Genomic DNA, 69,264 nt, shown 5'->3' with positions numbered 1-69,264 from the left:
ACTTTTAAATGTACCTGTAAGAGAAGCAGGTTAGTGAAAATCACATGGCTTTTGTTAATTTCATTTCTTGCATGAACTATCTATGAAAATACATTATTTAAGTTTTTCTGTCAATAAATCTGGTAAATGAAAACCACAAGCTTTAATGTTAATTATAGGAGTCAAATAAAGTATCTGGCCTGCAGTCTCAACTCAATTACACTATGACAATCAATTTCTCAGATTCAAAAGTGTTTCTCAGAATTTTTTTATTTGCCATCTGAGAATTTGATCAAAACATTGGTCTATTTCTAATTTGATATCAGTCCACAAGCCCCTGGCTGAGCACCTTGATGTAGAAGATTTTCTCAGTGAGCAAGAGGATAATCTCCCTGCAGGTGCATTTTGTGGGAGGGAAACCTCTAACTGGTGTTTGTGCTTATGCACTGCACAGCAGCTCGGAGTATCCAGCCTTTTTTAAATCCCTGCGAGGTGTCCTGGAGGGGGCATTGCACTCAGTTTCATTGTTCTCCTGAGAGACTTCAATGCTCATATGGATATGAGGGAGACATGGAATCCAAATGAGCCATGTTCAGAGCCTCCACAGTGGATGCAGCATCCAGTGGCTGTGGCCAGAAGGTCGTTGGTGACTGTGGTAGTCTAAAGAAGGCCACCTTTCAGACATGGTTGTCCCAGGATTTACCTGAAGCAGCTCACATGTACAAAATGGTTAAAAGGGCTTCAGAGCTGAAACTCAGGCATGGGGGTCACTTGGCAAGTCCATAGAGAAGGACTTTCAGTTGACTGCTTAGAAGTTATTGTAAACCACTAGAGGGCTCAGGAAGGGAAAACAAGAGTTATCAAGTGTAATCAAATAAATCTTTTTTGGCCTTGGTGGAGATCTAACTGGGGATATTGTCAAGTGGTGGAAGGAACACCTTGAGCATCTCCTTAATCCGACAGCTATGTCATGTAATGAGAAGGCAAAGTTTGAAGACTTGGGAAAGACATGGTCATCATCTTGGCAGAGGTTGTCTGGATAGTTGAAAAGCTACCTAGTGGTGACAGTGTATGAGATTCATCCTGAGATCCAAAAGTCTATAAAATTTGTGTGCTTCCTGATGCATCCTCTTAGACATACTGTAGGGTAAATTTTCACCTTCTGGGCCGGGAACACCTTGGGATCCTCCAGCAGGAGCTGGAAAGGGTCACTGGGCAGAGGGATGTCTGGGTCTCCTTCCTAAACCTCCCCCACTTAAAGAAATGGATCAATGGTTTCACAAAGGTGATTGGCTTTTAAAATCTTATTATTATTATTTTTTTACAATCACCACAAAACCTGCAGTTGACTTGACATTAACTGGTGGAGCTTATTTGCTGATAAGATCATTCGTCATTCTCTACACAAAATCAGCATTTATCATATTTCAAAAAAGAAATTTGACCAAAACCTACTCAAAACAAAAGTCGAAACACTAAATCTGCTTATAAATTTTTAATGGAAATGATACCATGCACGATAAAAGTGGTGATAACATTCATGCATATCTATTAATCATATTATAGTAAAATCATAATGTTCATTTATCCTTTTAGAATCTTCACATTTTATTCAGTAATGTCTTTTATCACAACTAATCTAAGCACCACACCTTTGTAACTCTTTCATAGCTGTTATTCATAGTTATTACACTTCTTTTCTCATTTTATTAGTATTTAAATACAAGTTAGGCCTGACAAAAACCCTTTTTTATTTTTATTTTACCTCAGCTCAGAATGGTAGCTTTTCAAGTTCATTAATATAGAAAACAAAGTAAACACCTGCCTTCTTGCTTTTATCACTACATCTATCATTACTTATTTAGAACTTGCTTTTATAGCTATCAATTTTTCATTTATATAGTTTAAATTGTTTTATTTTAATAGTTTAAATTGTGTCCCTTAATGTCTTTTTTTGCTCTTATTCGATTAAGTGCTATCTAAGTAAAGCTGACTTGAGTAAATAATGCAATGAAACATAAATCTTTGTTTATGCATAAGAGAAGGTGGCAGTAGCTGTTACAGACATATTTGTTCAGTAAAGCCAGTGTTATATGTGTGGATAACAAGTGTGTGAAATATAAAAATACATGGGACAAGAATGGTGGAGTTTGAGGGTTTGGTGGGTAACCTTCTGTTACTACTAAAAACAGAAGAACCACACTACAGCCGGTAGATTGCAGCAGCTGTACAAACAGCTGGAAGAACAGCATGATTGGTGGCTGAAAGTTGATCTAGGGAAGCAGCTAAAGTTCCCAGAAGCAGTCACCAAGACAACATCAAGGCCAGGCATCATCCTCACCTCAGTAGGATCCAAGCAGGTAATTGTCTCTGAGGTCACTGTGCTGTGGGAGGACTGGATGGAGGAGGCCCATGAGAGGAAAAGGACAAAGTAGTCCAAGCTAGAGGAGGAGTGCCGGAGCAATGGTTGGTGGGCAAGATGCCAACCCAATGAAGTGGGATGCTGAGGATTTGTGGGTCAGTCCCTCTACAGGGCCTACAAGATGCTGGGCATCACAGGTGCCAGCCAGCAAAGGGCCATCAAGCCAGGCAGAGGTGACATCAAGGTGGTTGCGGATCAAGAGGGGAGAGGCGTGGGAAGTAGGGTAGCACTACCTGGACACAAGCTGGGGCCTGGGGGAGGAGGTCTGATTGTTGAAAGACCCAAAACCCCCTGTGATCCCTGGTTACATCACTGAAGATGTGTCTAGTGCATATCTAAGAACTTTTAGTTTATTTATTTAATCTGTCTTTCTGTTAATTGAACTTATAAATAAATAAGTAAGAAAAAAAAAAAAAAGATAAAAATCCACTGATTAAAAAGAGAAATAGGGAACATGTCTTTTCACCTGCTAACTACAAAGTGACAAAGTCTCTCAGGGAAGAAAACGTCTAATTTGGTAAGACAGAAAATGTCACCTTTTTTATTTTTACTTTGGTTTTGGGGCGTATGTATATTTGAAATAACAGAACACAGTGAAAGCAAATTAAACAAGAAGGCTGCCTCTTCCAATGACAAGTCATTAAAATTACATGTGTTTTTTCTTACAGGCTGTAATCGCCTCCAAATAGCAATGGTGAGTGTTTATCTTTTATCCAAGAAAAGAAACTACACAACTCATTAATATTCTGAGCCTATTATTTACATTTTACTTTCTATTTGTTCACAAAACCAGGGTCTCTGCTGGCGTAGGGGTTTGATGATGGAGTGAAAACCAATAACAGTTTGAGAAAATTTATGGTTTTACAACAATATATACTAGCTTACCTTTTTTATCAATTATACCAAGAATGGCCTGTGGTAAATGGTTTGTTAGTCTGGTCAAAGCTGCAAAAGTAAACCCTCTGAGAAGCAATGACCTGAATAAATTTGTCAACTTGAATTGCTTGTTTCCGTGTACAAATTCTCTCAAAAGTAAGTCATCTATCCATCTGGTTAGAATTTCCTTCTGTGATTGATAAAGTTCTGTTTTTTTTTGTTTTTTTTGTTTTTTGTTGTTTTTTTTTTTGTTTGTTTGTTTGTTTGTTTTTTTAATGATTCCATATCACGCCTTGTTTAAACTTTGAAAGACGGATGATTTTACCACTCCATTAACGTGGTTATCAAACCTGAGGGATATTGTCTATTTTTACACCTAAGGCCTGATACACACACAACGATTTTTTTAATCTTGTGAGATTTTTTATCTGGTCGAGACCTCACACGTGAAGATAAAAAAATCAGTTTTGATCATATTGTGTGTGGTGTGCTCCGAAAATGTAATCACAGAACAACACACATATAACGATGCAGTCCTGCAGCTGATCTACAATCTAGTCCTTCGAGCCGGACAAAGGTCAAACGTAGAAGAAGAACCATAGCAACAACCGGCAAAAAACAAAGAAGAAGAAACATAGTAACAATCAGAAAACGCAACACACAGCATGGAAGAAGATATATAAGATGAGGGAATGATGGTGGTCTTGGGACTATTGTTAACAGAAAAAGCCAGAAATTTAAAAAATAGACTGGAGATGGCGTGAACATGGACTTTATTTACTTCCTTGTTCCTCAGCCAGCTCGCTCTCTGATTGGCTACATTTCATACCATGTCACCATCCACGCAGTCACAATGCACGAGTCATCAGCATTCCTCAGAAATCGGCTCTGAAATATTGAGCATGTTCAATATTCCCAGTTGTCGGCTACAACCCATTTCGGAGCAGATTATCGGGACAAATCAGCTCATAACACACCTCAGACCATATGATGATTGGACAGGGAAATCTCACGATGATCGGGCGTTTGCCATCCGAGGTCGGGAAGAGGCAAAATCGGGACAAAAACAGCCCAAAAATCGTTATGCGTGTACCAGGCTTAAATTGTTGACAACAGACTTCAAGTGTGAAGTCATAGCTGAGAGATCAACACAAGGGGCACTGGTGGCGCAGCTGGGGCCAAACATCTAGGAAACATCTGCGGCAGACAAAAACCTAACATACTAAAAATTTAATGACACTTTATAAGGACGAGTTGGACTGAGTTTAATCCAGCTGCAAACGATGCGTCCAGAGAAATAGAAGAAGGCGGGACACATGCACCTTCGGTTGCTATCTTGCTAGGTCTCGTCACATTGCTGGAATCATCCAAGGTGCATACACTGACTGATTCTTGCAGCGTGAAAACTGACACGTGTGTCTTTCTTCATGTTATCATTGAACCACTTTTTTTTTTCATTTTCCAAAGGTATCAGTCTGCTACTATCTCATTAAAGCTAGCCAATGACTTAGGCCCAAATATTGCGCTAACTAAAAGAACGCTTCTTCTTCTTTAAGTTGTTGCAATATTTGGTGATTATACACACATGGCTTTGATATAAACACACACAACTTGTAAAGAGTCTAAAAACCACTTACAGGAACTGATTTTACTTCAAATCTAATCAAATCAAACTTTATTTATATAGCACCTTTCATACATAAAATAGCAACTCAAGGTGCTTTACAGATAGTAAAATACCCCAGAACCCCAACCCAATAGCAGCAAGCTGTTTGCTTATTTGTTTTGTTTTTTTCTCATTGAAATTTAAATTTTCAATCATAGAAAAGAAAGAGCATTATTATCAGGGGAGCACATAACTGGTACGCAGGTACACATGTGCATCAAAACTCAGAAATGCATAATGCCACATGTGTTGCGACACACGATTGTGCACTTGATTAATGTACCAGTCTTACACATGTTGCTTGTCAACTGTCAGAGATGTTCAAAAAGCAACAGACAGTAAGCAGCTTCTTTGGTATTTCGCCACCTACAAAGAAACCCCAAACTAGAGTCAGAACTGAAGAAAAAGACAGAAAAGTGGCAACAAGATATGCAGTAAAGCTAACAATGAGGGCACTGAAATGTGCTGCAAGATTTGTCCCTCATATCCACATCTAGCAGACAAAATAGATGTGTTTTATAAAGGCTTAAAGAATTTCAACAATCCTTTATTTGATAAACATGAAAAGAGCAAGCAGCACACAAATGTGGCAAGCTATTGCTAAAAAACAAGCTAGCAGAGAAGAAATATCCAGTTGCCCACTTAACAGGTGGCCAGACAAGCTGAATGAAAAACAGCAGCAAGCTGTTTAATATTTATCTCCTCGCCTTCTATAAATCAAAACACCCACGTCCCATGTCTTCCTATTCTCAGGATATTCCTTTACTGAAGCATTTAGAAGTAAATGTCGCAGGTGTATATCATTCACGTGAAATCATGCCAAGTATTGCTCGCACCATCGGCTGCAGTCTGCAGAGTTTTGGGGGCAGCTGTGGAGCAAAAAAGCTGCTGAACTGAAAAAGATTTGTGAAGAAAATGGGATCTCCTTTGTGAAACTGGGTAAGATTCATAATATCGGATGGTCTGCATGGAGGCATGAAACACTTACGAATATAAAGACAACTGCCAGCAACAGTGACTTGCAGCATATCTGCACAGAACATTTTTAGTGCTTGACATTGGCAACGTTTTGAAGACCACATCCATTAGGTTTCAGAAGGAAAAGCTGACCATTGCAGAATGTAAGGATGAACTCGTGGAGGCCATTGTACAATTCACACTTCTGCTTGATGGTGAAGGCCACAGGGCACACACTGTTTCTAATGCTGATGCTGACAGAGACAAGACAAACTTACTCAGGGGTTTAACTGAAAAGTTTCAAATTAGATATGACTCTCTGAAGTCATGTGATCATTTCTTAGTACTTAATCCTTCAACGTGGCCTCAGGAAATGCAGGATCTCCACAGTTTTGGAACACAACCGTTTTCAGCATTCTCAAGAAACATTGCCCAAGGACACTTTGGCATAGAGTGAAGGGAGCATGGAATCAGTCCACCCACTTTCCAGTTGGTGGATGACTGCTCTTCCTCCTGGGCTACAATCCAAGGGCGTAGATTTGGGTAGGGACGATAGGGACATGTCCCTACCAATATCCAGCAACTCCTTATTTGTCCCTATGGTTTTTCGTGGCACAGGACAGCTGAGGGTACTGTGCTCTCTGAGCAGCAGCAGAGTTGCTTTAAGTGCCGCCTTATTAACTATTTAAACTGATCTGACTGGCTCCACGCTTTTGTTTTTTGCTGCGTGATTGGCTGTCACTGCTGTCAGTCACTCTGTTCCAAAAGCTAGTTCTTGGTTAGTGCTGAGCGTCTGGCTAGTGTCAGCAATGCTAATGGTGGTTGTCTTCAGTCAAAACTTCAGGAGCAAAGAAAAGAAAGGAGGACATCAGGAGGTATTTTAGAGTGTGTCAATGTAAAAGTTTAAGTCACAAAGAAATTATTTTCCCAGTGCCACTGTGTCATGAATAATGGTGAGCCACTGAGCTAGAAACCTGTTTCTTTATTGTGAATCAATTTGTTATTTTGTCAGGTGACAGAATCATAACTGCAGATAGTTCAGAGAGAGGAGATGATGAGGAAGGTGGAGAGGAAGGTGAGCTTTAGTTCTAAGAGATGTGACTTGATCTACAAACTTGAATAAGCTCTAATCAAAGTCATAATACCACATAGTGAACTGTTTATCTGACCTTCAAATATTATTCTACAGACTAAAATAAAGTTGTTTGATGTGGATCCCTGCAAAAAAAAAGAGCATAATAATTTTAACATGGGCTGTAATTAAAATGAGAAATGAAAAAAATTATTAACATTTCCTCTAACATAACAAATTATATGTAGTTGCAATTAGCCAAAGTGATCACATAAGAGTTTCTTACTCAAAGTGTGCTGTGTAACAATGGTTTATGACTTTATAATTCTTTGTTATTGTTCACATTTCCCTTCAAGGTTTTATTAAGTTTATTAATATAAGTAGTGGATTTCTTGTACTGAAGGATTAAAGAACATTTCTGTTTATAAGTAGATTGCTTGGCGTGGACAGTAGTGATGTGAATTAAATCTGCCAAAAGATGTTTTCATCTCATAAAATCCTAGAAATCATTAAGTAAAATAGACATGTATTCAGTTTAGTAAAAAGACCAGATTTTATTATTACTCACTGAATAGAATTATTCGCATTATAAACTTTTGCTTGATTAGATTTTCTATCCACTCAATTATATGATTGTGCTATTAAACATCTATCAAAAGTGCAATAAAACACTTGAGAACTAGTTGCTCTCTGGACCAATTTTCTGTCCATACCAATGACTAAATTAAACTACTCCCTTGCTACAACCACCCTACACTTATAATAAATAAAGAAACGTTGTCATCCATTTTAACTGTGTTTCTCATTGTGTTTCTAAGCCTATTTATTAAGATCACGTTACCTATGAGGTGAGTACCAAACACCACCTTCTGGTACTCACCTGATTAACTCACTGAAAAACTTATGTGCACCCTTGGCTATGATATTTCTAGACTTTAAAACGTTATGCTGAAGATGAAGTAACTGGGATGTAGCCTGATTTTTGATGATTGGTGTGGAGAATTCTATGTGGTTCTATGATTTCATGGAGAGGCATTTTGTCTAATGAAGTGTACAAATATCATTTGCCCAATAACAGTTAACCCTATAAGGCACGACCTAAGGAAAAATGGGGAGAAAATTAAATTTTTTTTATCTGAACTATTATCCATCCATCCATTACCTGTATCACTTCATCCTGTAAAGGATATAAGAAGAATAATGAAGAAAAATAAATTTTGTATATTTACAGTTTATTACTATATATATGTCAAAAGTACTGTAGTGCAAAATATGTCCACCAGGGGGCAGAAGACAAGTATCAGATTGTGTAAAACAAGGTTTGTGAGCTTAAACTGTTTTTACCACAAATTGAGGCAAAAAGTCTCAGAAACTGTATGTATCAAATATGATACATATAACAATAAAGGATTAAAGACTAAATTATTAATTAATAACTAAATATTCCTTTGTTACAGTTTGCTTGTTTAGTTTATATATTTATACAAGGCTACGATCAAGTAACAAACATGTTTATTTATTAATGGTTTATTTACTTGTTAGTTGGAATAAGAAACAGTAATAAGCAACAAATGTTACCTCAGTTTAAAACTGTTTGTTCTAAACTGTTTATAATCTTAAGAAACAGCTGTTGCCTCTAAGAGAATTACTAACAAAAACCAACTTCCAGCAAAAAGGCCCAATGCTCACGTGTACAACACAGATGAGTAGAAATGAAATGTCAGAAATGTTTTTTAATCACATAATTGCCACTAAAATGTTTTTCTTACCTTTCACGTAGTTTTTATCAAGTCAGCAGTTTTCTTCATAACATCACATAAAAAGGAAAATAGGTGTTAAACAAATTTTATAAAAAATTTCAGAGATCAGAAATTAATAACCTGATATGTTCTTTGAAAAAAAAGTTACATACGTTCAAGTCTCAGATATTTGCTAACATTTAAGTCATTCTGGGCCTTTGTCAAGAGAATAGACGGCATAAAAGCTTAAATTTGAATTCAAATTACGACATTTTTTTGTTTGTTTTGTTTGTTTTGTTTTTTTTTTCTTTTGTTCTTTTTTACTTTTCATGTCCAGCATTGTAGCAAACAGAATGATGATCTCGTTGCTGTGTTGTGCCAAACAAATGTGCTTTGCCAAGAGGAGGTTTATGGGTATTTGGCTGCTCTTGATAATCTGATTTATTTATTTATTTATTTATTTGTTTACTGTCAGTTTACTTTGAATTATGGAATCTATGTAAACCTGCTGGACTTGAGCTAGGTTAGTAATGATAAAATTACAGGCAGCAAATGGTTACTGTTCCATACCTTAAGATTAAAGTTTTTCCAACAAGTTACAAGACCTGGCTTTATTAAGTTTTTTTTCATACCACAGATTATACTGGTCAATGAGTCCATATGATATCAGAAAGGCTTCTCACCATCTACATCACTGTTTACTACAAACGTAAGCCAAACTTAACCCCTTACCGGTCCCAGTACATAACTACTAATCAACAACATTGCAGCCAAGTAGAAAAATTAACTGTGTCATCTGTACTGTAAACAGGGTTTGGCAGGTATTTTGAATGTTTTCTTCTGGTTTTTCTTTGTTTTTGTGTTTATTCTTTTTAGAATGTTACATGGTAGAAAACACAGTGCTTTCATGTGCGATGCAGCCAACCAAGCTCTATTGAAATAAATCTGGTACAATAGAGCAGTGGTTCCCAAATTTTCAAGCCACAACTCCTAAAATAACCAAACTCATACAGAGTCCGTCCGTCCCGTCCCGGGGGTGGATTAGCTCACAGCTGTGACAAAGCACCCGTATACCAAAAAACAGCATCTAACAGAGATAATGCCAAGTTCAGGTGTTTTTATTCACCATTGGTCTAGGGTTAGACAATCACCTGTAAAATATCCTCAGGTAAGAAGCTAACGCTCAGACCGTGGGCCTCGTCATGTTCAACAAGCGCAGACTGTTTAGAAAATAGCAGGAAGTGACATCACCATGCCCATACAAACTCTGACAAATCCAATAATTGACAGAAGTATAGATTAATATTTCAAAAATATATATTATATTTCATAAATGCATGTAGATGCAACAAACCAGATAATTACAGTAATCTGATTACTCTCAGACATCTGATTTTGGTGGCTATGTAAAAGGGCTCAATGTTTCCTAAGAATATCTATCTGTAAATGTTTATAATATTCAAGAAAAACTGGTGTTGTTATATAAATATCTAAATAATACCATTAAAATTTCAGTCAAAATCGAATTGAATCAGGCTGGAAATGAGTGATGATACCCAGCCCGAACAATAACCTTTGACCACAAAACGTTTAATTAGTTCATATTTACTCTGCATGAACATTTGGGCCAAAAGCAGAGAAATTCCCAGCAAGCTTTCTTGAGGTGTTGAGTTCACACACGATGGACATTCAGTCAAAGTTGCCATGTAAACAGCAGTTCGTAGTTTTATGTCGTCACTGTTCAAATTATTTGTTTATTTTAGTTTTTAATGAATTCATGATCTTTATCCAAATAAATTTAAATTATTCATGTTGGGGAAATTGCTGTTTTTATCTGACAATTCAGAAACATGTTTGCTCTGTGTTTACAGTGAAGTCTCCACATGATTGTTTGATTATTTCACATCGCTGCCCTCTGATCAGAAGTTCAGTATGAAATCTCTTCAGTAAATATTCTCATAGATCTTGTAACACACATTTTCTGAAAGATTTAAGGACAGATGGCTAACATCTGTCAGAAACTGTCTGCATTTCATGTCCACTCAAATATAAACACAGATTAAAATAAGAGCAGTTTGATTTAAATGTTATCCTCCCTCATTAAGTGCTCGAGTGTAAAAAAAAAAATAAGCTTTTTGTTGAAATATTTCATGAAGCTTGTTAAAGTAATGTGAAATTAAATTTTAAAAATCAGCAAAAGTAAATGAGTAAAATGTTAGATTTTGGATTTCTATTTACATACTGTGCCTGTTTGTACATTCTGTGCTGACTTCTGAACAACAGGACGGTGAAGGTTCAGCAAAATGTTTACTATTTCTTCACTTCTTATCACTTAGGGGAAATTCCAACAATCATTAACTGGTCCAGATCTGAAAAGGCTTTTAACTCTGCTTTTGTGCAGTGATTTTAATTCCCATCATCATGTGGCTGAGGTGTCTTGGATTTGCTCTCCTGGTCTGGATTCCTGCAGTGCTGCATGGTGGGTATATCAGCTTTTTCTTGAGAGAGATACCTGATACCTTCTTATAATTTTATAAAACAATGTAATATGGACTGTTTTTTATTATTATTATTTTTTTTTTATTTATTATTATTATTTTTTGGGTGGGGTTGGTTGGTTTGTTTTTTTGGGTTTTTTTTCTATTGATGTTTCAGCGCACCTGAATTGCAGCGTTCCCGATCTGAAAGATGGATATTTCATACCCACGGAGAAATCTTATCCTAATGGGAAAACAGTCATTTATTCCTGCGATAAAAGACACAAACCAGTGGTGGAGGGCTGGTGGGCAACCAGCACATGTCAAAACGGTAAATGGGTTCATGAACCAAAGTGTATAGGTAAGTATTTTCTTAATTCTAAAGAATTAAATGGGTTTTTCTCAGGGTGCTTAGAGACTTTCATGGAAGATTTGCTTTAAAAGTAATCATGTCAAAGAAATAAAAAAAGATTTAACCAGTTGAAAAGTAAAAATGATGTTTGCAAGCTCTTGTGGCACCCAAACATAAGATGAGATTTCATTCTTACATTGTGGTGGTCCTTAACTTACTAGTGTTTAAATTGTAATAAATATTGTCAACAACGTGGGGATTAATCAAGTGTACTCATGCACTTTTAAAAAGTTGAAAACTTAAAATACTTTCAGAAAAAGTCATTTGTGGCTTCATTTCTTAATTACATGTAATTATTACATTTAAATTTACAGTAATATATAATCTGAAAGGGTTTATCTCTTCTTTTCTTCTTTAGATGAAACAGCCTGCATTCTACCAACTATTCCCAATGCAAAGCCCAGTCAAGTCCCAAAGGGTTGGTATAAAGACGGGACTTCAATGCCAGTGTACTGTAAAGAGGGATATGAAACTGAAGGCTCAACGCCTTCATATATTACATGTATAAATGGAAATTGGACCTCTCTGCCAGTCTGTGGGAGTAAGTTTGTTAGATGTGTTGTTTTATTCAGCTATAAAAGAGCACCTTTTTTTGTTATAACTTAAGAAATGTTTATTGTTTTATCTACAGAAAGTTCAGGGGGATGCACTAAGCCACCAAAGTCACCTGATGCAGTCATCATTGATCAGCAATATGAGGAGGTATTTCCTCATGGGTCAAGTGTGAGATATCAATGTAGACAGGGATATGCTATGGCTGGAGGAAAGACCGAAGCATCGATCTTATGCACAGCCGGGAATTGGCAAGCAGGCGAAGTGTGCAGTAAGTAGACATCTGCAGAGTCACTGGTGGCTTTTGTCATTGGTTTTATTAGCAATAAATCACTTAAAAGTAGAAACAACAATGAAAAAAGTAATACGGGAAGTAAAAAGAAAACACTAATTATTATTATTATTATTATTATTATTATTATTATTATTATTATTTAAAGAAAAGTCAGTAAATTTTCCAAAATGCAATAAAAACTTAAAACTAATGATGTTTGGATTAATACCAAAATATCTATTCTACCGACACCAGCTTTTTTATGTTCTAGAATCGATTTTCATGTTAGAATATAGATATTTTAGTGATTTGGGGTTGAAGAGCAGTCTACCACAAAGTGGAATACAGTGGAAAGTAACTATAGTATCAGGATCTTTTGTAAATTATACCCAGTTGGCAGGAACTACTTTTTCTTATGCCTGCCAGAGTTATAAGTGAACTGGCACAGCATCGGTGCAGCTGCTCAACTTTTACTCACTCAGGTCGTAGCATCACGTGTAGAGCTGTACAGCAGCGGCATGGCTATCAGAACCTAAAACAGCAGTCCGTACAGGCAACATGGATTATACAACTGCTCAGCACAACATTGAAGCAAAGTACAGCTCAATCCTCTTCATTAAGGTTTTGTGGAATTAGGAGGGTTAAAAAATCAGCCAGTGGAGGTGATCTTTTGAGGAAACTGACACAAATAGAAATGTATTGGATATTTACACTTGACATAATAGTAATTGACTTAGTAATATCTGTTTTCTGACCTGAGATTTTTTATTACAACCAATGAAAACAAGGCTTTAAACCTTTCCTCTAATTTGGACAGGAATACTTCTGAGTCATAATATTAGTATTACTATCACTTGAATAAATGGAGACAATCTGCTAAAGTAAAAAGTCTTCTATCAGGCTAATATTTTTGGTCATTGTGAAAGAAAGATATAAGAACCCAAAGTTTCAACTCACAGATGTGTCTGCTGTGTGTCTTTCAGAAGCTTCTACTGGCTCCACATCAAAGGACAAAGAAACTTCACCATTTACGACAAGTAAAGAAGCAGATTTCCTTTTAAGTAACATTCTGATAGATATCTAAACCAAACAGATCCTTTGACTGATGTATTTCACAGGCAGTTACAGTCAATAACAAAGCTTTTCTCATCTGAGGACAGAAAGTTACGGGGCCGGTTGTTCAAACATAATCCGATGGGATTTCAGTTATTGGATAGGATCAAATCTTGAAAATGGGTCGTTCAAAAGGGAAATCCGAATTCCGAAATCAGCTTGGATCACATAATCCAATCCTGGTTGTTATCCGGATAAAACCCAAAGTTTGGGTTGTTCAAAACATTTGAGTACGATCCGGATAACTTTGATCCAAAAGAACAGGATTATCCTGATCCCAACAGAGGGTAGGATTACAAGGCAGGTTTCAGGAAGAAACTGTGGTTCAACCTAACAGTTGATCAAATAATGGAACTTTTTATTTGGTGCATATGCTTATATTTGTATTTTGCACCTGACCTGTTACAGGGATAAAGTGTTTATAGGCAGATAGGCTACCTACTAAGCCTTTCAGCATAGTAAAGCAAAAATAAAAACATGACATTATCATGTCCCCATGAAATAAACCCCCAAACAAATCAAATAACAAACACAAATAATTTTTTTCAATTTTCCTGTTATTCCTTACTTCATAATCAGAAAAGAGCCTGTAAAAACAGAACAGAACGATTGCATCCCTCACCACACGTCCTGTCTGTCCATCATTCTGACAGAATGCAGAGATTGAGCCGATGTTGTGCCGAGAAAAGCACCCCCACTGTGAAAAGCATCATTGTTTAATTTTTTTTATTCTCTGTGTAATATATATATATTTTTCTTTTTATCAGCAGGTTAGCTCAGGCTTTTAGTAAGTTTTTAAGCGTAATAATGAATACTCGCCATCTACAGGCAAGATGCTGTTATTGCGCTTCTTGAGAGGGGGTGCTTTTTTTGGCACAACACCGGTGCTTCAACACAGGGCTCAGGTGTGTCATCAACATCGTCCCATTCCACTTAGTGGCAATGTTATGCAGGACAATACATGCATGTATTCTGTAAGTAGTTTATGCATGCAAACCGTCTCTTCTACCTGTTGTTCTTCATATGGCAGCGCACACGGATTTACATGCTGGAAATCCAGATTTGGTGAAAAACAGGATTTTGGATCAGAGTGATCCAATCCTATTTTGCTTTGAACAGCCGGGGTAAAAGTAAGCCAGAATACATGTTCCGCCATCCCGAAAAATGGGATTCCCAAATCAAGATTAAATCTTTTGAGCAACCGACCCAAGATGATAAACTTCAGTATGACAGCCGATGTTTGTGGTTTACAAAACATTTCAATAAATTTTTCTTTCCAGTTGACAGATGTGGAGCATTCCCTGTCGTTAAGGATGGTGATTTTATCCCAGATGGTCAACGTTCATTAAAGTTCCAGTGTGCACTTCATTATAAATTAGTTGGTCCAGAGACAGTGGTGTGTTACAGCAACAGGCAATGGTCTGAGGTTCCCACCTGTAGAGGTAAAAATCCACACATATAGTTTTTATTCCACACATCTGTTATAGATCCAGGAAAAATGCTCATGTGTTTGTTTCTTGTGTGCAGAAAACTACTGCTCTGTGAACACTGAAGAATATACCGACTTAGAAAATATTGGAGTCAAATACATACCAAATGGTTACACAGAGAAACTGAATTGTGTGAATAGGTTTAATTTTCGTAATTATGCTTTGGTGGAGTGTAACGATGGAATACCAAAGATATCCCGATGTAAGTACCACTTTAAGTTCATTATATTTATTTGTTATATTTTGCATTTAAAATGGAGTAAAATCAATAATCTTCTCTAATTACTTGCACTGAACAAAGCATCATATCATTCAGCACAAAGTGTCTTCAAAAAATACAAATTGCGTAACCAGTAAAAAAAATATTTATAATGGGGTAAGAGGGCTGTAGGCTGGTCTGAGTCAGCGGGATTATGGCTGGTCTGCCTCTAATTAAGGAAGCAACAATGAAATGAGAACAGAAAAGTATTTAAACATTTAGAAAACCAACTTTAATGACAGGTTTTTATTTCTGTTGTGCTTTAAAATAACTTTACAGGTTGTAACAAAGCCCAGATAAATTTGGTGAGTTTTCCTCTTTTATTTAAAATAAACTCCACATTTATGTTCTACTTATTGATGCACACATTTTATCTAGAGGTAGCAAATGAAGCATCCCTACTCTGACCTTTATTATATTAATCTACATTTATATTTTACTATTTAAACTACAATTAACTGGTCATTAATCTTGTGTTTTGTAACCAGGGTATCTGCTAGAATCGGGGTGAGATGACAAAATGAAGACAAATATCAGTGTGGAGGATTTTAAGAAGAATTATGATCATACTGTCACACACTGTGCTGACTTGTCTGTGTTCAAAGCAAAAAAATATGAACTTCAATAAAGTTTTCTGCTGGAAGTTTAACAGGAAGTTTCCTGAAACTGTCGGCTTTATTTTGATGCTTAAATCCTGTCTCAAAAGAATCCATCCATCCGTCTGTCTGTCCATCTGTCCATCCAGTCCTGGTTCTGCTGCAGGAGACACATCTTTCTTCTTGATAATGATTTTATTGGTTATGACACAAAGTTTGAGTACAGCACCCATAAATTATACATAAAATGACACAAAATAAAATCCACCACCAACCACCTCAGGAAGCAACAGCTTCTCTCTCTGGATGAACTCCAGAGTTTTTTCTTTAATTTCATCTGCACACACACTGTTGATTGCATGAGTTTATAAAAAAGAAAAATACCCAGAATCTCTGACAGGTCTGACAGACCATGCACCGGTTACAGTAACAGTAAAGGTTTATTTAGCTGTTTATTCCGGCCAGTATTACATGGTTAACATGAATGATTCTTTATTCTTTACATTATTTGCTGATTATTTGTAATAGGTGAATAATTAGAAGAGCTCCATTTCCTGATTTATCAGTTCATCATGCATGTTTTTGCTAATCCAGTGAAAGAGAAAACATACAGCATATACCTGCTAATAAAAACAAACATAAACGCTCGATGTTCATGTTAATGTGAAGGATCTCTAAAGATTTGCTGAGGATTGCTGAGGAGCATCAGTGAGTGTGATCACTGTTTGACATGCTCTGTACAGATGAAGATGAATCCAGACCCAGCAGTGTGCCAAGGTAGTACTGCTCTCGAGGGTCCAGTATCTGATCGGACCTGACGGGGTGGACGATGTTGGCAGGCTGAGGGGTGAGGGTGTACTTCTCTATGAAGGCCAGGTCTGTGCTGGCTTGGTAGCCAGAGTTCTGCTGCTGTCCTTGCATGCTAACCACGCAGTGAGCCTGGGTGGACAGAGACGAGGCCCTGTGCACATGCAAGTCACCCTGCGCACCTTCCATTTGAACATGGATCAATGCAACAGGCACACAGACATTTGTAGGAGGGGAGGTGCCCCGCAAAGCTGACTTAGGTCCAGCATGGTATGTCTTGGAGGATTCCTCAAAAGGAACTGGGACAATTTTGTCCTCGTTGGGGGGCTGGTCAGTAAACCGGGCACTGTGCACGTGATCCACGTGATATTTTAGCTTGTCTTTTCTCTTGAAGGTGGCACTGCAGTGGGGACAGTTAAAAGGACGAGCATCTGAGTGAATGACCATGTGCTTTGTCAGGGTCTTCTTGATCCGAAATGTCTGATGGCACTCGGGGCATCTGTGGGGTTTCTCACCTGTAACACAAAGTTTGGTCAGGTGGTCATTTGTGCTGCTCGTAAAGTTGCACCAGTGATTCAACGTTTTCATGCGGTCTTGCAGCTGGAAACTGCTGACACCACTAAATCTTAACATATCTGATATGTGAGGGGCACGAATAGGAGCAATACTGAAATTATAGGCTGTCTTTTGTTATTTCTAAATCAAAATGGATGGAAATTACTTCAGAGCTACTATCTGGTACACAGCATATTTTCCTCTGTGATTAATGCAGCTACGTGCTGTCCATGTTCAATAAACTAAAATTAGAGTTGACCTATATCTATAAATTAACTTAATGATAAATCTAATAGCAACGATCCAAATAAAAGATGTAGTACAACATACAGCACCAGTCAAAAGTCATTAGATTCACTTTCCCATTGTATCTAATGGAAAAATGTGTCCAAACGTTTGACAGGTGCTGTTTATACAGTAATCATTTGTAAGATGCACTGAAGAAAGAACATGTGGATTTGTTTCTATTGCTCTAACAACCAAAATGTTTTTCTATTTTATTTTATTCTAATGGCCCACCACCACTCCCCCTTTGAAGGACAACTTTAGTTAAATTTGTTTTAATTTCATATTAACATATTTTCCTAAATTAATAAACTAATTAATTTTGAAAATGAAATTATTTGATTCAGTTTAGTAGGTAGTAGACATGATAACACAGGACAAAACTGACAGTTGACTAGACAAGATGAGACAAGAGACAGGACAGATTAACTGGGCCAAAAAAAGGGGAAAGATTTTTGTATGTGTGGGGGAGAGCATGTAATTGTGTGAGGGTTTGGGGGTGTCATTGTTCTGCCTATTTAAATGGTGACAGTAGTCACTGCTGCTTGGTGACATGGCGTTTACCGCACTGAACATGGAACACAGAAAGCCCAGGAGAGCGGTGTCTCAGAAAATCACAGACCAACATGTTGAGACCATCTTCAAACAGCTGGATGCTCCTGTGACTACAGACGTGACGTTTAAGGTCCATGGGGCTGTGGCCAACCTCCCTGGACGTGGCCGCAAATTGAAGAGACGAATAATACCAATGGTAACCAAAGAACCCAGAACAACCTCTGAAGACATTAAAGGTGAACTTTAAGGTCAGATCGAACGATTTATTGCTGTTTCAGCCAAAGTGGATTTCATGGGAGACGAGCAAGAGGAGGACACCACTGTTGAAAGCAAGACTGAAATTTGCCACAATGCATATTGACAAGCCACAAAGCTTCTGAGAGAAAATCCTTTGGACAGATGAGACAAAACTGTAGCTTTTTGGCAAGGCACATCAGCGCTATGCTCACAGAGAAATGAAGCCCACAGAGAAAAGAAGGCTGCCCCTGCTGTGAAACATGGAGGAGGCTCAGTTATGTTCTGGGCTGCTTTGCTGCATCTGGCAGATCTGGTGTCTTTAATCTGTGCAGGGTACAATCAAATCTCACGACTATCGAAGCACTCTGAAGCGACAGAAAGCTTGTGTCAGTCGCAGGTGGTGGGTCTTCCAACAGAAAAATGATCCAAAACACAGCTACAAGTAACCAAGATTAACTGAGAACAAAACATTGGACTATTCTGTGAGTTCGGCTCTAAATCCTGTTGGTTTTATTTCAATACATAATTTGTGACTGCTAATAAATTAGGTTCAGATCATAGAACTGAGGTTGAGCTGGGTACCTGTGGTATATAAAGGCAACATCAAAGCATCCAAACAGCCAAAATAGTCTCAGAGTCCTGGGGTTATCAGGACTTTGCTGACGGGTGACGTTTGAGTTGTGTGACAAAGTTTAAATATTATTTCTGGTAATAAACCCCTTTCACAATGATAGCTGCCACCAACTAACCTTCCTCTGTCTGATTAAAAAAATCTTTAGATTAAAAAAAGACAGTCGCTACCACTTTATTGTCACGTCAGTCATTCTCATTCTCTTCAACTTTGTATTTTTAAGCAAAGTCATTTGTTTCCTTACCTGAGTGAGTCCTGAAGTGCATCTCTAAACTGGACTTTCCTTTAAATTCTTTCTTGCAAACCTCACACTGATGCACAGCAGTTTTATATCTGGAGAAATAAAAATTAATAAAAGGATTATTTGTTTGTTTGAGGAAAATCTGGAGGAGCACCACAGTAGAAATGCTGCCATTACAAAATGTTACTGCCCAAAATAGAAAAGGAAAGAAAATCAGCCTTTATGACATACTTCTGCCAAATTTTCTCTCCTAAATGAACACTTTTGTAGTGGACTGTCAGGTGATCGTGGCGTCTGAAGCACTTCCCACATTCTTCACACTGATGCGCCTTCTCACCTGTAATGATCATAGATTACAGCCGAGTCAACACGGATTGGTAAAGTGTAAGAAGGCTGTCGGTCTAATGCTCACCAGAGTGTATTTTCTGATGTTTGGTCAGGTGATCGTGGCGTATGAAGGTTTTCCCACACTGGTCACACTCATAGCGCTTGTCGTCACGGTGAACTCTGAGATGGAGCCTGTAAGATGAAATGTTTGCTCACTACACCCTGTTCCTAATTATTCTTTTTTTGTTCATTTCTCCTAAACAATCAACGTCAGGGACATTGAATATGATTTTTTAATCATGAAAAATGGGTCATATGATGATCTGGTTTTTATAACATTTTTCTTCATTTAGTCAGAATTCATCGATCCAGATTATCTCTACATGTTTAGTAACCTTGACGACCTGAACTGACTCACCTCATAATGCAAACTGAAGTCACATCTATTAAGTAACAATTTCATTCATTTCTTTTCCTATATATATATATATATATATATATATATATATATATATATATATTATCATTATTATTATAAACTACCTCATTTTTTTCATTTAATTGTTTGTTTTTTGAAATTTACAACATTGCACATTTTTTAATGAATTCCTTTATCTATACTTAAATACTTGTTGGTCTCATTTGTTTTGTGTTTTAAGTGTGTGTGTATGTGTGTGAGAGAGAGAATGAGAAGGTGTTTTTTTTTTGTTGTTGTTATTTTATATTCTTTTCAATATGCAAACATTGTTGTTTTATTGCAACTCATATATGAAAAGTGCTTTACAAATAAAATGGGATTTTTAATATTGGTTGATATTAAAAATCAGAATTTGACTTTGTCTTTGCGAAAGAAGCTGATTTTATGCATGTAGGTGATTTGTTACAACTGTGAACCGAATCCACCAGAAGTCACTTTATCCTCCTCATTTATGATGTTTCTGACAGTTTTCAAGCCTTAAATTTAGAAATGTCATCATCTTGTCTCCAGTTATTACAGGTGCTGTTTTAAAAAGCAGAATTTGCCGTTATCTCTGCGAGAGAAGCTGTTATTTGGCATATGGTTGCTTTGCCACAGCTGATCATGTTATACACTAAAACCCCTCTATCCTCCTTATTTATTAAGATTCTGACAGTTTTCAAGTCTTAGGAAGACCCATTTCATATATTACTTAACCACTCAGTCGTCAGTTTTGGCCCCCATATTGTATGGCTGATACCCCAGAACTAAATTCTTCACAGGAAAAACTAAAACCCAAATGTTTCATCTTATACACAGCCAATCATCAGGAATGCCGTATAAACCTCCAAACCTGTAGGAGCTGTTGTAACGAAAACTTTGACCACAAATACTACAGAGATGAGGCTTCTCTCCACTGTGGATCCTCAAGTGCTCCCTTAAAGTCGACCTGCAGCAAAAAAACATTATTTAACTTGTTTGTTTTGCCAGCATATTATTATTACAAAATAAAACTATAATAAGATATAAAAATGCACCTTTCTCGTACTGATTTCCCACAAATAAAGCAGGTCCATTTCCTCTTGCCTCCATGTGTGCACTCAATGTGCCTCTTTTTGTTGCCAGTGTCATTAAACTGACGACCACAGATTTCACATGGAAAAGGACCTGGGAATGAGACCGAATAAAGTAACAAATCCCATTCATAACAGTGTAATCTTTTTAAGGTTTTAATGATAGATTTGCTTTTTACATTGAAAAGTGTTCACTATGTCTGGCTTTTATGGATGCAAACTAAAAGGTTCTCATGATGCATTTCCTACCTAGGTGATACTTTTCTTGGTGCTTCAGCCTTGCGAACCTGGATCTGAAGTATTCGTCACAGAAGGTGCATTTAAAAGGCCGGTCCTGGGTGTGCAGGATCATGTGCTCCTGCAGATGAGGCCTGCGGCTGAAGCTCTTCGAACAAATCTGCTTAAGTCAATTGGACAGTTTCAGGTGATTTAGAGTTAAATATTCTGTCTATATACACGTTTTAAAATGTATTCTTATGCGGCATACACATGCAAATAATGAAGTGAATAACAACTGAATAAAACTAAAACTGAAATTAGTGCTTACAGTACACTTCCAGCCTTCACTCTTCTTCTTCTTCTTGGTAAAAAACTGTTGGATGTGGTCTGGATGGAACCTGGAAGGACAGGGAAGACTTTTAACACTAAAGCAATACAGCTGATATGCTGGTGTTTTCACAGAAATTAATCAGCACGTCTGTGAAGCTTATTCTCCAAAAATGTCACTGAAACAAGCATTCAGGACAATATTAAAATCTATCTGATGCTAAAGCCATTTTAAGGTGTATAATGGGAGTTTTTGTTACTCAATCCCTCCACTACTTCCCTCTGGCGCCAACAGTTTCTCTGAGATGTATCAGTTACTAGTAGATTGTACAGTGGTGATCGAAACAATAAGCAACGTCCCTCTGGGTGTAAATGATATCAACAATACATTACAACAATAAATTTCAATCTCATCTTTCACTGCACCATAATGAGATCCAACTTTGTACATCACTGACTTAATAAACATTTATGAACTGAAAATTGGACCATGTAATTTTTTTTTTTTTATTCTTTTTTATCTAATTTTGTGTTTTCCATAATTTTTCTTACAAATTCTGTTTTATAATTCAACCTCATTTTCTCTGGTTGAATCTCTCTCTCTCTCTCTCTCTCTTAGGTTGTACTTATGTGGACAAGAGAACATCTCAGGGACGTCCAATTCCGGTCCTTCAGGTCCACTTTTCTACAGGTTTTAAATGTTTTCTGCTCCAACACATCTGAGTTACATGGATCTCCAGAATAGCTTGTTATCAAGTTCAGCACAAGCCTTCACAAGACAAACCTGGTATTGCTAACAGATGAATGTGGGTACATCTCACCTTCTGACATGTTTCCCCAGGGTTTTCTTGCTGGCATGAAGTTTGTTGCAGAACGGACATTTGTGCTCTTTTTTTGGTAAGGGAGCATCGCTGCTGTGCTTCTTTTTGTGAACGGTCAGGTTAGACTTTGTGGAGTAGCACTGAAGGCAGATGTCACACTGGAATGGTTTCTCTCCAGTGTGCACTCTGGTATGACTCTCATATTTCCCTAAAAAAAAATGCAATTAAAGGTGCATCAAGTTACAATCATTTGTGACCATGGTAACAGGTGATACTCTAAAGGGAATACAATCTAATGCCCACCTGCACGGTCAAAGGTCTTATCACATTTGGGACACTTGAGGGTCTTCTTGCTGGAGGTTTGGATGATGACTGGAGCTAGACCTTCGGGATACGCTGAACTCCGGTTGGAGCTTCCTGCCGCTGGCGCACGAACAACTGGCTTTTGCACATCCTGTTGCTTCGACCCCTCAGTTAGTGAAGCCTGCTGACTCTTCTGAGAAATACTCCCTGCGTTCACGTCTCCTTCATCCTCTCCATCTTCATCCATTACATCATCCCCATGAGTTTGTTTAGAGCTCTCATTCCCACTTAGTTCTGGCATCTGGTTTTCTGCAACCACCCCTACTGCTTCATCTTCCTGTCTTGATGATACAGTTCCTTGTTTTTCCTCAAGATTCAAAGAGGACTTTACATCATCTCTCTTATATTTAGTGGGTGTCTTCCTCCTACGAGCCGATGTCCGTGTGGTTGCACTCCTCGTCTTCACCTCTTCAGCTAAGGTCTCCTGCTGAACATCACTGTGAGTCTCAGCTAAATTTCCCTGCAAGGAAATTTCTGTGGCAAGCTCTACCTCAGGAGGCTCTCTCGTTTCAGCCTTGCCATGGATCACACCACCAGAGTCCCAACACAACAGCTTTAATATATCCATCATATCCAAGAATCGCGCTGCCTCAGCTACAGCTGGAAGATCCTTCTCTGCAACGGTGCACTCTGCAGTATACAGGAAGCCAAGCAGATGCTGGAAAACTGAATCTTTCACATGGTCCAGTGTCACATAAGCTGTGGCAGAAGGATTCTTGGAGAGCTCTGCATGGAAGTAGCTGCTCCCATGGGCCAACACCACCTTATGGGCACTGTAAACTGTCCCACCTACAGACACTGACACGTCACAGAATTTCTGGCGGGTTCGGTCCTCATTCAAAAACTTGAGGAGGTTGTGATTGTGCTGAGGCATAGTCAAGTGTCTGAACTGTGGAGATGATTCTTGGACAGCTTCAGAGTTTGATGAGACACTGGTTGCAGGGCCACTGGTGGCACTGGCCAACCTTCCACGCTTAGGACGCAACATAGTACAAGTGTTTTTCTTCATTGGAGAGGCTGTTTGTATACCATGGACCAATCCTGAAATAAAAAAAAAAGGAAGGCAATTTTTTTAAGCACTGACAGCACTGTGATATACACATCAATACCGTAAATACATTATTAACACTGAGCTAACGCTATAACCCTGTTGTAGTGTGAAGTTATAATGAAAGGTGTGACTAAAAAGATGCACAATAACGACCTATGAGCAACGTTTAAGACATTTCTTCTGCTATTACAAAACAGTAACATAATCCCTTGTTATTATGACACCAATCAGCAGATGGGAAAAAAACTCGCAGAAATGTGATGTTAAATAAGCTTAGCCAAAGACGTTATTGTAAATTATTGACAGTTAAATTTGCTAACTCGCTCCCCACCTCAAGGACCCCCTCTTTAATTACGTTAACAGCCTGACGGGCTGGGCCCCCCTCCGAGGAGAGCGTTGACAAACGACCTTTAACGTTACCTCGGAACCTCGTATTACTATCCAGGCGAAACAAAAATAGTCTTACCTAAGACATGTCGGAGGTAATCAAAGTTTAAACCCCCACCGAAGTGAGAAAGGGTTTAGATAAAGAGAGGAAAAATAATTTCCTGATTATCTCTAACCTCCACCAGATATGTCGGACACCGTAACAAACCGTTCGCCCATTGGTTGGTGCAGCTTTTGTCCGTCAGCGCTCATGTTTAATGGCGTAGGATTTTTTTTAAGCAAAAATGCACCATTTGTTGTGATTTGGGTAGTGTTTACCTTGTACCGTATGTTTAGAATAAAAAGTGGTTTACTTAAATATAAAACATAAATGTGTTACCATTTAGTGCCTGACACGATGGCATCATGGGTAATGTAGTCTAAAAGAAGTCAGGCGTTTTTTGTTTTTTTTTTATGTTTGTTTTTTCTTTTTTTGTTTGTTTGTTTTTTCTACAGTATGTACATAAAATCAGTAATACAGTCAACAATCACAGAGTTTAATCACAGGTCTGAAACGTCAAACTTGAAAAAAAAGAAAACTAAAACTAAATGAATTCACAAAGATTAAAAGTAAGTGGCTTGGTAAAAGTGAATGAATGAATTAATAAATGAATGAATAAATAAATGAATAAATAAAGTAATGAATAAATAAATGAAAATCTTTTTGTATGCTAGCATATTTGTTGCAGCTTTCCCGTGTCAGTGCAACAGCATAATTGTGCTACTATTTAGTTGACAAGAACGTATCTGTTGGATGGCTAAGTCATCAAATCCTTAGCTTAGATAGCTAGCTTAAAACAATTTCCCAACACAGATGCATCATGGGTAATGTAGTTTGCAAAGAGCTGTTGGAATAACATTGTTTTTACTATGATTTTGACTGTCAGTTGACTCTGTCAAATGTTTAATCTAAGTGGTGTGAAAGGTCACACTTGACAAAAACTTGTCTAGAATTCATAGAGATTAATAGGAACTGGCTCATGGTCATGCTATTGTTTCTCAGGAAAGAAGCTATTGTTTGTTAACATGTTTACTGCAGCTTCTTTTTCAGTTTATGTAAAATGGACTATGCACATTAATCAACATTTCAATTTGGATTTAAAATGAAAATATGACAGAATTAGCAAATGAGCTCATTTTCATCTGTTGTTCCTTAGTATAGTGTCATAATTCTGCTACTGATATTATTTGGATTTAAATGGTTTAATTTTAATTAAAAGAAGTATTTCAGATATGAATGTTACACTATATTTTCTATAAAATAATTTATTTATGACAAAGCATGTCATGCGACATTAAGTTTTAGTTGTGGTCACAGATTACTACCACATAGTAATGAGATAATTAACTTGTGGCCATGCTTTAGTTAGTTAAGCATAGGAATTTATGGCTATAGGAATATGAATAATTATCATTTAGCTAATTTAATTCTATTTTAATGCTGAGCTGCATTATAATAGTGTAACTTAGCTAAGTGGGTTAACCTAACTGAATAATTTAATACAAAAGAACAAACAGTCGGGACACCACATACACCATTCAGTAGTGGTTCTACTGCTATATTGCACTATTTATTATGATATTATAAAGATAACCTTTATTCAACAATAAATCTACCCAGAATATTATCAAATGGAAGAATTTGAATATTGTCATTGTTACATGATGTCAAACTGCCATTTCTTCTGGAGATGTGGAAATAGAAAACAAAGAATCAACTCGCACAGGGGTTTAAAAACCTTAAAAACTGGAACTGGTGAGGCTTGCTGAACCTGAGATAGAGAAAGCTTGACCAACTGCAATATATAAGGCAATATGAAAAAAAAAACATCAATAATTCTTAAAATTGTTAAACACTGAAAATGGTTTTAATGTTTAACGTTTTTAATGGTATGTTGACGGAAAACAACAGTGTCCCTAGTGTAGAGCCTTGGGGGACTCTACACCAGGGTGACAGAGTTTCTGTCTGATAAATAAGACCTAAATCATTCCTTTTATACTGACACTATGCTCCAAGTGAGATAAACGGATGCTGTGATTGACTGTCAAATGTTGCCACAATCTCTAAAATCATAAATTAAAAGATCAGTAACTTTTAAAAGGGGAGTTTTAGTGTTATGAATGGCTTCATAACACTGCCGAAACAACTGCTGTAATACTCATAGAATAAATTTCTGAAATTTTGGAAACACATACCCAGATGTTTTATACTGTAGTATACAAAAAACAGGGCTTTGTTTTATATATATATATATATATATATATATACATATATATATATATATATATATATATATATATATATATATATATATATATATATATATATATATATATATATGTATGTATGTATGTATGTATGTATGTATGTATGTAGGGAGTTGTGGAATACAGTATGTAACATAGACTGGTCAGATGCATATTGGAGAATTTTACTTATATACTGCAGTTTTTAACAGTTTGTCTGCTGCAGTTAGGATACTATAATCAGGCAATATCCGCATGTGCTGTTGGTGTAACAATGAAGTATTTTTCCATTTCATCCCTTTTGGATGTTGGTACTCAAATAGTACTGCTCAAACCTGTTGAACAATCCATCTCCACATTGAAATTAATTACTTATCATTTGATATCCTAAGGAAAGCTTTGTTTGGTTTTTCTTTTTGCTATTTTTTGAAAGAAAAAAATTATCGTTGGAAAGAAAGATTACAAAGGTTTCTGCATTAACATACTATAATTCCATCATCATACATCACCCTGTTCTAAACCATACATAAAATAAATAACAAAAAGGAACAAAAACAGTAAAATAACTTACAATGACGTCAGTGATGTTTTGATGACAGAGATGCTTCCAATATTAGAACCACCTAATTTTACTTCATTCAAAGTCTGGCCAAACAGAACACAACAAGAGCATAATCTGCAGCCCATATGTGTGTGCACGTGCACACATGCATTTGTTTATATTTGTTTATATCTATGATTCAGGTTGTGTAAGGGTCATTAAGCTGTGAAAATACATCCCTCCACAGGGAGCTGAACTTCAGTTTGTGGCTCTGCTTCATTACCTGAGCCAAAACACCTAAATCCCATCGCTTACATAACATCACATCAGAGATCTGTCTGGGAACATGCTTGAAGTTGCTCAAATTAGCCTGCTGGATTCACCCCACCCTTTCCTAACACGTTGTATGTGTAAGACATTGTAAGTGCATTAGCTTAATCCCTTCCATCTAGCATGCAACGATCTAAGCAGTTCAGTGAGCAAACACATGTACAGAGGAACAGAAGTGAGGATGGAGCTGCACATCCAAGTACTCTCCATCTGTCTTTGATCTAAAAATGAAGACACTGCCAAATATCTAACAATCCGGAGGACCTACAAAGGACAATGTTGAGATTCAACGTGCATGTCTTGATGCTAGGGTTGCTTTATGCAGGTAATTTTTGGATTCTGTTTTGTGATCATACAAACATACAATTATGTTACATTTAGCAAGAAAGGGTGTTTCATTAGGGAAGTAGAGTATGTAGATTGTCACCTTATTGTTACTTTATGGAAAATAATACACAACACTCTCTAGTTTGCAAGTCTAAAACAAATTAATTTTTAAGTTGTCTTGCTTTTTTTCTCATCTTTATTTTCAAAGTACATGTATGCATATATGTTGTAATGAAATGTAATGTCTTCTTTAGGCACTTTGTCTAGTGAGGACTTCAATAAATGTGAACAGCAGCCATGCCAAAATGGTGGTGTATGTGAGAGCCACAATGGAGGATTTCAATGCCTTTGCTCCCAGCAGAGCCAAAATGGCCGACTGTACGCTGGAGAGAACTGTACGATCGCACTAACAGGCTGTGATGAAAGCCAATGTGAGAATGGGGGAATATGTTCTCCCTTACTTGTAAATGATGAACACACCTACAAATGCTTCTGCACTCCAGGCTACACAGGCCATAAATGCCAAATTTCCACAGTTTTTTCATTTGAAATCCAAGGCTACATGTACATAGAAACTCGGCATCTAGACCCAGAAGCTCCACTTAATGTGACATTCCGCTTCAGGACAGATAGACCCAATGGCACCCTCTTTCAACGTAGGGTAGATGACCTGCTCCTCAGCATCGAGCTCATACATGGACATCTATGCCTCCTCAGCTTGAGAGGTCAAGGCTCCAGCACACTGGTTCAAGAGCTCCCAGAATATCTGTCCAACAAAAAGTGGCACACAGTGGAAGCATCACTGGGTGGCGTGGTCAGTCTCATCCGGCTGCTTTGCAGTGAAGGAAGCTGCACCGGAGACTCTAGCACTGAAGTTCAGCTGTTTGATCAGGCCACTTCTCTACCTGAGCCTGGAGCCGTTCGCCAAAGCCTCTTCATCGGAGCAGTCAGGGGGAACTGGACTTTGGGGAGAACAGTGGATGAAGCACCTGCCAACCCGTCTGCTTTCCTGGGCTGTTTTAGAGATGTGTTTGTAAACTCACATCTAGTGCTGCCAGTTAAAGCGCCAGATTTAGGTACTCAGGCAAACATCACTGTTGGGTGCAGCGACAAAGACAAATGTGATGACAGCCCATGTCAGAACAGAGGACGCTGTTTGAGCCAGAGCTGGAGGAGCTACATGTGTGAGTGCCACAGACCATATGAGGGGAGCAACTGCGTGGAGGGTAAATACCAGACTTTTCTTCTCATGATTTAGATAAGTAATGAAGTTAATGTTATAGTCATGGTTAAAAGTTACAAGTATCAGTGCTGGGAAAGTCTGATGTTTTGATGACTTATCCATCCACCTGAGACATTCTACAGTCTTTGTTGCTTTTTAACAGCATTGCCTTGTTTAAATCATTGCTCTTCTTTTTATATATACTATTAATAGAAGGGAAGGTTTTAATCTGGAGTGCAAAGTAATGGAGAAGTTTTAATAAGGTGCCAGTACCAAAAGTATAGTGTCATGGATATTGATATACTCAAAATATAGTGAGGTCATGATAAAAGGGTTACTGTGTTAAGCAATATTTCTTAATGTAAGTAAGATCTAACTAAGCAAAATACAATAGTACATAAAAACCATTAATGTATGCATGTGATCTGACAAAAAAAAACCTTGACAAAAGACACCACAGTACACAGAATTAAGGACATGGTTTTACAGTAGGTAAAGATGAAGTCAAGTTCAAGCACAGTTGTACCTCTGCAAAAATCTGAATGGATAGCTTTAATAAGAACCTCCTTGCAGGATAAAGTTAGACAGTAGACTTTAAAGGAGCTTATGGAGTCAGCAGAAATAGCACAGAGTTCAGCCAAACAGTTGTTAAATTAGAAAGTATCCAGCAACACTTGCATCAAGGATTAAAAAAACGTGGGTTTTACTAATTGCCCAGGAACAAGTTTGCCAGGTGAGGAATACTTATGGACTCTTGCCATTGGAAGTTAATGTATTTCTCTTGGCTGTCCAGTTTAGCAGTTTCTCTTAATGAACAGAAAAACACTCAACTCTCAAAATAATCAGCTATTAACAAACGTTTTTAATAAAGTCATTTTGTGGATAACATGTGGTCCACAATACTGATACCTACAACTTTTAACTAACTAATTATTCGTTAATTTTCTGGTGCATATTGTGTTTTTTTTAGCATAAAGACTACATTAAGATGACTAATATAACTTCTTCTTCTGCAATAGATAGAAACCATTAACACATGGCAGTATTCATAGTGACAAAATTATTGCCTTTGCAGCATATAATGTATAAATAACTTATCTTTTTGAGGTGGCAGCAAGCTACTTTTTAGACAATACCACATTTCTTGACTCCATTTGTTCCCTACTTTTTCCAGCTAGCATAACTTTGGCTAAGCTAATGCTATACTATCTCTAATTTTTTATTTAAGAGACAGACTTGGTAAATTGTCAGTCTTAACTTTCCTATAAAGTAGAAAATAATTCCTATAATTAAAAAAAGAAAATGCAAGTAATAAATTTACTGCTGTTGAAACACATAATCTACCATACAAGTAAGTTATGATTTGCAGGATGTTGTTAGACAATACCCCATCTTTTTTTCCTACTTTTTCCAGCTAGCATAACTTTGGCTAAGCTAATATTATGTGATCTGAAGTTTTGCATTTGAGAAAAACATTTTGGTAATTTGTCAATGTTAACTTACTTATAATTTCAATCATATAAAGTAGTAAAATTGTTGTTGTTACCAAACACATGTATAACCAATGAATAAGTCATATTTTTAGGTTGGCAGCAGGCTCTCTTTAGACAATACCCGATTTCTTGTTTCCACTTTTCTTTATACTTTGTCCAAGCTAATATTATGTTAGCTGGCATTTTTCTGAGACAGACTTTGGAGAAGTGTCAATCTTAACTTTCCTATCATACCACTTTTCAAAAATTCCAAGTAGTATTCTTGTTGCTGCAACATAAAAATAGGTAATTTTAAGGTGGTAGCAGGTTATCTTTAGACAATACCAAATTTTCTGCAGGTAGTATAACTTTGGCTAAGCTAATATTAAGATGTCTTAAGTTCTTTATTTGAGAAACAAACTTTGGAGAGTTGCCAGTCTTAACCTTTCTATGACAACAAACCATTTTTCTAGAATTCCAAGTAGTAAAAAATATTCTTGCTGCTGTAAATATAACCTATAAACAAGTCATATTTTGAGGTGGTAGCCGGTAATCTTTAGACAATCCCACATTTCTTCTCTACATTTTTTTCTACTTTTCCAGCAATTTTGGCTCATCTAATATTATACTATAAATTTTCTTCTGTAAATTGCCAGTCTTACAAGTAAGTTGTCTCTTTAGTTGCAGCAGGCTATTGTTAGACAATACCACATTTCTTATGTCTTTTTTTCCCCCAACTTTTTCCAGCTTTCTTACTATTCTTTGACAAATTTATACTCTGCCTAGTTTTCTTCTCCTTTGACAGTTTTTTGTTTGTACCTTCACAGAGTACATCACCGCTAGATTTGGAAACAAAGACCTGGAAAGCTATGCTGTTTTCTCATTAGACGCCGACCTCGGTGATAGTGTTATTGTGTCCATGTTCATTCGCACCAGACAGTCCAGCGGTTTGCTCCTCATCCTGTCAAACAGCACCAGCCAGTACCTCCGGATGTGGCTGGAGGATGGCAGAGTCAAAGTTCAAATCAATAATTTTGAGACCCTCGCTGGTGGGAATGAGGTCAGTGATGGCCATTTCCACCTGGTGACTGTGAAGCTGGAAGGAACTGCTGTCAGTTTGTACCAGTCAGCCCAAAACCAAGGCTCCATGACCATTAGGCGCATTCAAACCCACCCTGGGGATTTGGTTTTCGTTGGAGGGCTACCAGACCTAAGGGCCTCTGCTTCATTTGGTGGCTACTTTAAGGGATGTATCCAGGATCTGAGGATAAACAGCAAACGACTGCAGTTCTATCCAATAACAACTCCAGTTGATTCTTACCATCCTGAGAAACTCGTCAGTGTTGCAGAAGGATGCAGTAGCAACAATGCATGTGCTGTAAGTCTTAACAATCCTGTTATGTTGACTACCTTGTCTTCTTTGAACCAGCCATATACTCTAATTCCTTACCTGCATCAATAATACCAGTTTAATCCGTTATATATTGCACAGAGGGCTCTGATTTTTATTGTTTTCTCCAAATCAGGTCAACCCCTGTCTCAATGGAGGCGAGTGTTACTCCATGTGGGATGATTTCATCTGCAGCTGCCCACCCAACACTGCAGGGCAGCGTTGTGAGGAGATGAAATGGTGTGAGCTGTCTCCCTGTCCTGCCTCTGCTGTTTGCCAGCCTTTACCCCAGGGCTTTGAGTGTACGTATCCTGAAACTGCAACCTGTTGTTGCTGTATTCCTGTGTTAAAAAGAACACTGCCTTCAAAGCAGATGAACAGGGTCAAATATAGACGTAATGGATTTGTTGTTATAGATAGTACACCGGGTTGGCCTAAAACCAGAGTTTCTGTTTTTTCTAATAACACATAGAAACAACTGGTAAAATATGTAGTAATAATTCTGCTTGGTACTCACTGATAAGGACAGACTGATTAATTACAGTGTGGCTAATTACAGACGGGAACAGAGTTGAGGCAGGGATCCCACATGAGATTCCTCTAAGACGTGGTAATCCCTGGTCAGATTAGGTCTCCCGCCACATGCCTGTGTTAGTTTATGATGACAAGTCTCCCTGGACAGGTCACATGTTCATGAAGATAAACAGAGGGGGGTGTTGATCCGGAGTAGCTGCCTGTCCAAATTGTAGTTGGTCACACCATATGCATTTAACAGATTATTCTGCTAGTCTAGCAGCTTAAAGAAGCTGCACTGTTTTAATGACCCCGGATTTCTTCTTGTTCTTACCTAAATTAGAATAATTTGGCTGTTTTGAACAAGAAGTGCCTGTTTTGTTTTGTTTTGTTTTGTTTTGTTTTGTTTTTTTCTTTGCATAAAGCAGGATGGGATGACAATGGCAAATAAAAAAATAATAATAATATTTTACCATTTCATGGAAAATATTAACTAATGTTAAAGCAGCTAATCTTTAAAAAGTTGGTAAGGGGCAACAAAAGGCTGGAAAAGTTATTGGCACAAATAAAAACAACTAGAGGAGCATTTGACAACTAATTATGTTAACCGGCAACAGGTCAGTGAAATGACTGGGAATAAAAGAAGCATTTCAGAGAGTCAGTGTCTCACAAATGGAAAGATGGAACGAGGTTCACCAATTTGAGACAAATTGGGTCGAAAAGTTGTGGAACAATTTTAGAAAAAATGTTCCTCAAAGTAAAAATTCAAAGTTTCTGAAGATCCCATCATTTACAGTGTATAATATCAAAATAGTCAGAGAATCAGGAGGAATCTCTGAGTGCATGGGACAACGCTGAAGGTCAAAACTGAATGTTGGTGATCTTGGGGCCCTCATACAGCACCACAATAAAACCAGACATGATTCTCTACTGAAAATCACTGTGTGGATCTATTGGAGATCACTGTCTGTGAACACAGACTTGTGGCTACTCTCAAGGTCATAAAGCAATCTTCAAAGTTCAGCAGTTAGTAAAAAAGAATAAGCATGATGTCTTGGGACTGGAATAAGTTCAGCTAGTAGTCAAGTCTTTTATTTCTCTACCTCAGGTTTGTCCAACGTAACGTTTCGGATTGGAAGCAGCATTTTACTCTATCGCAGCAGTGAAAAGGTTCAGCGCAGCCTCACCAGTGTCTCCATTAGCTTCCGCACAAGACAGTCTGCTGCAACTTTATTTCATGCACAAAACGACTCACACTACCTCACCATCTCCCTCCTGAACTCTCATGTGGTCATGGAGCTTCAGGCTGGGGCTGATGAGGATTCCCCGAGAGTGACAGCTCAAAGCCTGGGTCCACTGGGCAACGGAGAGTGGCACATTGTGGAGATCCGCAAGGAGATGCCAACATCTTGGTGGGTCATGGCTGTGGATGGAGGCAAGAAGGACATAAGCACTTTTAAAACAACTGTGGAGAACCTGAACTTTCTTAAGGAGGGAGCAGACATCTTCCTGGGAGGATTAAGCCTGGATTCTGGAATGAAATATTCAGGCTGCCTGGGTCCAGTGGAAATTGGAGGCCTTCTTCTCCCTTTCCACCTAGACACAGACCTTAACCTCCCCAGACCTCAGGAGGAGCAGTTTGAAAGAATAAATAGCAATGCTGCTCCACGATATGGCTGCTGGGGAACCAGCGTATGCTCGCCAAACCCATGCCAGAATGGGGGTGCATGTGAGGACTTGTTTGACCTGCATCAGTGCACGTGTTCCACCGAGTGGTCCGGGCTGCTCTGTCAAGATCGCACAGACACCTGCAACTCCAGCCCTTGCGTCTTCGGCAACTGCACCAACCTGCCTGAGGGATACAAGTGTGAGTGTGAGCTGGGCTACACCGGGGAGCGATGCGAGGCAGAGGTTGACATGTGTGAAAACAGCAGCTGTAGCCATGGCGCCACCTGTCTCAAAGGCTTCCAGAGCTACACCTGTCTCTGCCCCAGGAACATGACAGGCAGCTACTGCGAGTGAGTTTGACACTAGAGATGCTCCACAGCTTAAAAAAAAGAAAAAATGAAGTTTAACACTTCACTGATTTTACTTACTTTTCTACCACAGGGTGAAAATTCCTGAAATCCCATGGTACATTGAGATAGATCCGTAAGTGCTTTTGCAGAAAAAATGATCACATTTCAACAAAGCCAGGTAAATGACAGTATGTTGACACTGCTGTTTTTTTGTTTTTTTTTTACCTAGTCTTCCTCAGTTGCCTGTATCTTCATGTATGGGTACAAAATGGAACTACAGCTGCTTTAATGGAGGAAACTGCTCTGAAACTTACAGCACCTGCAACTGCCTGCCTGGCTTCACAGGACAATGGTACGACTTAAAGGTTACTAATACTTAGAGGAATGGTAGCATAGTGGTTACAGAGGTGAGTTTGGGTCTAGAGGGTCTGAATTCAAGTCCCAAGTGTGCCAACAGAGGTGCATTTTACCCCCTATATGGCTAAAATGCAGGGCCTAATTTCCCAATTGGGATTAGCAGAGTAAATATTTTGCTTGATGTCTTTTTTGCAACATTCACTCCTCCTTAAGTGGAGTCCACTGATTGAATGACACAAAAACGTCACTTCTCACTAGGAGTTCAGTTGTTCCACTTCACTGTTCACTCCATGATGAAAAGAGAAGAAGAAGATGCCTGTCCTTCATTGTTGTTGGGTCACTTTTTTCTTGCTGTCGCACTATGATGTCATGCATGATGTCTCGTGAGGGTTCGACTCGCTAAACAATCCAGCATCTCTGTAATGCCAAACTTTGCCCCATCAGACTTTTTCTTTTCTCATGTTTTCAGGTGCGAGAAGGATGTGGATGAATGCGCCTCGGACCCGTGCATGAACGGAGGCTTCTGCATCAACTACGTGAACAGTTTTGAGTGCGTGTGCGACATGAATTACTCGGGCATACACTGCCAAATGGACGTCAGTGACTTCTACATGTACCTCTTCCTGGGCCTGTGGCAGAACCTCTTCCAGCTGGTGTCCTATCTCGTGATACGCCTTGACGACGAGCCAGAAATTGAGTGGGGATTCCACGTCAATGAATAGACATCTGCTTACTTATTAACTCGAACTGGACCAGACATGGTGAAGAGGGCCACACAAGGGAAGTCCTGTAACGTGTTCATCACGGCAGACTGACTGGAGAAGTTTGACTTTATTACTCGTTGGCATCCTCAGTTTCTATCTACACATTTTTCTGAAAGAACTGTAAAGTATAAACCACCAGAATAGATGAGAACAGGAATATACATCTAAATCAGCCATAGAAATGTCTGTTGTGCAGATTCATGTGTTAATATAACAAATCTCATTGTGTTTGTAACAGTCGATCTGGTTCTCATACTGGAAACGGAACATTTGAGAGCTCTGTGTGTGCCTTAAATGTCCACTTTGTATCTGAAGCGCTGCTTCCTCAACAGTTCAGGGACACATTCACATACAGTCACTGGTTATTAACAAGATTCCTGTCTATAGGTAGGACATTATTTAATATATTCATATACCCTAACACAAACTGAAATAGGTTGTTCTGCATGCAGTGCATACAGTACCCAACATAAAAGAGGAAAACATCAAATAAACATGAAAATGTTTGGAAAACAGATGCTTTTTATTCAAACTCTGTACTTGATGTTCAGTTAAATGCCATTTCCATTCACTTATCTGGTAAAGATGAGATGCAAACTACGGAAATCAAAGTTAATGTAAAATGTGCAATAAGGTGTAAATGTATCTGAAGGGAAAACATACACAAAGGCCATGTCCGATTAAGGCTGTTCCAGTGCAGCTCGGACCTGCAGAGGTTTTTCTTAAATAACTCTGATTTAAACATTGATCATATTGATCATATTCATACAGTAACCACACACGACGTGTAGATCAGTCTGAAGAGAGCTCTTAATCATGCTCCATCAGTCCTCTTCATGGAGCTTACAGTCACAGAGCTCCTTATAGATCCTCGTTCGAATCTTTGGTATGTCCTTCTGGGAAAACTGGAAAGGTCTTGACAGAGCGAGGCATCTGGAATACTGTAACAGAGACAGGATGGTATGTGCTGTGTGAACCAGGAGATGCATATCTGACACATTAAAAGTTGCAGCCATGGATGGAAAATCTGGAAAACATGACGTACCTCTAAGACAAAAACTCCACAGTCGTTCTCGTTGGTCTGCTGTGGGATTTTCTGTGAAGGACAGCAGGAGATGAGACGTCGTAGCAGCAAGCAGAGACAGTGTTAGCATTCCTGGTGGACAGTTGTGCATTTGTGGCCTGTCAAGCCTGGAATTTACTACAGGAATTTACTAAATGAGACCCTTAGATCTCATTTATTCACTCCAAATGTAAATATATACAGCACTGTACTAAAGTCCTGATCCAGCCGTTATTTATTTGCGGCCTTTATAAGGTTCTAACCTTATAAAGTGGTCTTGATCAGCAGTTCTCCAGTTTTCCTGAAAGTCTTACTTTAGACATAAAGAACCCATTTTAAAGGTTTATTGGTCATTTCTATCATGGCAGTTGGTCATGTCATATCTTAAAAACAAGCAACCTGTCACCACACTGAATCATTGTTTCCACATTCTTAACAGTTTGACCGACAGAAAACAGGATGTTTGCATCGACCATGTAATTCCCAAAGGGCTGAAAACTCGGCATGTCGCAGCATGATCTGCAGCGTGTCCTTTAAACATTTTGAGGAAACTGGACAGGTGGAGGACAAGAGAAGAGATGTCAGGCCTAAAAAACTATCTACAACAGATAAACAGAAAATGAAAGTGCTGTCCTGAAGAAATAGGAACAAATCCAGTAAAGACCTGAACCAGGACCTGAGAGATGGATCAGGACCTTCATCTACTGCTGGCTGAAGCCTCATCAGAAATGTCCCCATGAAGGGCGGCTGTCAAAAAGCCAATTTTAAGGAAGGGAAACGGGGAGAAACGGTTCAGATATGCCACATGACACAAGAACTGGACTGAAGATCAGAGGCAGCAGGTCTGATAGAGGCATGAATCCTCTCCAGAACCCAGACTTCAACATTACTGAAGCAGTGTGGGATCATCTGGGCAGAACAAACAGGCAGCCAAGTAGGGCTGCACCTTACCAGGACAACGTGCGATATGCGATAACAAGTTTGAAAGCTGTGATGACAATATGATAATAGCAATAAATAAAATCTGATGCAGCTTAGATGTTTTTGCATACTGGGTTCAACATACAAAACTGTCGTGCACTTTATAGCGTTTTGCTTGATGCAACAGCCGTAGGCCTGTTAGTCTCTTTGCAATTCATCATTGATGCACACAGACCATGAATGCACAGCAGTGAACGTCGGGTCACGACCACAGTTTAGCTAGTGGTTGAGATACGTTTATCATGCAGGCTAATATCACGAGGAATGTAAGGTTTCAATATATTGTCAAAATCTACAACCAACATCCAAAGAGGAGCTTTGGAAAGTCCTTCAAGTATTCTGGAGACCTATCCCTGAAGATTACTGAGATACATGATAATAAAGCTCAGATATGAGGGCTCAGAGAATTCAAACTCTTCTTCTGCCTTTTATAATGTATTTACATTTAAGTTTGCACATGCTTCACAAAAAACATCACCTATTTCCTGTTTTCTTGGCAGAAAAACAGGAAATGAAGGTAAGAGAGATGAACGTATTCGACACCAGACATGTTTATTTCTCCTTCAGACCAAATGTGATGCCACTTTAAACCACAAGGAGGCAGCAATGCGCTTCCTACGACTGTCTGTTGGGTTAGAAAGGAGGGTTTTTTTCTAAAGAGAAAAGGAGGAAATCAGGTGCAGTGGTCACTTCACCGTACTACCACTGGCAGTACATGTTTGTTAAATGAGCACTTCAGCAGAAAAGCCTGGGGCACATTTCTGCTCCCACTTTGGCAAAAATGTGGCAAAAGTACCTCATCGTACGACACCGTCCAGCCATCTTCAAACGCACTTTGCTGCTTCTGTTTTGCTTCGGTCATCAAGTATTTCAGGATGTTCTGTTTAAAGAAAAAACAAAAAAAATTTTAAGGATAAAGTGGCTGAACTCTCATCTGTACAAGTGGGATTTATCTATTTATTCACTGGTTCTTATTACCCTTGCAACTTTCTGCAGAGCATTCCCTTGTGAGTCGTAGAGGCAGATTTTCTTTGTGGGGATGTCGGCCGTCACCAAACACCAGTGAACCTCCAGGTGGATCGGCACTAAAAGAAGGTTCTTAGAAAACAAATCCACCTGTGGCACAGAAGCGAGGTTAGAGTTTCCTTAGTCTGTAACAAACTAAAAGGAAATGTTTTGATTTTTCTTAAGTAAGTTCTACTTTCTAACCTGCTTTGTCCAACGCTTAACACCATCATATCCTTTGGTCATGAGCTGCCGGTGGAAGAAACTATTGAGAAAATGGACCTTGAAGAGGAGACAAAACTAATTCAGAAATGTGTGGACATTCGTGTTTTTACTTCACATTAAACTGAGTCATAGGTTTATAAAATCCTGACTCTAGACCATCTTCAATATGAACCACAACTAAGCAAGCAGGAAACTTTATTTTATTAATTTAACATTTATCTTACCAGGCAAACAATAAGAACAATGTCTTATTTACAACGTTGGCCTGGCAAACGCCAGAAAGCACACGTAGGGCAGACAAAACAAAGGAAATAATCATCAGGAGAAATATTCAGTTCTACTTGTTGTATCGGAGAAGACAAATCTCCAAAAATGTTGTTTTTCTCCAAAAAAGTCCAACACAGAAAACATCGGAAGGAAACAGAACTTTCGTCATGTCTGGTTTTTGTTCAGTGTAAATTAAGATATGAATGAATACATAAAAACATCCAATTAAAATAATGAAATGAAAAAAATAAAAAACAGAAGAATCTGAAAAACAGAACAAAACAAGATCAACACACACACAAAGAAATAAACTAAAACAATAAAATAAAATATTTATATTGTTAAATGGTTCTGGGACACCAGCATATTCAGGGTGGGAAAGGATTTTCTAATAGTTATTGAATTACAGACACTTAAAATGAGAGTATTTGATTAACACCTGGTTGTAATGTGCTGCTTCCACCACAAGGTGGCGTTAATTTACCAAGCTGTAGAAAGAAACTGGTGCTGGAATTTGATGCTGATGGAGAACAAATGTAAAAAAAAAAACATGCAGAACCAAACAAAACCAGTAACACTGGAAACCAGACCATCCGCTCCAGAACATCCCCGTCTTTATACTGGTTTTAGGTCAAATCCAACACGAATAAGGCTGCAGCAAACAATTATTTAGCTAATTAGGTATTCTATCAGTTATTCCGTCGATTAATTGGATAACACACACTTTGGCCTTATTACGGAGCAATAACAACTATCAAAAAGAGAATAAAGATGTGGCCTCTTAGCACAAACCACTCACTGGTTTCCTTTTCAGAAAATGGTACAAATTTTACCATTTAGTTACGATTTTAAAAGATCCCAGTTTAAAAAAAACATTTAAAACAAAAGAAAATATGATAACTTAAATTGCTTTATGCTATGAATAAATCTAAACTAGGGAATAACTTAAATCAGTCTACTGTCTGTGGTTTTTTTTATTTCTTACATTTTTTAACTAGACTTTATATATAGTCACAATAAGGACTGATGGTATGACCAAAACTAAATATTTGTTTTCTATCGAATGCTAATTAATCTCCTTTCATATTCTTATTGAAATCCTAATAAAACCATCTAATTTTCCTGATATCAGCAGTGAATTAGAAAAAGAGGCTAAAATAACCACCAACGCTGTCTGATTAAGTCACATTTGGTTAAACGTTGGTGTAAAATGAGAATATAACAGCTTACAGCCGCTCTGATAGGCCGACAGCGACCACATGCAGCGGGCTGTGTTCAGAGGTAAACATGGGTGTATATATGTATTTCACCTCTGAACTTCTGCAATCGGGAAAAAAATGAACTGAAACTGTGGTAGAATATAGGTTGTATTGTGGGACTGGATTTTACCCCTTCATCCGGTGCAGGTTTGTGACGTCTGTCTCACTTCAGTGATGAACAAGCGACCGTTCAAGCTGTGCTCAGCTTGAAAAGCATCAGATATGCACCTGATTTAGTACCACGTATGAAAAAGGACTCATCAGAGTGGGGAGAAAAATCCAATTTGTGTTGTTCTGATGCCAGGAAAAAAGATATATATATCATTTATGGGTAAAAAAAAAAAAAAAAAGTCAGTGTTGCCGGCAGTGTGAAGTCGAGCTGCACGATATCAGGAAAACATGAAATAACAGTTGAAAATTGTGATGACAACATGATCTGTGATAAATAAAATAAACAAAGCTGCTGCTTTGATGTTTTGCTAAACTCTCATGCACAGCCATAGGCTATAATGACGCTAGCAGCATATTTTAGCTAACGCTAGATTTTAGTAACTCTTCTCCTAAATAAAATTTGGTCAGCAACACAAACAGATCTACAGCCTAAAGACTAGAGATAAATAGAAAATTCACAGCCTTTGCAAAAGTTTTTTTTTTGTTGTTTGTTTGTTTATTTAAACCAACTTTTGATAAATTATAAGGATTTATTTTATATTCCAGTGTGGATTGAAGCAGTTTCTGACAGATGAAGCAGAGTTCACATTAATGGACCGATTCAAAGCCAGATAAGCCTCATCAGTAACGGTGGACCACTACCGTCACCAGTCCAGATCTTCACAGCGCTGTCCTTGTTGGCAGATACGACGTACTTAGGACTTGCAGTAAATGCGGCGCCGCAACACACAAAACATTCGACTACAGCTGGTTGTCCTGCAGACTAAACGTGTTTGTAGTGTGTCATCTCTCTTCTAACCAACGTTTCTGTTTAGCCACGAGTTCTTCTGCTCCTCGCTCCTCTCGTTCCCCTCCACCATCAAAATGCTCACACCATGCTCTAGTCAGCATCTACATGGAGCATCCAGGACAGCAAGAGTCCATTTGATTCGCCGTTGACGTGCACATTGACGTGCACAGAGCATGAACGCTCAGCAGTGCTTGCAACAGCGTCATGTCACTTCTAGAAAACGTGCAAACAGGGACGACTATTTATCACAGTTGTTGCAACATGGCTAATATCTCCATGAAGGTAAATCTTCCATAAAATGTGCAGCCCTAGTGTGAACACGGCTTTACGGCTGCTGACCGCCCTGGCGTGTGCTGAAGATCCTCGTTCCAGCAGGACCTCGTCATCTGTTCTGAATCAACACCTCATTTACAAAAATCTTCAGACCTTTTACTTGTTTTTAACCATTTTTTAATTACCTTTAAAATAATTTTTGAGCTTCTGAAAAAGATTTTTCTACCTTTAAAAGAGCCTTAATCATAACTTGCCTAAACATCCTGGTGTTTTCATCCAACTTCCTCAAACTCAACAGTTCTAAAACAGAAGTCCTCCTGGTAGGCACACCCCACACTCTGTCCAAATCCAAGAGTTTTCCCTTTTTCATAAACAACTCAGCAGTCCTTCCCTCCCCTCAGGTAAAGAGTCTGGGTGTCGTCCTCGACAGCACACTTTCTTTTCACTCCCACATTAACAGTATCACCCGGCCTGCATATTTTTATTTGAGAAACATTTCTCGTCTCCGCCCCCCTCTCACCCCCCACACCAGTGCCATCCTCGTCCACAGTCTTGTTACCTCCCGGATTGACTATTGCAACTCACTTCTTTTTGGTCTCCCCCACAAATCCCTCCAGAAACTGCAGCAAGCATCATTACTCAGACCCCTACTACTCACCACATCACCCCCATCTTACAACAACTTCACTGGCTCCTCATAAAACAAAGAATTAACTTAAACTTCTCCTCATTACATTCAAAGCACTCCACAAACTGGCCCCACCATATATATCTGATCTCCTGCACATTGCCACTCCGGTCCGTTCACTTCGCTCCTCCTCCTCTCTCCAGCTTCTTGTCCCCCCTTCCCGTCTCGTCACTATGGGGAGCCGAGCATTCAGCCGCTCTGCTCCCCATCTCTGGAACTCTCTTCCCCCTGATATCCGTACCATAGACTCTCAACTCTTCAAATCACAACTCAAAACCCATTTGTTCAGACAGTCCTACGTCGTCTAGTCACTCACACACACCATATTCATGTTTGTTTTGTACAGTGTCCTTGAGTGTTTTGAAAGGCGCTTTTAAATAAAATTGATTATTATTGTTATTATATTCCCAGAGATAACTGTAATTTAAAGGCAGAAAGCAGCTACAACATATAACATCTAAATCCATAAAAAACTTGAATAGATGAAAATGTGACAGACATGCTCACAGCGGTTAGATTACCTTGAGATGGGAAGACTCCATGATCAACTCTCCATACATGTTCATGACCTTCAGCAGAAACAGATCTGTTAGATTTAATCCTAAAACTCAGAGTTGATTGCATTTTTAATGTTGGGTAATAACCTGATCATTGAGCCAGTTCTGATCAGCCAGCGTTGACAGGTCCTCCAGTGTCAGGATGTGTTTCTTGTAGACCACCCGGAAAGAGGGGACGGGTTTCTCTGTGATCTCAGTTTGGTATCTGGCAACCTCCGAGAGGATGATGTTTTTCCTGCACACAAGTGTGAAAATCCGAGTTTGTCCGTGAGAAATCAACAAGAACATGTGGCATCAAATCACAGCAAATCCATAAGGGAAGTTAGAGGGAAACTTATGTGACCCCAGTGCTCCTGGACGCTATGTGGAAAAAAGAAAGAAGCATGTGCCCCGGTAAAAGAGGCTGGGCTTCACACCCATCGGAGATGCGAAGCCCATCAAACTTTTGCGGTGAGAGGGTTCAACACCTTAATAAGACGAGGCGAAGACGAGATAGGCTACGTGTTTATAGCCACGTCTTCAAACCTCTTCACAGTATAATTTTCCATAAATTACTGAAACACTGAAAACACAAAGGAACAAAAACAATCCAACTTCTGATAAAGTGAATAAAGACGGTTTAATGAGGGGAGTTGCTCTAAATAAAAGTTCAGATCTCGGATAACGTGTTGACGTTAATAAAACCTAAAAAGAATACTGGATCCATTTTAGGCTGTAATATGACTCTGAAATGACTAGAATGATGTAGATTCAGCTTGTTCAGCTGTGTCTCCCTGATGGACACGAAGTTCTCAGCATAACACCAGTAATCCCATCTTCACCCCCCTGCCACAGTTAAAAAAAAAAAAAAAAACAACTTCTGTCTGATTTTTAGGTGGTTGAAGCTTTATAATGTCCACTATTATGGGGGTATTTTTCTATCTTTAATCAAGAGCGTAGTTGTTTGCTTTGAGAGCAAGATTTCTGGTTTTCACGCTCAAATATCATCTTGTTCTCTCTCAAAACTCTGCTCTCACACTCAGATAGTCCCTCATGCTTTCAAATATATTGTTCTTCCTTTCAAAACTCTGCGCTCAGACTTGGTCTCTTTCCCTCACACTCAGACACATTCTCTGCTCTCTCAAAACTTCTGCTCTTGGATATTTTTCCTCTCTCTTGGGTTGCTGAAAGAGCTGTCTGTCAAACCTCCTCCAGCCAATACAATTCAAGCAAATCGTCCTCACCTGCTTCAGGATGCGCAGGTTTTACTTCAGACAGTGACTCCACACTCTTAGCCCAGAATTTGTTTGAACATAAACTTTTTAGCAGTAACTAAATATCATTTTATGTTTTATATAACAGTGTCTCATTAATAAAACAAATAAGTTGTTTCTAAAAGTTTTCTACATTGTGCAGTGTAATAATAATGATTAGCAAAGAAAACTCAACATGTTACGTTTCTGTCAGAGGGGGCAGGGCTATTTTCAAAACTCAACATATCCTGACTGCAAAGGCTCATGGGGAGATGCAGATTCATCTGAAATTTAACCTGTTTTTATTGCTGTGCTATAAATTTGAGTTTTCTGTGTTATGTTAACAATTAGACAATGTTATAAAGTTCTGCCCTCATTGAATTTTAAACTTGGCACCATGAATGAAAAGGATGGTACAGAAAAAGAAATCCACCACCAGCATCTAATTTTATACTTTGTGTAATTATAAAAATAAATTATAGTTATTGACCCAAGTCATTGTTAATTTTTCTGTATTGCTGCTTGTGGTTCTGGACTTGTCAGTGGGAATATGCATCTACAACTTATTGTTCTATGTGTGTCAAAGGTTATGAAAGTAGAGGTGGGATTTATTAGAAATGGGATTTATGGCTCTTTGAAGGCAGCCGGATCTTGAGGAGCCGTTCCTTTCAAAGAGCCATTCAAAAGACTGTCTCGTTCTCACAATATCTTACAAAATGTGTCTGAATGTGAGGGAAAGAGACCAAGTCTGAGCGCAGAGTTTTGAAAGGAAGAACGATATATTTGAAAGCAAGAGGAACTTTCTGAGTGTGAGAGCAGAGTTTTGAGAGAGAGCAAATCAGAAATCTTGCTCTCAAAGCAAACAACTACGCTCTTGATTAAAGATAGAAAAATAGCCCCATAACTATGCGTTTTCTGCTGGTTGGAGAAACATGCACTAGTCTGTGGGTGTGGCATCGGGATGAAACTCGGTGTGTGCAGGACAGAAATCATGTAGAGAGAAATGAGGAGCGGTGGTGTCAATCAGATAAATAACATGAGACTGTTTAAATTTAAATTTAACTACAAGGACAAAGTTGAAACCTGTTCTAGAGGAAACTTCAGTGTTTGGCCACAGGTTGCATCTGGTAGTTGGTAAGCAAAGCCATTTGTATCTCAACTTTCCATCCTTGTTAGAATATAGAGCCATTGATATTTACATGTCATGGGATCATCCTCCATCTCGTATAAAAAATATATTTCTGCACAGACACTGAACAGAAGCTAGAATTCATAAGATTAAATCACATAATTGGCTAGAAAAATCTCAATTAGCTTTTCTTTTATATGGTTCAGGCCAACGCCACGGACGGTCCGGCCGCTGCACTTTCTGCGCTCCTCTACATTGTGTTATTAATTAACAGTTAAAAGTGGATTTTTTCAACATTTGTACATCAAGAATCATCCACATTGGAATTGCGGCGTATCTTAAAAAAAAGAATTTCCTCTCCTCTTCTATTAACTTTGTATGAATACAATTTTGAATAAAAGGAAAAAAAACTAAATCAGTTTGTCCTGGATGAAAATCATCACCATGTCTGAGTCGGTTCCAGTCTTACCAATCGCTGAAATCAGAGTTAAACTTCCTCTTCAGATGTCTCATCACGTCACTCTTGCGCAGTGGGATGAGGCTTCCATACATCCTGTAGAAGTCGTCCAGAAATTCTACACAAACAGGAAATACTGTCAGCTGAAAGTGCTGTAAGACACAACACTTGAACCTGTCATTTCCTGTCACTGGACGCTGTGAGGACTGAATGTTTACAGGTAACCTCAGCTGCACTTTTCATATCATCTGGAATCAAATTATTTCCACTTTCTTTCCCTGTTTCTGGAATTGAGCAGCATCCTGTGACTTTGTGGAAACCAAACGATAAAAATGAACCAACCTTGGATGTCCCTCGTCAGTGCTTTAAGGCTGACATCAGCCTGGGAGGATTCTGTCTTCACACAGCCGACTCTCTCAGCAGCATCTCTGTCTGTGGTCTGGTTCTGTACTGGAGGGGCAGGACTGAGTTGCCCAGATGGAACGTCAACCTCAAGTCTTTGTGTTCCTGGGTCCTTACACTCTTCCCTCTCCTCGTGCTGCAGAGGTTTAATGGTGTGACAAAGTTTTTCATTTATTTCACTACATTGTACCGTGTCTGTGCTCTGAAACACGGTAGATGTTGGTGTGGTTGGACTGACCCCGCCTGCAACGACACTGGTGTCCACAACCTGCAAACAACCCGACCCAGCGAGTGTTTCTGAAAGGCTTTCAGATCCACTCCGCTTCGCCATGCCGTTATGCCCTTTAAGGTTATTTCCTGAACATTCAGGTGAAACGAAGGCCAAGTTTTGTCGGCTAGGTGGTTGGTAGTTTACAACCTTCTTATTTTTCTGTGACTGTGTCTTTAAACCAAGGCCAGAGCCGGAGCTGAACCACCAGAGGCGTCTTCTACCTCTGAATATCCCAAAACGGCAGTTCTCTCTTTGCTTCCTCCACATCCACAGCTGTAACTTACAAAACAAGCGTCTCTTAGCCCTCCTGGAAAGATGAGACACTCCCTTGATGGAAGACATGAACCCCCTCCTCCTCTTCAAGCATTTTGTTTTCCTCCACTGGTTCTGCGTTTGCTGCATCTTGCAGGGGTTTACCGGTTTGAGCAACGCAGGCTCACATGAGAGAGGCAGGTGTAGAGATGCTTTTATCTGAAGGAGGTGTAGGTGTGAGTCCAACATGCAGCAGCGATGAAGATGAAGTTACTGTTTCCGTTTTTGTAACTTTGTCACCTTGCAGGCCATGGTCCACGGCTCAGACTTTCTGGTCTAACTGAAGCTGATCCAGGATTTAACAGGAGTTTCACTGCTTACGTTATCCTTGGTTTGTTGTACGTTTCTTGCAGTTCGATCCTGCTGCGAGAAAAAACACAACACACTCAGGACACTCATTTTCTGCAAGAGTGAAACAGTTTCCCAAGATCTGTACTTTGTGGGAGATCATGAAGAGAATGTTTGCCCTAATAATCAAATTTAAAATGGCAAAACTGGAAATAAAAAAATAAAATAAAAAACAAGTGTATGAAGTTGTAGAGGGTTTTTGTTAGGGTATATCAGGCTTTTTTTTCCTTTTTTTTTGTATGTTAAGCCAATTTTTACTTTCGTTTCCACTTTGATAAAACTTAATAGAGCTGTTGTTGTTTAGCTAATGATCTATGAATGAATGATTTTCTATGTTGCGTTACACCATTGTTACATGATGAATAGTTTAAACAAAGGGCGTTTACATTTCTTAGCATATTACTGCTTCAAAATATTAAGTAAGTTTCACAAGCTTAAAGATAAATACATTACAACCATCAGTATCAAAGAATTGCACGCCTGCTTATGTATTTGTGATCGTGTCCAACATGTCCCTGACATGAAGGCATGTGTTCACATGCACGTGTTAACAGACACTAATGTTTAGTTTACAAAGGCTGCCAGACAACACTCTTTTTATTTCTTCCTTTGTTTTACTTTTTTCTCTTTTTTTTTTCTTTATTGCATTCCTCAAGACACGTGTTTACCAAGCAAAGACTCTTAAAAAAATTAGCCATCAAGCTAAGTTTCCTGACACAACAACCAGGTGCACAACATGTTAAAGATGCTAGCTACACAACCTGAGTCTTACCGTCAATGCCACGCTTGCTTCACAAAAAACATCCGAACAGAGCGAGCTCTTGTTTCATTAGGGTTCCTCATGATGAGCCACTTAAGGATGAATAGAATTTTAACTCAAAACGCGATATTAGATCTTCTAAACAGGTAGCAAATATAGCAACGAGGAGATTGCACATTGAGGGTCGCATGTTAAATGCGTCAGACACACACAAACCAATCAGATCCCACTTTCATTTAAAGGGGGTTTGACGCACTGGATTCTGTCGTGTAAAAATTGCAATTACTTCATTTCCGGAGCAGTTTATGATGAATGAAAGAATAAATAAATCAAATAAATAAAGTCGGTTACTGGGCAAAAGCAAAATGCAGAAGGCGTGTTTGACTAACTAAGGCTCGTAGAACACGCAGCAATAACTTGAAGTGATTGTTTTCTGTATGAAGTTATCAGTCTGACATATTTTTCCTTGGTCCGCTCATCTTAAAAACATTGTCCAGATCATTAAATGCGACACAGTTTGTTTTCTTCCAGACTGTCCGACGTTTTTTGTTAAGTTTTGTTACAGCAGCTTGCTGTCTGGTTTCTCTGTTTCGGCTGTACAGTTGTTACTGTTCTCCCTATCTCTTGTATCTTTGATTCATTTTTATTCTCCTCACTCTCCCTTTTCTGTTGTTTCCCTTTGTCTGTTCTAGCATAAAATATAATTTAGAAATAAGTAAAAAATGTAGAATAACACTAAAACATCAAGAAAAGCCTAAATCCATAAAGTAAATCGCCTAAATATAGTAGAAAATCAGTAAATAAGTGGTAAATTTGCATTATGGAAGGTAATTGTCATTTTGTTCTTAATGGGTTTAAATCTTTTAATTAGATTTTTTTTCTAATTGTTCTATCTTACTCTTGCAATTGGGAAATTAGTCTGCATTTTACACCGTTTATTTACTAATGAACAGAGGATGCCCATATGTCGGCGCCTGGATAGCTGTTGGGGGATTAAAGACGCGCTACAGAGCTTTTGCACATTTTCTTAGTGACACGCCCCCTATCGACGGCTAATTCTGACATCTAACTTTACTGTGAGCTCTCTCCAGCCAGTAAAAGACACTCTCATATTTACTCTCATCTTTTGTGTTTCTATTTAAACAAAGATTTTAAAAAATGATAAATGATGCTATAATAAACGGTGTTATTTGGTCCTTACCAGGTCTTTAAATGAAGTAAATACAGCATCAGAGGAAAAAGCATCACACAGCATATCACATTTTTTCATGTATTTGACAAAAATTAGGCCAAAATACAAAACCAGTAAGTGAAAACAAAGTACAATCACACAATTTTCAGAGGAATTAGGAGGAGAAATAAGTCCTTTTAATCAGATGTGCCTGAGTAACTCATCATCATCATTGTGAGTTCATATAAAAACAGGAGTTTCAGGTGTGTGATAACACAAGGAGGAAAGACATCAGCAATGATCTTGGAGAAACAACTGTCATTGCCCATTAATATGAGAATGGTTATAAAGTCATTTCCAAGTTATTTGGAGTCCATCATGCTACAGAGAGAATTCACTTGTGGAAAACATTCAAGACAGCTGCCAATCTTTTCAGGAATGGACTCGTCACCATGTCCAACCCAAGATCAAACCATGTCATGTTCAGAGAAACTGTAAAAAAAAAAAAAAAAAAAGGCCCACAGGCTACATCTCATGCTACAGGCCTCAGTTAATATGTTAAATTTAATGACAGCACATAGCGATGTTTGGTCATAATGCATACATTTATAGAAAACAGCGCAGCATACATACACAGACACCCCATACTAAGTGTATACCAACAGATTCCAGAGTCATATCGAAGGCCATCTATCTGACAACTAAAGCTTGTCTGAAACTGGGTTATACAACATGACAATGGTCCCAAACACAGAAGCAAATCCACAACAGAATGACTGGAAAAGAAAAGAATCAAGGTGTTGCAATAGTCCAGTCAAAGTTCAGACCTCAGTCTGATTGACTGAGGCAGAACGTTAAGAGAGCTAAGGACAAACAAATCCCTTCAAACATCAATGAACTTAAGCAACGTTTAAAGAAGAGTAGACCAAAGTTATTTCCAAACAATGTAAGAGACTGATAGCGATCAAACAGAAAATAATTGTATCAAGATATGGGTGCTAACAGCTCTGCTGAATCATGGGGTGGACTCTGTTTTTCACACACTGCTGCTGTATTTTGGCTTAAACATTATTAAACAAGTGATGACATGGTGTAATTTCATTTTTAGATATTCCAAACTAAACTGATTTTTATTGTTCTTGTAGAATTAAGTATTTTTTATGCATTACTAAATCTGCTTATTCTGTTAAATTTGCAGGTAATATGATTTTACACTCTTTTGCAGAGACATAAGGCAGAATTATTTATATATCATATTAATTAGCTGGAAATGGAAAATTATTTTTCCAGTTTTTAGAAAATGTTGTTCTGTGAGCTTTGAAGCATGTTTACTTGAGATACAGGAAATTTCCTGAGAAGATAATCTGTCTGTTTGCAGCTTGGTCCTGACCTGGAGTGACACTCATGGATTGTGCAGATGGTTTAATACAAAACAAACACGTTAGCAGCAGTGACTGTCTCTGTCCCTCAGAAATGACCACCCCCAAATTCTCCCCATTGACAAACAACCTCTCTTCTGAGGAGTCATTGAGCAACTCTGTAAACCCCTGCTGGAAGCCAGGCCTCAGCTTTGTAGCTCGCTTAGTCTGACCTCTGCGAGGGAGACAGCTGGTTATACAAAACGACCGTTTGAACGTGAAACTCTCCTTTAAATTGGATCACATTACATAAACATTCACACTAGCTCAATTAAAATCTTTTATACGCTGATAACGTTTGCAGACGTTGCGGCGCCGCTATAGGTGATATAAGGCGGCCGCGAAGGTCGTCAACCAATGAGAGGCGCCGCCGTCTGACGCGTTCCGTCAAGGTGTTCAAATGAAGACGTAAAGCTGTGCAGAAAATATCCAACAGAAGAAGAAGAAGTGAAATCGGGACTAAGGTAGTCTTCTTTTAATATAAATCGCGCTTTCCCCACTCTTATGAAGCCGTATATGAACATAAAGGAGCTAAATAAGCTGTTATGGTTGACTTCTAGCTTACTTGTTGCCTTCTGCTTTATATATGTTTTTTCATTAATCACTTAACTGTTAATCATTTAATGTTAATTACAGTGCAGTTTATATGATAATGCTTTAATGCTGCAGCTGAAATCAGCAGGTTTTATACATATTCATGGAAATAAGTTTTCTAGTTCTTATACCTAATTACTGGATGCATTAGTTTATTAGAAGTAGTAATTTTGTACTAGTTATTGTTTTTTATTTGGAAGATAAGGTTCACCCAGGGCTTTAACCAGCACTGTGCAGGCATCTCATGTAAAACGTAACGTCCACCGTAATTTCAGAAAAAAACTTAAATGTTTACACAAAAAAAGAAAAGAAAATTAAAAAGCAAGGGAAAAATATTTCTTTGCATTTTTTTCTGTTGGAACAATAATAATAATAAATTATTTAAACATTAACTCTTAAAGGATTTTGATAACAGTTAACAAAACAGTAATGTTAGTTCAATTAACTCGAAACAGTAATGGGGTAAAAATTAAAATGGGATAAATCCTTTACTGAAATTGATTTGTTTTTAATTGCTTTAACTCAAATCAAAATCACAGGTCTCATGCTGGCGGAGGTGTAGGGTGGTCTCTGCAGACTATGTTCATGTTTTCTGGTCGTGCAGAAATGGAAAAAAGTAATTGTAGATTTTCATGTCTTGGAAAATTCCCTGAAAGCCTCAGTTAAAAAGATATGCCTAGGATAGTTGTGGTTTCAAGCAAAAAAAAAAACAAAAAAAAAATTACCAAATGCTGGCTTCAGCTGAACCCCTCTTTGTGCGTATCATGTGCACCTATTTCTAATACCTTAAATAGTAAGGATTTGTTCAGTTAAAACAACTTTAGAAATAAGTTTAAAACAAAAAAACACTGACGGCCACTGATTTTAGCTGAGTGCCAGACTTTGTTTCCATTTGTTTTGGCCGTACTCCTATTCCAGAGTGCAGCCCACATGTGATGCGTAAGTCAGGAGGGGTGGTTGTGGTGTTTAACTTGGCTCTGTTTTCATGTTTAAAGTACAGGATAAATACACCGCAGGCTGCACCGGCTCTGCTTCCTCTTCATACCGTTATCTGCTCAACTGCTCTGGAAACGTGTTTCATCTCACGCTGAAATGAATCTCCTCGGCGTTACTGCGCTTCTGGGATTATTGGTTGGGATCTGGGCTCAGGTCAATGTGCTGCGACCTCCCTGCGACTCCCCTGAGGCAGAAGAGGCTGCCATGGTGGCTCAGGATTACCTTAATGCCCAGCACACTCATTTCTACAAGTATGCACTGAACAGGATTGAAGACATCAAAGTCCTTAAAACGGTGAGTCAGCAGATGTAGATGTTTAATTACAGTTGGAGGGAGCTTTATTGCTCTTTTTTCATAAAAAAAAAATAAATAAAAATGCATGTAGATACATGTTTTGTTACTTTAAAAAAATTGTATATATTTTTACCCGTTTAGCTCAACGGAGACGACACATTTGTCGTGGAAGTTGACTTGCTGGAGACAGACTGCCACGTGTTGGACCCCACTCCTGTTGCCAACTGCACAGTCAGGCCTAAACATCTGACGGTGAGACCGCACTCCTTCTTTACATCAATTTCAGCATTAACTGCGGTTCAAACTTACTCTTTGTCCTCGTTCAGGCGATAGAAGGAGAATGCGACGTGGTTCTAAAGAGGGTTGCCGGTGCTCTGACTGTCACAGCATTCAAGTGTAAAACAGAGGGTAAAAGTTAATCACATGATTTCACACAGTATGTAAAAGACATAACACACGTGTTCATTTGCATACAAAGGCCTGCATGTGTCCTTTCTTGGATGATAGAATCAACAGAGGACATCTGTCTGGGCTGTCCCACTCTGCTCCCCTTGAATCACACATTGGCGCTGGACTTTGTCCAGGCCTCCCTGACCAAGCTCAACAACAGGTCTGAAAATGTAACATTCACCATTCTGGAGGTTGGACGAATATCTTCACAGGTGGGTTGGAGCATATTCATGTACACTTTTAAAAGATATCTTGCCCACACATGTTTTTCCATTCATTTGTTTTAATTATCTTAACTCAGATTGTGGCTGGTGGGCCAAAGTACGCTGCAGAATATGTTGTCATTGAGGCTAACTGCATCAACGATACCTGCGTCACCCTAAATGACTCCATGGCTGTAAGCAGATATTCACCTTAAAACATGTTGCAAACCTGATAAATGAGGACCACAAAGCTCTTAAAATGTAGTAACAGAGGAATGCTTTTCTCCAACAGACACGTGGAATTTGTTCTGCTGAAGGTTTGAGCATTGACCCCACAGTAGACTGCAAGATGTTTTCCACTCTGGTAAAGAACTCTACAACCTCTCATTTCATATCTAAATATCTCCTAATGGAGGATTAAATGTTTTTCTTGATGCTGCGTTGCAGATGCCAGTTTTAGATGCAAACAGCACCGCAGTTCCAGAGCCGGCTTTGCCACCTCTACTTCATGTTCACCTCGGCAGTTTGTCGCCCAAACACGGTCTGAGACACCACAAATTGACGGCTCTCCATGACCCTCAGCTGAGCGGCCTTTTGTCTGCAGAATCAGCAGAGTCAGCTGAGGTGGTACCCGTCGCCCCTGCTGTGACTGCTGCTGCGACTATTGCTGCTGCGACTACTGCTGCCGCACTGGCTGATCCTGCACAAACTGCTGCCACACTGGCTGATCCTGCACAAACTGCTGCAGATATTTCCTCAGCTTCAGATGCCTCAGCAAGCGCTGAGATCCCCATCTCTGTGGTGAAGAGAGATGTACCTGCCACCATAGTTGATGCCCCTGCAACTCAAATGGGCCCAGTTTCTCTTGTGCCAGTGTGTCCAGGAAGAGTCAGGTTCTTCTAAGTGTTCAGGTCCCAAAGACTCAACTATAGTAACTGATTCATGAGTATATGCTGTGGTAGGCAGATGTAAAGCCAGTAAACTTAGATCAAGATGATGCAAAATCTGAAATTAAAGACTTGTATCTAATGCTTCTGAATAAAATGTCAAACCAGATCATAAATTTTCCTTTGCATTTTTTGGGGGTTGGTGGGGGTGTTACATTATAATTTATGACCCTACAAAACCTTTAGGGTTTTATAAGGACAAGACTTATCCACAGTGCTGTTTGTCAATTGTGTTGACTCATACAAATGACAAGCTCATGAACCCACTGACTTTAATACCCCAGTTCCATGCATCAATGGCACTGCAGAATGGTTCAAATTCAAGTTTGCATTTACACAAACAAGGTCAATGTTCAGGAAGTAACAGTTCATGGTTAAGCAATCAAAGAAATCCATTCAAAAAGCCAGTCATGCACCACCATCAAATACTAGAGTAAACTGACATGTCCTCAACTACCCATACAAGACATTCATCTAAACATTAACATCCCAAGAGATTTCAAATCGTAAGCAGATTTTATTAAAATTGTATTCATAAAAGAAAAAAAACCCCAAAAGATAGCTAGTCTGTAAATTGTTTAATCACAATAAAGGCAACTCATTCCTTCTGATCTCCATGTTCTGTCGGGAGGGGTTGGTTCTTTCCTGCAAGAGACCCATTGCAATCATTAGTCCAAGAGTCTGGCTTAGAAAGTTTAGCATTAAACATTAACTTACCATTTGCTGGCTGGTCAGCCATAGAGCTCCACTGTGGAAACACCTTTCCAGGAACATGGGGTGCAAGCTTTTGGCTGGAGCTTGTAGGCGTCAAGGATTTCCAGGGGTCTTCAAAAGACTCTAGGGTTTCAGGCTTTAATTGCTTGGCACTGGGAGATTGTTCAGGTGGTAAATGCATTTGATGAAGTTTGTCTAAGGTAGAGGAAAATGATGGAAAACCAGATTCATCAAGCCTCTGCATGTAGTGGATGTCACCAGGGAAGGAATTGAATGTTCCCTCCCCCAGCCTTTTGAGCTGCTGCTGGCCTTTTTCCTGCAAAAACTCAAAATTCAGAGGATTAATGTGATGCTGTCCAAGGTTTAGGGCTTCAGGGTTTGTGCCATGAACCAGGTCTCTGAAAGGCACTGGGGAATCACTGAACCGCTTTTGCTCCCTCCCTGGAGGACCGTGCTGTAGCAGTACATAACTCTGTGGTGCAGAATGAGCGCCCAGACTTTGTTCAGGTTTGGTGGAGTTCTTCGAGTCTCTCTCAAATGGCTGAGCTTGCGAGTTGTTGGGTGTTAGCGAGACATTTTGAGTGAGCGCTGGAGCATCTTGGTGCATGTAGAAAGGAAAGAACAGTTGATCAATATCTTGCTTATAGCCACTGAATTCTTTATTTAAGGACTGCTTCTCATTTCCTGCAGGTTTGTTTCGCTGCTCTGCTGAACGTGGAGAAAATTGCTCAACAGACATGAAATTAGCCCCAAAGGGGTTATTCCCGCCCAACTGGTTGCTTTGTTTGGGATACTGATTGCTATATGGCCCGTAATAAATCAATGGCACATCACTTGAAACCCTTTGTTTAGTGGGGTCACTGGGAGCTGAAGATTGGCCTTGTTGCAGATCCATGTTCTGAGGCAAATATGGCCAATGGGGATATAGCGAATCTGTTGGAAAGTAAGGGTAAACTAGTACTTGGGGTTTTGCAGTACTGCTGGGACTACTTCCAGGTAGTACAGCAGGGTTGCCATCTGCTGGCTTGCCATGTGGTTGCTTTTTATCTGCAACTGTGAGGAGCTGGGGTGAAGTTTGTGCAGAGATGCCAGTCCCTGTTGCTTGCATCGTTATGTCTGCAAGCTGAGGGAAGGGGGACATTTCCAAACCATTGCCAAGCTCGGCATATGCCACTGCAGAAAGGGGAAGACCCGGATAAAATGGAGCTGAATCTTTACCCTCAAATCCAGCAGGAAAAATATGGAGATGCTGGTGGAGAGCAATTTGTATACAGCAGTTACCAAGTCCAGATGGGCAGAGTTGAGGGCAATAAAAAGGTTGTGCATATGGGGAAATGCCAACATTACCAGCTTGAGAGTCTTGTTTGGGGTTAACCCCTACAGCAGTACCCTGTTGCATAGAGGTAGCAGAGGGCATGGTTAAATAACTGGGCTGTTGCATGTGGTATACCTGGTTAGAGGGATAGCCCATCTGGCCATGAGGAGGTTTAAGAATGGACATCTGTGAGTTTTGCCTTGAGCTTTCCATGGAAGTAGCATAATTTGTTCCAGTACCTGGTGTCCTGGATGGTTGACAAGGCCCATAAAATGGTCTTTGCATATTTTCAGTGGATGGCTTTTGATCTGCAGAGGGTTTGTTTGCTAGCTGACTTTGAGCCATCAACTGAGCAGAAAAGCACATTTGTTGGTCCCACTGGTCCGGAGGGGCTTCAGGATAAGGAACAGCAGGTTTCGAACCAAGATAATCTCCAGGCTTTGGTTGGGGTGGCTGTTGTACCTGGCTCCAAGTGGTCACAGGCTGTGATGACTGAGAAACACCTGTAGGTTTTACAGCTGGTTTTGGCCTAGTGTAGTATATGTAAGGGTAGAATGGTTTGTACATTTGGTCACGAGATGTTTCAGGCTGCTGTGGCTGAGGGGGCTTTGATGGCATTTGGACTCCAGGGTCTTGCTGTACTTTGTCAGGAGGAGTTTCAGGTTGTAATGGCCTAGAAGTACCAGCAGGTTTTGGAACTGGCTTTGGCTGGGTGTATAATGGGTAGAAGGGTGGGTATATGTAACTAGGAGGGGTTCCAGGTTTTGACTGAGGAACATCAGCAGGTTTTGGAACTGGCTTTGGCTGGGTGTATAATGGGTAGAAGGGTGGGTACATGTAACTAGGAGGGGTTCCAGGTTTTGACTGAGGAACATCAGCAGGTTTTGGAACTGGCTTCGGCTGGGTGTATAATGGGTAGAAGGGCTGGTACATGTAACTAGGAGGGGTTCCGGGTTTTGACTGAGGAACATCAGCAGGTTTTGGAACTGGCTTCGGCTGGGTGTATAATGGGTAGAAGGGCTGGTACATGTGGCCCTGAGTGGCTCCAGGCTGTTGTGGCTTGGAAACACCAGTGGGTTTTGAGGCTGGCTGCTGTTGGAGGTAGAAGAGGTAGAATGGCGGGTACAAGTCACCAGGTTTCTGCTGTAATGTTTGAAGACATTGTTGCTGAAGATTGGGATCTTGAAATGTCTGTGCACAAAACTGATGAAGTTGTGTCTGGTCTTGAACCTTAGACTGACCTGCAGGTGAAAAAACAGGTTTTTAAGAAAAGAAAAAAAAAAAAAAAAAAAAGGTGGGAGGTTAAATGGATTTAGAAGCAAATGCTCTTTATATTTACCTGGTGATTTAGTCACTGGTGACTGTGCAGGGAGTTGCGGTTTGACTGCACTTTGACTGATTTGCGGCGGAGGTGTCTGACTCATTTGCTGATAGGCAGGCGGACTGTTCGGTCTCGCAAGATTAGGGTAAACAAAACTTGGGAATGGAGAATAAGGTTGATGAATTTCTGTTGGTCCCTGACCTGGCTTGTTGGGAATCTGTGGGTTCTGAGGGATTTGAGGACCCTTTGCTGGGACTTGTGCTGACTGAGGATGAACTGGTAATAACGCTGGACATGAAATTTTTGTCTCGCCTTCTGCAAACAGTTCAAGGGTGTACAATCCATTCTGCAGATGAACACCAAAAGATTAGATTTTTTTCCCCCCATTAAGAGCAAAACAAAGCATTGAAGGTGTAAAGGATAGAATTTGGAACTTACTTGCTTCTCCAGGCAGGGAGAATAGTGCACAGACAGGACCACTCCTTCGGGATGTTCCACAATACCAAACATGCATCTTTGAGAGGCCTTTAATAGCAGCTCCCAGTTTCCATTCACTGTAAATAAGTCATATTGTCCATCTTAAAACAGCAATGCATGAGAGTTTTGGTCATCAGTTAAGGATGAAAAATGACGGGTCACGGCAAAAGTGGATCCTATTCCAACAGTTAGCAAGCAAGAGGCAGGGTACACCCTGGACAGGTCAGTGTTATCACAGGGCCACCAATCTTAAATGTGAAGGATAAAAAGAATTAAAAAAAATTTTTAAAAATTAACAAAAAAACCAAAACAAACGTAACTGACATTTTACAGGTCTCCCCCAGAGCTCGCCCATGGCAAAAGCAAACTAAGCAGCCGCTTGGGGCCCTCACATCACGGAGTCCCCAAAATGTTTAAAATAAAGATCTCCATCTTTAAAGAGACAACCTACAAATACTTAATTTTTGACACAAAAACTCAATTTCACACCATCTAAAAAGATTATGGTCAATTCTGCCATTAGATCATTGAGGGTCACTAACCTAGGAAGTCAAGGACAAGCTGACAACAGTTTTAACATCACATTTATGCACACTTTTGTACCTTTGGTCCAAATTTTAAAAACCGGTTAATTTGTTTATGCTAAAACTTCTGAAGATGATCTTACTTTTAAATACAAATGTTTTATGCCACAATCATACATAATACTACACACACTGCGTATTAACAATAAAGTGCACCTTAAAAATAAATAAAAAGTTAAGGCATGTAGTCAAAATTGTAAGAGTTGTCAGAAGTCTGGCAGCACAGCTGCAATGAAGTACAGGTGACAGGCAAAACTTACCTTTTACTTTAATTCTAGAAGCAGAGTTGGTCCAGTCTGTTTTCACAACCATGCCATCAGCATGGCAGGTGACCATCGGCGGGCTCGAGGACGTGTGCCTCATCAACGGACATGACATCCTTACTGGTAACCCCCACCAACGCAACGGGAGAACGTAGCTGTCCTCCTATACAGCAAAGGAGAAAAGGTCAAATTTAATGAAAATGGTCCTTTACACGCGAGTAAGATGTGCAGTGTGTTCAGAACAAGGTGACCCACCTCATGAATGACAAAGCAGCCATCATAAGGTGCAATTAAGATCAATTCTGTTCGAGTTGACCTGATGGAGTAACCACAACTTGATGGCAACTTGGATAGAGACAGGGGAGACAAGTGACCTAAGGAATTAAAGTCAAGAGGATAAATAAAATATAAATTATATACAAAATTTATTTTATATATATATATATTTTTTTTTATTATTATTATTTATATTATTGTGCAGAAGAGATTGTAGTTACCCCTGTCCACAAAGAGGAGTGATGCAGGGGTAGAAGCAGCATCTTGAACAAGAAGCTTCATTGAGTTCCCTGTACATTCAACCTTTGGGTCCAGTTTAAGGACACGTTGTACGGCTGCAATGTCCGGCTTTGACCCATCATCTTGTCCACCAAGTTCTTTGTTCTGCCACCAGCCTTTTTGAAAAATAAGGTTTTACACTAATTTATGTCAGTATGTAAGAAAAAACAATAAAACATCCTGAACAATGATGTTTTCAGAGTACAAACACTACAGCACCAGCTGTGTATTGTGCAAGCTCAGCTGTACTTACCCATGTCAGCTTGGTAATCCGAATCATCATCCAGCATGCCATTTGTAGAATTGGTTGCATTGAGCTTAGCATCCTGCTCCGAGATTTGGCCAATCAAGAGTCTTCCATGGTGCTGCTGACTTTGACTCTCAGCTTGACTTGGGATATGCAATGAGTTCCCTTTTAATTCATCCAGTGCCTTTAGCCTGGTCAGAGGTGTACAATGATAGTGTGATGTCATAAACACTAAAAGTCCTAAACAAAGTGATATTATTCTGCCCCTGCTCACTCTACACGCCATTAGAGCAAAGAAAAAGCACTGCACACAGGCAACTAGCCTCAGCAGTGTACCACTAAAGCTGAAAACTATTCCTAGTGGGTAGGTTTAAACCTGAGAGGCCTAACTCCGGTCCTAATTATGGCTAATCACACCTGACTACAGCAGGTGCTGACAATTGTGCTGTTAAGGCCAGGCTGAGAGCCAGTGTGGCTACATGAGAGGGAGGTTTAACCAGCTCTTCTTCATCTAATGGTCAACTTTCTTAAACTGATTATTTCTTTAAGTTAATAAAATTATTAACTTAGTCATGACTGAAAGACAAGCTTTACTTTTATGCTGTTACCCTTTACAGTTTTATTCCAATGTTTTAAAAATCGTTTATTGGTTGTAAAAGATTTTAACAATAAGCTGAAAACTGCTGTGCAAATAGTAAGAAACTAGCATTAGCATTTAACCTTTACTGACACTTGGACATCTGGGCCAGATATTCATAAGATTTAATCCAGATAAAAGCTATCCAGGTTTGAGAATCCCATTTTTCACAATGGAGGATCACTTAATCCATCTTACTTTTATCCTGATTGTTCAAAGCAACATTGGATTGGATTACTTTGATCCAGATACAGACTTTCCAGGATGACCAAATCAGGATAAAAAATGCTCCAAATGGCAATAAATATTACAATATGAGATATATGAAGAATAACAGGTGAGCTAACATGGGGTTACTGTAAGATTTTATTTAAAAAGAGAGACAACAAGCACTTAAAAGTATATAAATTCATATATATATTTAGATCAGTCATCTGACCCATTACAAATTAAGCTATTTTTCACAAATGTATTTATAATTCGTATGTCTTATAAATACAACAAATGATAAACTGTCCAGTAGATGACGTACATTTAATTCTTCATTCATAACAACAGCAGCTCTGCTTTTAGCAGATGGATCTTTGTTGTTCAGCAAGAGAAATTTTTTCCTTTGCTAGACGAATCTGCACTTCTGCTCTTTCAGTTTGTCATGTAAGAAGTAACTTGTAGGCACCATCATCATGTTTGGTTGGCAAGAGCTCCTTGAGGCTTCTTTCTGAGGTCTTGTTGCCCTGACAACTGGCTCTCCTAGAGAGGATCAGCCTTCTTCCTCTATCTAATAAGTCTGTAATGGCTGAACAAACCAATTGCAAATTAAAACTGAATGTGTATATAAACACTACATGATACAATATATTATTTGATCAGATTTAAGTTTTGTTAAGTTTTCCTTGTGGAATCCACACTGAAGCCACCCTTCTCCTGGGATCAGAATAATCCAGCTTTTTTATCAAATGTAACCCAATCCTACCTAAAGGTTTTGAACACAAACTGATGACTTGATCCAGATAAAATCCAAGATTGGAGTACATTATCTAATCGGATTACAGAATCCAATTCTTTCTTTTGAACAACCAGTTTTCAAGACTTGATCCAATTCGGAATATTTATTAAACCTTCCGACAACCAGGCCATGGTATTTACCCAGATCAAGGGCAGCATTAAAAAATTTGCCCCTAGCCCCAGGCCACCCCTTTGGCTTCACCCTTGCTGCTGTGGTTCAAAAGAAATCCTGGTTTTGCTCAGCACCCTGATCATATAGGAAATAGTTGAAGACATCAGGTTGTTTCCACACCTGTAGCTCTCTGAGATGATGGACGGGGGAAGTGAGATGCATCTGAGAAAGAGCAGCAGGCAGTGTGTTCAAGATATGTTAGTTTATTTATTAGTCTTTGGCTCATAGCAATGATGAGAGACAGATCTCTGTAGTTCTGGGGGCTAAAAGGTTCATAACTTGACCAGCAGATGTAGCTACTGAGTAGTGTTAAATAAAAGCCTCACTACTCCAGGAGGCTTCAGGAGTTTTATACTCTACAGCTCATTCCACAAATGCAATTTTTCAACAAAGAAATAAACTGATTTCCTTTATTTCTTTTTTTTTTTAAAACCAATTTATGCACATTTTTTGTTTAGCAGTGAACTTCCTGTACTTTGCTCCCATCTCTTTATTCATGCCACTCGTGATGCATTTAAAAATACACCACTTATCAATATTGATAGGTAAAAAAAAAAAAAAAATAAAAAAAAACACTAAATACTTAACTCTTCTAAAGGAGACGTCAGCTGTCATCAGACATTGAAAATAAACGTTATTCTGACCCAAACTTGACAATTACGTGCATGTTTATTACGTGCATGCAGAGTGCCACAATGTCCGACTTAGGCTGGTTAAATCACAAGAAACAAAGCCATCTTGAATAAATTTTTCTTCTTTGCTTATGTCCACAACAAACAGTCTGACGTGGGTTTGTTTCCTTTAGCTTCTTGCTGCGAAACACTTTGAAAGACCAGATTTGGGACCGAGACACAACCACAGGCACGTGGATCGTTTCAGATGAGCTGCAGGATTTTTAACATCTTCGCCCTGACCTCAATTTAAACCAAAACATCTTAAACTAAGAAATAAATGGTACAGACAGGTATTTTTTGGTTGGAATAGCCTTTATTCATTCTGTCTGTAAGCACGATGCATCATCAGTTCATGGCATTTGAAACAGATTTTTGTGGCAGAAGTTTCCAACTAAAAAAAAATTTTTCCTTGTTTAATTTAATACATATTCCACGGGTCTCAAGTTGATCGACTCCAGGAAAGTGCCATTAGAAGTTATGTCTTAGAAGAAGCAGAGAAATCCAAATCATACCAGTAACAGATCACACTGATTTTATGGCACAGAACTTTTATGTTTCAGTAAATTTTACAATTTGATTTACAAACATTCTTATTTCAACCAACCCCATTATTAATACGTTTAGCGTACACCCCCCCTCCCCTCATTCCTACATGTACCAAGTACCATACTATGACAATTTCTGAATACACTTGATGACTAAAGCACAAGGCAAATAATTCCAAGGTGTTGGAGCCCAGACGCCTCGGTCTACAGTCAGAATGCATTCATACCACAGCAACATGAAATGATTTCATTTGGTTAATGAACATCAGCAACAAGTTAGTGATGAAATGTCTAAACAAGCTGTTCTACAATCATGTGAAGTAGTCTCAGAAACTTGCAGTCGGAAGGTGATGCTTACAATCATCCATCAGAACAAACAAAAAAACCTGAAAACTAAGAAAAAAAGAAAATAATTGGTCCAAACGGGAGGGTGTGTGTGGTGATTTACAGCTAAATCTACAGACAGCAGACGACTGGTACGTCTCGGTGGTCTGAAATGTCAAGATGTGAAGATGTAAGACTTTACGTTACACTCACAACAGCCCAACACCACATTAATAACTTTTAAGACCACGTTTAAGGTACGACAGTGAGAAATCATGTGAAAGAAGTCGTGACTGGAAGTTTGATGGGCTCAGATGAGAAGATGCTTCTGGCTGGAATAAAAAGGGCCAGGACAGACGGAAAGAGGGCTGGGATGAGTGCGCATGCAACTTTTAAATGCTCGCATGCAGATTTAACGGGAAATAAACAAAAATAAATAAAACTATCTGTTAAGTGCTGCTCAAAAAGGCACCACTGCATGTGTACGTCCTTTGGCCGGGCGAGTCCAAATGTGTTTTTACACCATGTTCAAGTGGAAAGAGTTTATTAAAAACTGGTGAAGGGAGTACAGCCATCAAGAGGCTGTGTATAAAGTAGACTGGGTAGGAAGTAACACTGTTAACCACCTAATCCTGGAAGCAGTGTCACACTGTGGTTAGTGGAGTGAATGTGTGGTGAGGTTGCTCAGCATCCATTCTACCTCATGGTCTCAATCATTACACACACTCTTGTTAAATATTCCACCATTGGTGTCTTTCTTTACCATGAGTATAACCAACACTGGAGCACACAATGAAGAAAACAAGAGAAATTAATAAAACTATAGAGCCTGCCCCCTTCAGGATGGAGGGGAGAGGAGAACAAAGGTGACAGTATCTTACCCCACTTAGCCGTTATTAGATTTTCCAGACATTTTACTGCTTAGAGGAGAAATCTTAACAGCATTTATTTTTCTCTCATTTGTGTCCCTCCATTTTTATCTAAGAGGACATGAAACTATTAAAAGCCAGAATCCCTCAAGTATTTTGCCATCGAGTAAGCCTTCTTATTCAGTCCGCCTCCATGGACCCCTTCTTTGCCCATTACAAGAACCAAAACTGAAAGAAGAGACAGAAAGAAAGAAGAAAAAGAACAAGAAAAGTTAAAAGCATGAAAAGTGCACCTTGGATTCATAAGACTCATGACACTCAACCAAGTTGAGACTATAAATCACACACTAATATGCGTAGTTTCTTTCATACCCTGATGCAAAGACTTATCTCAAGGAACATCAAGATACAAAAAATATGTTTAACACTTAATTATTTCTAATTTTAAAGAACAAGGTGCAAAGGAGTTACAGCAAGAGAAAAACAAGTTTTGGAAAGTCAAAGGAAAGTAGATTTTGATTTTTCCACTGCACTGCTTCTCATTAAGATTTATTTTTTCTGTTTTTCATGTCGTCTGCAGATACGAGGTAATTAGCACTCGCCACTGCAGAAATGCCGGGAAGATGGAGCAGAACACAAAACGGCTTCTGGATTCATCTAAGCTCCTTGTGGTTGCATGTCGTTTGTCATCCTCTAATAGCTGACATGCTTACTTCTTAGCCATAGGTTTTTCTGCATTCACATTTTTAGCACTCCTCTCGTTCACTTCCACCATCACAATGTTCACTACGTGTGCTGTACTGCCGCCCCCGTTAACATCTACATGGAGCCGATATCCAGGTCTCTAAGAGTACATTTAATTTGCCATCGATGCACTCAGAGCGTTAGAGCACAAAAGCATTGGAACGTTATGCCACTTTTATATTAAGGGTGGGAATCTTCAGGCACGTCATGAACCAATCACGAGTCAGATGGAAACTACACAAATATCAAACGATTATTGATCCCCCCCCCCCTGTGTGACTACGACTACTTTCTGAGTAAAAACATGTAACATGGTTTCTCAAATTTGTTGTGACAAACAAGAAGAAAACTGGCTCATTGTTTTAGTTAATGCAGGACAACTTCTGTTTCCACCACACAGAAGCAAAACATGGAGCTGCATCCTAGCGGGCTTGGGGGCAGAACTTTTACTGAACTCTTCTACGTCCAACCACGAGACATTACTCCTGGCCAGAGTCGGAAGAGCTGCCTTGCAAGTTTGTTTTGGTTGAGTTTACCCACAATGCTGTGCGCTGAACCGACAACACCCTCTGGTTGTACTCTACTTCTTGTATTTGGTTCACTTAAAGTGAATTGAGATTTGTGTTTCAATGCGGACTCTCTGACCAGCATCAGTTTGTAAGTTCCTCCACACCTCACACATAAACCAGACTTTCCGAGCAAACTAAGCCACCCACAGAAGTCGCAGTGCTTCCACGCGCTAGCTTTAAAAGGAGGGAGCCGGTCGGATTTCAAGCTCTGCCATCTTGTTACGTGCACACCACAGACGGTCCTGGTGCTACACTTCTGCTTTTACCAGTTAACAAATCTATTCTTTTAGCATTTGTACATTGTCAGAATCACCCACATCTGCATCATAATGCATCTAATAAACTTTTGCAAATGATTGCAACTGCTGTTTAATAGATGTATATAACAAAAATTGGTTTAGGATAGTGACATGTATCAAAGTCATCATGTGGGAAAAATGATAAGATTACATCTTTGCTCTCACTTTAGAAGACTAATTTGTTAAAGACATGTTTTAGGACTTATCTTTAGAAAGAATGCTTGATTCTGTTCTGACCCTGTTGCATTTCTATGGGGAAAAAACCAGAAGCACAAGATTTTAAAGTTTTAGGGTATTACTGGGTGCTTACTCAACGGTTGCACTGGCACATATAGTTACCTTTATGAGCTTTTCCCACAGAAATATTGTATGTAGGTTCTCCCCCTTGGCTCTTTGTCCTGATGTCCATTGTCTGGTCCGCTTCATCTTGGAGGCTGTCTCTGAGGACAGAACACTTCTTTGAGCCCAGAGTGAGGCCGTTGGTGAAAAAGGTCTCTCTGTCTCTACCAATAAGAACATCTATTTCCTGAGTCTGAAAAAGAAAATACAGGATTCAGGCTGTGTCAGAAGCTTTGGATGCATCTTAAATGGACAATATAGTTTCCATTTGTGGACAAAGTCCACTACTGCATCTGGTAAAATAAATGCAATGCTCAAAACAAGCAGACATTAAGGTCTTTATGCTTCTCTGTGTTAATAACAGCAACCTCAATGTTCTATTGCAGGGGAAACTATTTTCTGGTGTTTAGTGTAATGCATGACAGTCAACTTGTGCAAACTTGAATTTGGTTTTTAAATAAATGTCTGTAGCAAATAATTTAAGGGCCGTGCAAGGGACAATGTCTAAAGCATTATCTGATCCACACGAGGTCTAATCTCGGAACGTTTCCTTAGTCGGGAATTGCCAGCACAGGTCACCCAGTGGTAAGCTAGTTAGCTCGCTAAGCTAGCTCAGGACCATTAGCTTGATAGTCATTTAATGCCCTGTGGGCCAACTGTTTTAGCACTGTAAAGTCTGGTATACATATAACACTGACAAAGACAAACAACGTTTCAGCTTAATTATCTAATTTCTTACCGTAATATTTTTGAATGTACCACCGGAATGCGCTGCCCAAACATATTTGGCATCCGTATACCCAACAATGGCGCTATCCTGACAGGTGGAATCGGCCATCAGGTTTTCAACGTAGCTTTCCCAAGACATACTCAAGAAATTTATGCTATATTAAAAACAAAAAAGAAACAGGAAGAAAGAGGGTGTGGGTTGAACTACAGCTCTGAGGGTAATTTACCAATGAAAAAATATATTACCACAAAAGAAAAGACAAAAATTCAAATTCTACCACACAAATTCTCCCAGACAACGCCAAGACTGAGGCAGTGATGCGGCGGCTGGCGGAGGTGTAGTCCGTATCAGATTACTCCGCACAACGAGCTCCTGGTAGTGATGGGAAGTCCGGCTCTCTTTAAAGATCTAACTCTTTTGGATCGGCTCCCCTCAAAGATCCGCCTGTTACTGTTTCCAAACGACTCTTTATTTAATAAAATTCAAAGCTTCTATTTTAGAATAATTCAGCAATTATAAGTGGTTTATTTATCAGAGGCATCTTTTTATTAATTGTTTACACAATTTATTTTTTTTATCATTTTTGTTTTTTATTCTTCATATTTTTTAATAGTTGCTATTTAATATTTTAGTCAAAACTTTATACAAAGATCTGAATATAGAACAACAACAAACAAACCAAACAAATCAGATCAAAATCTTCAAAAAATGCTATTAATATCAGAGGGATTTTTTTTTCCTACATTATATCCCTCATTTCTTCACTTGTGTTTTGTAATTCAGTTCCCATCACTCTGTCACTATGCAAATGACAGGTACCAGTATCCTCCCTGTCTCCTGAGACCAAGTGGCAACCTCCGCCTGTAAAATGTGAAACCTATGCGGAAGTGCAAAAAAATTGCAGTTCACCCCTTATTCATTAGGGGCTGGTTCCAAAGCAGAGCAAATCCCCATAGACTCCTATGTAAAAAAGGCAAACTTCACAGCAGAAATAAACATGTTTAAAGCCTGGTACAAAAATCCATTTTAGGATTAATAAGTCATGTTTACCTTCATGACAGCAGTGAAGGGGTGAATTTTTTTCTAACTTATCCGTTTGGATGTTATTTAATCTTGAAAGTCAACATAATTAGGGACGTGTCCGTTTGATTGACAGGTATCCAATATCAGTGAAAAGAAGAGAGTGCAAATTTGTCGTTAGTGTTTCAAATAGTTAAACTTAATTCAGGGGGGAAATGATCTCTCCACAATGCTTTATGTTCATAGTTTAAGTCTATGCCATATAATAGTGAAGTATTAGGAAAAATGGCATCATAATTCCCAACAGCTAAAGTGCCAATAAAATTCCCAGTTTAACAGTTTATAAAAGTTAGAGCTGAGAAAAGCAGATAAAACTCATATTGGAGATATTTCTATCAGCTAATAAGAATTTCAACGTTTTGTGTCAGCAGTGTTAGAAAAGGAAACGTTCACTTCCCTAAAATAAAAAAAAACATGATGCCACACTGTAAAAGTCCTGTAGAAAATACAACTGTAACAAAAGTCTGGTCAAAGGTTTTAAATTTCAGTTTTAATTTTCTTTTAAATTGAAATTCAAGCCATTCAAAGTCTAATTAAGAACAAAAAAATACTAACAAAGAAACAAAAACTAACAAAGGAATCAATGAATTTATTTATAAACCAAAATGTTTGACTGCTTGAAGTAACAACCACTGCAGATATCAGCTTTCAATTTTAGGGAATTTTTCCCTTATAACCTTTGGCAGTTCCCTAGTTACCTTTGTTCCATTTCAAGCTGTTAATTAGTGTTGAACAGTTTGAATTGATATTAAAAAACTTTTACCAGTAGTGCATATTTTAAACGTTTACATTAAGTTTTAAAAGTATAATTATATAGAAAGACAGTCCTTGTAACCAGAGTTAATGTCGGCTGTTGGTCAGGATGAAACTCCTTGTGATCAACTAAAATTATATGGACAAGTCACCATGTTATTATTGTGTTAATGCATTCATTAATTATTGTCAACAATTATTTTATCAAATGTCAACACAGATTTTTTAAAATTCCATCATTTACTGGCTCTGAATAGAAAATTTGTTCCTGCACACATCTGCTTCTGAAGTGCAAAAATCTTTCGTTGTCGTTATCCAATCAGCGCAAACAATCTTCAAAACTGGTAAAATGTCTCACATAGAGGCAGATGTGAAGAAGCTGAAGAAAAGTAATTCTGATCTGCTTAAGAAGCTGTCTAAAGCAACTCTAGTCACAATTTTGACAGCAAAACCAGCCAACCTTGCCAACAGATAAAATCAAGATGCTGTGAAGCAGGGGGACAGAACTAGCATAGGCCATCTACAAGTGGATTTTGGTGGTCCTTCATTTGGCATTTCCAACACTGAATGATGACATTCTTACATTACGATCGCATTAAATCTCTCCATCATGTCAACAGACAATGATAAGATTGATTTAAATCAGACTGGTGACTTATTTATCAATGTAAACGCAGCTAATGATCACCAATTTATTCAGTTGCAGAGTTAATGCATTTATTGAATAAATGGGTCAGTGATGCTGCACAGTGGTGTGGTGGTTAGCACCGCAGCCTCACAGCAAGAAGGTTGCCGGTTCGAATCTCGGCTGGGGGGGGTTTGAACCTTGAGGGTGGTGGCCTTTCTGTGTGGAGTTTGCATGTTCTCCCCGTGTATGCGTGGGTTCTCTCCGGGTTCTCCGGCTTCCTCCCACCGTCCAAAGACATGCATGATAGGTTAATTGGTTATTCTAAATTCTCCCTAGGAGAGAGTGTGTGTGTGAATGGTTGTTTGTCTATCTGTGTTGGCCCTGCGACAGACTGGTGGCCTGTTCAGGGTGTACCCTGCCTCTCACCTGTAAAAATGCTGGGATAGGCTCCAGCTCACACGTGACACATATGGAATAAGCGGTCAAGATAATGGATGGATGGGTCAGTGATGCTTTTAATGACATACAACAAACATAGTGAGCGCTGGAGCATACCTTGACAATTTCATGGCCTCCTACATGGGCCGCTGGTTCTTCATGTGCACAGACAGACAATAATCCACATCTTTGGTTTCACCAGACAGACAACTGGAGACAAAGCCCTGCATATCCGGTGCCAGTTTGGGCAGCCGATTGCAGGAAACCAGGCTGTTTGCT

At 39.0% G+C, this 69,264-nt stretch overlaps 7 protein-coding genes across 13 annotated transcripts; 3 read left to right on the top strand and 4 right to left on the bottom strand.

The window, feature by feature from the left end:
* The first annotated feature begins 11,092 nt into the window (after positions 1-11,092).
* Positions 11,093-15,937, top strand: LOC121644359 (complement factor H-related protein 1-like). Of its 3 annotated transcripts, XM_041992264.1 has the most exons (9): positions 11,093-11,190; positions 11,367-11,549; positions 11,959-12,141; positions 12,232-12,423; positions 13,410-13,463; positions 14,820-14,981; positions 15,067-15,231; positions 15,568-15,593; positions 15,777-15,937. In XM_041992264.1, exons 1-9 carry the CDS (start codon positions 11,133-11,135, stop codon positions 15,786-15,788), a joined length of 1,035 nt encoding a protein of 344 aa, XP_041848198.1. In that variant the 5' UTR covers positions 11,093-11,132; the 3' UTR covers positions 15,789-15,937. The 3 variants fall into 3 exon arrangements, with proteins under 3 accessions (XP_041848198.1, XP_041848196.1, XP_041848199.1); XM_041992262.1 differs by lacking the exons at positions 15,568-15,593; positions 15,777-15,937 and having other exon boundaries at positions 15,067-15,382; XM_041992265.1 differs by lacking the exons at positions 13,410-13,463; positions 15,568-15,593; positions 15,777-15,937 and having other exon boundaries at positions 15,067-15,382.
* Positions 15,938-15,966: 29 nt separating this feature from the next.
* Positions 15,967-24,424, bottom strand: zbtb41 (zinc finger and BTB domain containing 41). The gene is made up of 11 exons (XM_041992231.1): positions 24,300-24,424; positions 22,723-23,823; positions 22,420-22,627; positions 21,600-21,669; positions 21,302-21,449; positions 21,017-21,146; positions 20,833-20,928; positions 19,608-19,714; positions 19,427-19,532; positions 19,199-19,287; positions 15,967-17,206 (listed from the first exon to the last, which is right to left on the bottom strand). The coding sequence occupies exons 2-11, from the start codon at positions 23,789-23,791 to the stop codon at positions 16,590-16,592; spliced, it is 2,640 nt and encodes an 879-aa protein (XP_041848165.1). The 5' UTR covers positions 23,792-23,823; positions 24,300-24,424; the 3' UTR covers positions 15,967-16,589.
* A 3,842-nt stretch (positions 24,425-28,266) lies between these two features.
* LOC121644331 (protein crumbs homolog 1-like) lies at positions 28,267-35,865 on the top strand. Its single transcript, XM_041992206.1, has 7 exons — positions 28,267-28,930; positions 31,226-31,776; positions 31,925-32,090; positions 33,410-34,319; positions 34,411-34,452; positions 34,549-34,671; positions 35,146-35,865. The coding sequence occupies exons 1-7, from the start codon at positions 28,267-28,269 to the stop codon at positions 35,396-35,398; spliced, it is 2,709 nt and encodes a 902-aa protein (XP_041848140.1). The 3' UTR covers positions 35,399-35,865.
* A 77-nt stretch (positions 35,866-35,942) lies between these two features.
* LOC121644349 (sentrin-specific protease 5-like) lies at positions 35,943-47,824 on the bottom strand. 3 transcript variants are annotated; one of them, XM_041992248.1, is made up of 10 exons: positions 47,643-47,824; positions 45,880-46,885; positions 45,550-45,655; positions 42,807-42,954; positions 42,684-42,731; positions 38,694-38,771; positions 38,463-38,600; positions 38,281-38,364; positions 36,486-36,536; positions 35,943-36,381 (listed from the first exon to the last, which is right to left on the bottom strand). In XM_041992248.1, exons 2-10 carry the CDS (start codon positions 46,709-46,711, stop codon positions 36,265-36,267), a joined length of 1,602 nt encoding a protein of 533 aa, XP_041848182.1. In that variant the 5' UTR covers positions 46,712-46,885; positions 47,643-47,824; the 3' UTR covers positions 35,943-36,264. The 3 variants fall into 3 exon arrangements, with proteins under 3 accessions (XP_041848182.1, XP_041848183.1, XP_041848184.1); XM_041992249.1 differs by having other exon boundaries at positions 45,880-46,882; XM_041992250.1 differs by having other exon boundaries at positions 45,880-46,075.
* Positions 47,825-51,835: 4,011 nt separating this feature from the next.
* Positions 51,836-53,812, top strand: LOC121644358 (alpha-2-HS-glycoprotein-like). The gene is made up of 7 exons (XM_041992261.1): positions 51,836-52,103; positions 52,245-52,355; positions 52,430-52,511; positions 52,611-52,765; positions 52,855-52,950; positions 53,049-53,120; positions 53,204-53,812. Exons 1-7 carry the CDS (start codon positions 51,906-51,908, stop codon positions 53,657-53,659), a joined length of 1,170 nt encoding a protein of 389 aa, XP_041848195.1. The 5' UTR covers positions 51,836-51,905; the 3' UTR covers positions 53,660-53,812.
* A 454-nt stretch (positions 53,813-54,266) lies between these two features.
* On the bottom strand, positions 54,267-59,567 carry LOC121644337. 2 transcript variants are annotated; one of them, XM_041992227.1, is made up of 9 exons: positions 59,186-59,567; positions 58,875-59,048; positions 58,633-58,751; positions 58,375-58,540; positions 57,492-57,607; positions 57,072-57,399; positions 55,853-56,973; positions 54,421-55,768; positions 54,267-54,348 (listed from the first exon to the last, which is right to left on the bottom strand). In XM_041992227.1, the coding sequence occupies exons 1-9, from the start codon at positions 59,463-59,465 to the stop codon at positions 54,302-54,304; spliced, it is 3,699 nt and encodes a 1,232-aa protein (XP_041848161.1). In that variant the 5' UTR covers positions 59,466-59,567; the 3' UTR covers positions 54,267-54,301. The 2 variants fall into 2 exon arrangements, with proteins under 2 accessions (XP_041848161.1, XP_041848162.1); XM_041992228.1 differs by having other exon boundaries at positions 54,421-55,771; positions 55,856-56,973.
* Positions 59,568-60,523: 956 nt separating this feature from the next.
* Positions 60,524-66,471, bottom strand: LOC121644368 (profilin-2-like). 2 transcript variants are annotated; one of them, XM_041992274.1, is made up of 4 exons: positions 66,364-66,471; positions 66,096-66,240; positions 65,357-65,549; positions 61,961-63,633 (listed from the first exon to the last, which is right to left on the bottom strand). In XM_041992274.1, exons 2-4 carry the CDS (start codon positions 66,222-66,224, stop codon positions 63,536-63,538), a joined length of 420 nt encoding a protein of 139 aa, XP_041848208.1. In that variant the 5' UTR covers positions 66,225-66,240; positions 66,364-66,471; the 3' UTR covers positions 61,961-63,535. The 2 variants fall into 2 exon arrangements, with proteins under 2 accessions (XP_041848210.1, XP_041848208.1); XM_041992276.1 differs by lacking the exon at positions 61,961-63,633 and adding an exon at positions 60,524-61,155 and having other exon boundaries at positions 66,096-66,432.
* Positions 66,472-69,264: the final 2,793 nt, after the last annotated feature.

Source organism: Melanotaenia boesemani, chromosome 8 (assembly GCF_017639745.1).
Source record: "Melanotaenia boesemani isolate fMelBoe1 chromosome 8, fMelBoe1.pri, whole genome shotgun sequence".
Taxonomy (NCBI): Eukaryota; Metazoa; Chordata; class Actinopteri; order Atheriniformes; family Melanotaeniidae; genus Melanotaenia; species Melanotaenia boesemani.
The sequence above is the reverse complement of the archived record's forward strand: the minus strand, read 5'-3'. Positions and strand labels throughout refer to the sequence as shown.

Bases quoted from the DNA above. Each gene is read 5' to 3' on its own strand.
- LOC121644359 (XM_041992262.1), top strand. From the start codon at position 11,133: ATGTGGCTGAGGTGTCTTGGATTTGCTCTCCTGGTCTGGATTCCTGCA. The intron at 11,550-11,958 runs GTAAGTATTTTC...TTTCTTCTTTAG, and splicing joins TCATGAACCAAAGTGTATAG to ATGAAACAGCCTGCATTCTA. The intron at 14,982-15,066 runs GTAAAAATCCAC...TCTTGTGTGCAG, and splicing joins TGAGGTTCCCACCTGTAGAG to AAAACTACTGCTCTGTGAAC.
- zbtb41 (XM_041992231.1), bottom strand. From the start codon at position 23,791: ATGAAGAAAAACACTTGTACTATGTTGCGTCCTAAGCGTGGAAGGTTG. The intron at 21,147-21,301 runs GTAGGAAATGCA...TCTCATTCCCAG, and splicing joins CCAAGAAAAGTATCACCTAG to GTCCTTTTCCATGTGAAATC. The intron at 19,715-20,832 runs GTTTGGAGGTTT...TTCATCTTACAG, and splicing joins CGTTACAACAGCTCCTACAG to GCTCCATCTCAGAGTTCACC.
- LOC121644331 (XM_041992206.1), top strand. From the start codon at position 28,267: ATGTACATAGAAACTCGGCATCTAGACCCAGAAGCTCCACTTAATGTG. The intron at 31,777-31,924 runs GTAAGTCTTAAC...TCTCCAAATCAG, and splicing joins GTAGCAACAATGCATGTGCT to GTCAACCCCTGTCTCAATGG. The intron at 32,091-33,409 runs GTACGTATCCTG...TCTCTACCTCAG, and splicing joins TTTACCCCAGGGCTTTGAGT to GTTTGTCCAACGTAACGTTT.
- LOC121644349 (XM_041992248.1), bottom strand. From the start codon at position 46,711: ATGTTGGACTCACACCTACACCTCCTTCAGATAAAAGCATCTCTACAC. The intron at 42,732-42,806 runs GTTATTACCCAA...TTTCTGCTGAAG, and splicing joins AGAACTGGCTCAATGATCAG to GTCATGAACATGTATGGAGA. The intron at 36,382-36,485 runs GTACGTCATGTT...TCTCTGTTACAG, and splicing joins GTGGAGTTTTTGTCTTAGAG to TATTCCAGATGCCTCGCTCT.
- LOC121644358 (XM_041992261.1), top strand. From the start codon at position 51,906: ATGAATCTCCTCGGCGTTACTGCGCTTCTGGGATTATTGGTTGGGATC. The intron at 52,104-52,244 runs GTGAGTCAGCAG...TTACCCGTTTAG, and splicing joins ACATCAAAGTCCTTAAAACG to CTCAACGGAGACGACACATT. The intron at 52,766-52,854 runs GTGGGTTGGAGC...ATCTTAACTCAG, and splicing joins TTGGACGAATATCTTCACAG to ATTGTGGCTGGTGGGCCAAA.
- LOC121644337 (XM_041992227.1), bottom strand. From the start codon at position 59,465: ATGGCGTGTAGAGTGAGCAGGGGCAGAATAATATCACTTTGTTTAGGA. The intron at 59,049-59,185 runs GTAAGTACAGCT...TTTTTCAAAAAG, and splicing joins GGATTACCAAGCTGACATGG to GCTGGTGGCAGAACAAAGAA. The intron at 54,349-54,420 runs GTAAGTTAATGT...GGTCTCTTGCAG, and splicing joins GGCTGACCAGCCAGCAAATG to GAAAGAACCAACCCCTCCCG.
- LOC121644368 (XM_041992274.1), bottom strand. From the start codon at position 66,224: ATGTCTTGGGAAAGCTACGTTGAAAACCTGATGGCCGATTCCACCTGT. The intron at 65,550-66,095 runs GTAAGAAATTAG...TTTCTTTTTCAG, and splicing joins GTACATTCAAAAATATTACG to ACTCAGGAAATAGATGTTCT. The intron at 63,634-65,356 runs GTAACTATATGT...CTCTTCTTTCAG, and splicing joins TGTGGGAAAAGCTCATAAAG to TTTTGGTTCTTGTAATGGGC.